Source organism: Taudactylus pleione, unplaced genomic scaffold, assembly GCF_031769625.1.
Source record: "Taudactylus pleione unplaced genomic scaffold, aTauple2 ptg000070l, whole genome shotgun sequence".
Classification (NCBI taxonomy): Eukaryota; Metazoa; Chordata; class Amphibia; order Anura; family Myobatrachidae; genus Taudactylus; species Taudactylus pleione.
In genome coordinates this window covers 6,868,374-6,940,462 of record NW_028284472.1, presented here as the reverse complement: position 1 = coordinate 6,940,462, position 72,089 = coordinate 6,868,374, and positions in this window count along the sequence as shown.

Below are 72,089 nucleotides of genomic sequence, written 5' to 3'. Positions count from 1 at the left end.
CTATATGTGCCTATGCCTCCTTCTACCCCCTCATGTGTGTCTCTGCCTAACACTACACTCCCCAGGTGTGCCTATGCCTCCTTCTACCCCATGTGTGTTTCTGCCTGCCACTACACTCCACATATGTGCCTATACCTCCTTCTACCTCCCATGTGTGTCTCTGCCTGACACTACACTCCCCATATGTGTCTATACCCCCTTCTACCCCATGTGTGTCTATGCCTCCCAATAAACTCCCCATATGTGCCTATGCCCCCTTCTACCCCCCGTATGTGTCTGCCTGACACTACACACCCCATATGTGCCTATGCCTCCTTCTACCCCCCATGTGTGTCTCTGCCTGACACTACACTCCCCATATGTGCCTATGCCTCCTTCTATCCCCCCATGTGTGTCTCTGCTTGACACTGCACTCCCCATATGTGCCTAGGCCTCCTTCTACCCCCGCATGTGTGTCTCTGCCTGACACTACACTCCCCAGGTGTGCCGATGCCTCCTTCTACCCCCCCATGTGTGTATCTGCCTGACACTACACTCCCCATATGTGCCTATGCCTCCGTCTACCTCGCATGTGTGTCTCTGCCTGACACTACACTCCCCAAATGTGCTTATGCCTCCTTCTACCTCCCATGTGTGTCTCTGCCTGACACTACACTCCCCATATGTGTCTATGCCATTTTCTACCCCCATGTGTGTCTATGCCTGCCACTACACTCCCCAGATGTGCCTATGCCCCCTTCTACCCCCTGTATGTGTCTCTGCCTGACACTACACACCCCATATGTGCCTACGCCCCCTTCTACCCCATGTGTGTCTCTGCCTGACACTACACTCCCCATATGTGCCTATGCCTCATTCTACTTCAATGTGTGTCTCTGCCTGATACTACACTCCCCATAGGTGCCTATGCCCCCTTATACCCCCGTATGTGTCTCTACCTGTCACTACACTCCCCATATGTGCCTATGCCCCCTTCTACCACCATGTGTGTCTCTGCCTGACACTACACTCACCATATGTGCCTATGCCTCCTTCTACCTCCTACATATGTGTTTCTGCCTGCCACTACACTCCCCATATGTGCCTATACCTCCTTCTACCTCCCATGTGTGTCTCTGCCTGACACTACACTCCCCATATGTGTCTATGCCCCCTTCTACCCCATGTGTGACTATGCCTCCCACTAAACTCCCCATATGTTCCTATGCCCCCTTCTACCCCCCGTATGTGTCTGCCTGACACTACACACCCCATATGTGCCTATGTCTCCTTCTACCCCCCATGTGTGTCTCTGCCTGACACTACACTCCCCATATGTGCCTATGCCTCCTTCTATCCTCCCATGTGTGTCTCTGCTTGACACTGCACTCCCCATATGTGCCTAGGCCTCCTTCTACCCCCGCATGTGTGTCTCTGCCTGACACTACACTCCCCAGGTGTGCCGATGCCTCCTTCTACCCCCCCATGTGTGTATCTGCCTGACACTACACTCCGCATATGTGCCTATGCCTCCTTCTACCTCGCATGTGTGTCTCTGCCTGACACTACACTCCCCAAATGTGCTTATGCCTCCTTCTACCTCCCATGTGTGTCTCTGCTGCCACTACACTCTCCATATGTGCCTATGCCCCCTTCTACCCCCATGTGTGTCTCTGCCTGACACTACACTCCCCATATGGGTCTATGCCATTTTCAACCCCCATGTGTGTCTATGCCTGCCACTACACTCCCCAGATGTGCCTATGCCCCCTTCTACCCCCTGTATGTGTCTCTGCCTGACACTACACACCCCATATGTGCCTACGCCTCCTTCTACCCCATGTGTGTCTCTGCCTGACACTACACTCCCCATATGTGCCTATGCCTCCTTCTACCCCCCCATGTGTGTCTCTGCTGACCCTACACTCCCCATATGTTCCTATGCCCCCTTCTTCCCCCTATGTGTGTCTCTGCCTGATAATAAACTCCCCATATGGGCCTATGCCCCCTTCTACCCCCCATGTGTGTCTCTGCCTGACACTACACTCCCCATATGTGCCTATGCCTCCTTCCACTCCCCATGTGTGTCTCTGCCTGACACTACACTCCCCATATGTGCCTATGCCCCCTTCTACTCCCATGTGTGTTTCTGCCTGTTACTACACTCCCCATATGTGCCTATGCCTCCTTGTACTTCCCATGAGTGTCTCTCCCTGACACTACACGCCCCATATGTGACAATGCCTCCTTCTACCTCCCATGTGTGTCTCTGCCTGACACTACACTCCCCATATGTATCTATGCTATTTTCTACCCGCATGTGTGTCTATGCCTGCCACTACACTCCCCATATGTGCCTATGCCCCCTTCTACCCCCCGTATGTGTCTCTGCCTGACACTACACACTCCATATGTGCCAACGCCCCTTTCTACCCCATGTGCGTCTCTGCCTGACACTACACTCCCCATATGTGCCTATGCCTCCATCTACCCCCCCGTGTGTGTCTCTGCTGACGCTACACTCCCCATATGTTCCTATGCCCCCTTCTACCCCCTATGTGTGTCTCTGCCTGATAATACACTCCCCATATGGGCCTATGCCCCCTTCTACCCCCCATGTGTGTCTCTGCCTAACACTACACTCCCCATATGTGCCTATGCCTCCTTCCACTCCCCATGTGTGTCTCTGCCTGACACTAGACTCCCCATATCTGCCTTTGCCCCCTTCTACTCCCATGTGTGTTTCTGCCTGACACTACACTCCCCATATGTGCCTATGCCTCCTTCTACTCCCCATGTGTGTCTCTGCCTGACAACACACTTCCCATATGTGCCTATGCCACCTTCTACCCCCATGTGTCTCTGCCTGCCACTACACTCCCCATATGTGCGTATGCCCCCATCTACCCCCAAGTGTGTCTCTGCCTGACACTACTCTCCCCAAATGTGCCTTTGCCTCATTCTACCCCCCATGTGTGTCTCTGCCTGACACTACACTCACCATATGTTCCTATGCTCCCTTCTACCCCCTATGCGTGTCTCTGCCTGATACCACACTCCCCATATGGGCCTATGCCCCCTTCTGCACCTCATGTGTGTCTCTGCCTGACACTATACTCCGCATGCATGCCCATGCCTCCTTATACCCCCCATGTATGTCTCTGCCTGACACTTCACTCCCCATATGTGCATATGCCTCTTTCCACTCCCCATATGTGTCTCTGCCTGACACTACACTCCCCATATATGCCTATACTCCCTTCAACTCCCATGTGTGTTTCTGCCTGACACTACACTCCCCATATGTGCCTATGCCTCCTTCTACCCCCCATGTGTGTCTCTGCCTGACACTACACTCCCCATATGTGCCTATGCCCACTTCTACCCCCATGTGTGTCTTTGCCTGCCTCTACACTCCCCATATGTGCCTATGCCCCCTTCTACCCCATGTGTGTCTCTGCCTGACATTACACTCCCCATATGTGCCTATGCCCCCTTCTACTCCCATGTGTATTTCTGCCTGACACTACACTCCCCATATGTGCCTATGCGTCCTTCTACCCCCCATGTGTGGCTCTGCCTGACAATACACTCCCCAAATGTGCCTACGCCACCTTCTACCCCCATGTGTGTCTCTGCCTGCCACTACACTCCCCATATGTGCGTATGCCCCCATCTACCCCCATGTGTGTCTCTGCCTTACACTACACTCCCCAAATGTGCCTATGCCTCATTCTACTCCCCCCATGTGTGTCTCTGCCTGCCACTACACTCCCCATATGTTCCTATGCCCCCTTCTACCCCCTATGCGTGTCTCTGCCTGATACCACACTCCCCATATGGGCCTATGCTCCCTTCTGCACCCCATGTGTGTCTCTGCCTGACACTATACTCCGCATGCATGCCCATGCCTCCTTCTACCCCCCATGTGTGTCTCTGACTGACACTACACTACCCATATATGCATATGCCTCCTTCCACTCCCCATGTGTGTCTCTGCCTGACACTACACTCCCCATATGTGCCTATGCCCACTTCTACTCCCATGTGTGTTTATGCCTGACACTACACTCCCCATATGTGGCTATGCCTCCTTCTACCCCCCATGTGTGTCTCTGCCTGACACTACACTCCCCATATGTGCCAATGCCACCTTCTACCCCCATGTGTGTCTCTACTTGCCACTACACTCCCCATATGTGCCTAAGCCCATTTCTACCACATGTGTGTCTCTGCCTGACACTACACTCCCCATATGTGCCTATGCCTCATTCTACTTCAATGTGTGTCTCTGCCTGATACTACACTCCCCATAGGTGATTATGCCCCCTTATATTCCCCGTATGTGTCTCTACCTGTCACTACACTCCCCATATGTGCCTATGCCCCCTTCTACCACCATGTGTGTCTCTGCCTGATACTACACTCACCATATGTGCCTATGCCTCCTTCTACCTCCTACATATGTGTTTCTGCCTGACACTACACTCCCCATATGTGCGTATGCCCCCATCTACCCCCATGTGTGTCTCGGCCTTACACTACACTCCCCAAATGTGCCTATGCCTCATTCTACTCCCCCCATGTGTGTCTCTGCCTGACACTACACTCCCCATATGTTCCTATGCCACCTTCTACCCCCTATGCGTGTCTCTGCCTGATACCACACTCCCCATATGGGCCTATGCTCCCTTCTGCACCCCATGTGTGTCTCTGCCTGACACTATACTCCGCATGCATGCCCATGCCTCCTTCTATCCCCCCATGTGTGTCTCTGACTGACACTACACTACCCATATGTGCATATGCCTCCTTCCACTCCCTATGTGTGTCTCTGCCTGACACTACACTCCCCATATGTGCCTATGCCCACTTCTACTCCCATGTGTGTTTCTGCCTGACACTACACTCCCCATATGTGGCTATGCCTCCTTCTACCCCCCATGTGTGTCTCTGCCTGACACTACACTCCCCATTTGTGCCAATGCCACCTTCTACCCCAATGTGTGTCTCTACCTGCCACTACACTCCCCATATGTGCCTAAGCCCATTTCTACCCCATGTGTGTCTCTGCCTGACATTACACTCCCCATATGTGCCTATGCCTCATTCTACTTCAATGTGTGTCTCTGCCTGATACTACACTCCCCATAGGTGATTATGCCCCCTTATACCCCCCGTATGTGTCTCTACCTGTCACTACACTCCCCATATGTGCCTATGCCCCCTTCTACCACCATGTGTGTCTCTGCCTGATACTACACTCACCATATGTGCCTATGCCTCCTTCTACCTCCTACATATGTGTTTCTGCCTGACACTACACTCCTCATATGTGCCTATGCCCCCTTCTACCCCCATGTGTGTCTCTGCCTAACACGACACTCCCTATATGTGCCTATGCCTCCTTCTACCCCCTCATGTGTGTCTCTGCTTCACACTGCACTCCCCAGGTGTGCCTATGCCTCCTTCTACCCCATGTGTGTTTCTGCCTGCCACTACACTCCACATATGTGCCTATACCTCCTTCTACCTCCCATGTGTGTCTCTGCCTGACACTACACTCCCCATATGTGTCTATGCCCCCTTCTACCCCATGTGTGTCTATGCCTCCCAATAAACTCCCCATATGTGCCTATGCCCCCTTCTACCCCCCGTATGTGTCTGCCTGACACTACACACCCCATATGTGCCTATGCCTCCTTCTACCCCCATGTGTGTCTCTGCCTGACACTACACTCCCCATATGTGCCTATGCCTCCTTCTATCCCCCCATGTGTGTCTCTGCTTCACACTGCACTCCCCATATGTGCCTAGGCCTCCTTCTACCCCCGCATGTGTGTCTCTGCCTGACACTACACTCCCCAGGTGTGCCGATGCCTCCTTCTACCCCCCCATGTGTGTATCTTCCTGACACTACACTCCCCATATGTGCCTATGCCTCCTTCTACCTCGCATGTGTGTCTCTGCCTGAAACTACACTCCCCAAATGTGCTTATGCCTCCTTCTACCTCCCATGTGTGTCTCTGCTGCCACTACACTCTCCATATGTGCCTATGCCCCCTTCTACCCCCATGTGTGTCTCTGCCTGACACTACACTCCCCATATGTGTCTATGCCATTTTCTACCCCCATGTGTGTCTATGCCTGCCACTACACTCCCCAGATGTGCCTATGCCCCCTTCTACCCCCTGTATGTGTCTCTGCCTGACACTACACACCCCATATGTGCCTACGCCCCCTTCTACCCCATGTGTGTCTCTGCCTGACACTACACTCCCCATATGTGCCTATGCCTCATTCTACTTCAAAGTGTGTCTCTGCCTGATACTACACTCCCCATAGGTTCCTATGCCCCCTTATACCCCCCGTATGTGTCTCTACCTGTCACTACACTCCCCATATGTGCCTATGCCCCCTTCTACCACCATGTGTGTCTCTGCCTGATACTACACTCACCATATGTGCCTATGCCTCCTTCTACCTCCTACATATGTGTTTCTGCCTGACACTACACTCCTCATATGTGCCTATGCCCCCTTCTACCCCCATGTGTGTCTCTGCCTAACACGACACTCCCTATATGTGCCTATGCCTCCTTCTACCCCCTCATGTGTGTCTCTGCCTGACACTACACTCCCCAGGTGTGCCTATGCCTCCTTCTACCCCATGTGTGTTTCTGCCTGCCACTACACTCCACATATGTGCCTATACCTCCTTCTACCTCCCATGTGTGTCTCTGCCTGACACTACACTCCCCATATGTGTCTATACCCCCTTCTACCCCATGTGTGTCTATGCCTCCCAATAAACTCCCCATATGTGCCTATGCCCCCTTCTACCCCCCGTATGTGTCTGCCTGACACTACACACCCCATATGTGCCTATGCCTCCTTCTACCCCCCATGTGTGTCTCTGCCTGACACTACACTCCCCATATGTGCCTATGCCTCCTTCTATCCCCCCATGTGTGTCTCTGCTTGACACTGCACTCCCCATATGTGCCTAGGCCTCCTTCTACCCCCGCATGTGTGTCTCTGCCTGACACTACACTCCCCAGGTGTGCCGATGCCTCCTTCTACCCCCCCATGTGTGTATCTGCCTGACACTACACTCCCCATATGTGCCTATGCCTCCTTCTACCTCGCATGTGTGTCTCTGCCTGACACTACACTCCCCAAATGTGCTTATGCCTCCTTCTACCTCCCATGTGTGTCTCTGCCTGACACTACACTCCCCATATGTGTCTATGCCATTTTCTACCCCCTGTATGTGTCTCTGCCTGACACTACACACCCCATATGTGCCTACACCCCCTTCTACCCCATGTGTGTCTCTGCCTGACACTACACTCCCCATATGTGCCTATGCCTCATTCTACTTCAATGTGTGTCTCTGCCTGATACTACACTCCCCATAGGTGCCTATGCCCCCTTATACCCCCGTATGTGTCTCTACCTGTCACTACACTCCCCATATGTGCCTATGCCCCCTTCTACCACCATGTGTGTCTCTGCCTGACACTACACTCACCATATTTGCCTATGCCTCCTTCTACCTCCTACATATGTGTTTCTGCCTGCCACTACACTCCCCATATGTGCCTATACCTCCTTCTACCTCCCATGTGTGTCTCTGCCTGACACTACACTCCCCATATGTGTCCATGCCCCCTTCTACCCCATGTGTGACTATGCCTCCCACTAAACTCCCCATATGTTCCTATGCCCCCTTCTACCCCCCGTATGTGTCTGCCTGACACTACACACCCCATATGTGCCTATGTCTCCTTCTACCCCCCATGTGTGTCTCTGCCTGACACTACACTCCCCATATGTGCCTATGCCTCCTTCTATCCTCCCATGTGTATCTCTGCTTGACACTGCACTCCCCATATGTGCCTAGGCCTCCTTCTACCCCCGCATGTGTGTCTCTGCCTGACACTACACTCCCCAGGTGTGCCGATGCCTCCTTCTACCCCCCCATGTGTGTATCTGCCTGACACTACACTCCGCATATGTGCCTATGCCTCCTTCTACCTCGCATGTGTGTCTCTGCCTGACACTACACTCCCCAAATGTGCTTATGCCTCCTTCTACCTCCCATGTGTGTCTCTGCTGCCACTACACTCTCCATATGTGCCTATGCCCCCTTCTACCCCCATGTGTGTCTCTGCCTGACACTACACTCCCCATATGGGTCTATGCCATTTTCAACCCCCATGTGTGTCTATGCCTGCCACTACACTCCCCAGATGTGCCTATGCCCCCTTCTACCCCCTGTATGTGTCTCTGCCTGACACTACACACCCCATATGTGCCTACGCCCCCTTCTACCCCATGTGTGTCTCTGCCTGACACTACACTCCCCATATGTGCCTATGCCTCCTTCTACCCCCCCATGTGTGTCTCTGCTGACCCTACACTCCCCATATGTTCCTATGCCCCCTTCTTCCCCCTATGTGTGTCTCTGCCTGATAATAAACTCCCCATATGGGCCTATGCCCCCTTCTACCCCCCATGTGTGTCTCTGCCTGACACTACACTCCCCATATGTGCCTAGGCCTCCTTCCACTCCCCATGTGTGTCTCTGCCTGACACTACACTCCCCATATGTGCCTATGCCCCCTTCTACTCCCATGTGTGTTTCTGCCTGTTACTACACTCCCCATATGTGCCTATGCCTCCTTGTACTTCCCATGAGTGTCTCTCCCTGACACTACACGCCCCATATGTGACAATGCCTCCTTCTACCTCCCATGTGTGTCTCTGCCTGACACTACACTCCCCATATGTATCTATGCTATTTTCTACCCGCATGTGTGTCTATGCCTGCCACTACACTCCCCATATGTGCCTATGCCCCCTTCTACCCCCCGTATGTGTCTCTGCCTGACACTACACACTCCATATGTGCCAACGCCCCTTTCTACCCCATGTGCGTCTCTGCCTGACACTACACTCCCCATATGTGCCTATGCCTCCATCTACCCCCCCGTGTGTGTCTCTGCTGACGCTACACTCCCCATATGTTCCTATGCCCCCTTCTACCCCCTATGTGTGTCTCTGCCTGATAATACACTCCCCATATGGGCCTATGCCCCCTTCTACCCCCATGTGTGTCTCTGCCTAACACTACACTCCCCATATGTGCCTATGCCTCCTTCCACTCCCCATGTGTGTCTCTGCCTGACACTACACTCCCCATATCTGCCTTTGCCCCCTTCTACTCCCATGTGTGTTTCTGCCTGACACTACACTCCTCATATGTGCCTATGCCTCCTTCTACTCCCCATGTGTGTCTCTGCCTGACAACACACTTCCCATATGTGCCTATGCCACCTTCTACCCCCATGTGTCTCTGCCTGCCACTACACTCCCCATATGTGCGTATGCCCCCATCTACCCCCAAGTGTGTCTCTGCCTGACACTACTCTCCCCAAATGTGCCTTTGCCTCATTCTACCCCCCATGTGTGTCTCTGCCTGACACTACACTCACCATATGTTCCTATGCTCCCTTCTACCCCCTATGCGTGTCTCTGCCTGATACCACACTCCCCATATGGGCCTATGCCCCCTTCTGCACCTCATGTGTGTCTCTGCCTGACACTATACTCCGCATGCATGCCCATGCCTCCTTATACCCCCCATGTATGTCTCTGCCTGACACTACACTCCCCATATGTGCATATGCCTCTTTCCACTCCCCATATGTGTCTCTGCCTGACACTACACTCCCCATATATGCCTATACTCCCTTCAACTCCCATGTGTGTTTCTGCCTGACACTACACTCCCCATATGTGCCTATGCCTCCTTCTACCCCCCATGTGTGTCTCTGCCTGACACTACACTCCCCATATGTGCCTATGCCCACTTCTACCCCCATGTGTGTCTTTGCCTGCCTCTACACTCCCCATATGTGCCTATGCCCCCTTCTACCCCATGTGTGTCACTGCCTGACATTACACTCCCCATATGTGCCTATGCCCCCTTCTACTCCCATGTGTATTTCTGCCTGACACTACACTCCCCATATGTGCCTATGCGTCCGTCTACCCCCCATGTGTGGCTCTGCCTGTCAATACACTCTCCAAATGTGCCTACGCCACCTTCTACCCCCATGTGTGTCTCTGCCTGCCACTACACTCCCCATATGTGCGTATGCCCCCATCTACCCCCATGTGTGTCTCTGCCTTACACTACACTCCCCAAATGTGCCTATGCCTCATTCTACTCCCCCCATGTGTGTCTCTGCCTGCCACTACACTCCCCATATGTTCCTATGCCCCCTTCTACCCCCTATGCGTGTCTCTGCCTGATACCACACTCCCCATATGGGCCTATGCTCCCTTCTGCACCCCATGTTTGTCTCTGCCTGACACTATACTCCGCATGCATGCCCATGCCTCCTTCTACCCCCCATGTGTGTCTCTGACTGACACTACACTACCCATATATGCATATGCCTCCTTCCACTCCCCATGTGTGTCTCTGCCTGACACTACACTCCCCATATGTGCCTATGCCCACTTCTACTCCCATGTGTGTTTATGCCTGACACTACACTCCCCATATGTGGCTATGCCTCCTTCTACCCCCCATGTGTGTCTCTGCCTGACACTACACTCCCCATATGTGCCAATGCCACCTTCTACCCCCATGTGTGTCTCTACCTGCCACTACACTCCCCATATGTGCCTAAGCCCATTTCTACCACATGTGTGTCTCTGCCTGACACTACACTCCCCATATGTGCCTATGCCTCATTCTACTTCAATGTGTGTCTCTGCCTGATACTACACTCCCCATAGGTGATTATGCCCCCTTATATTCCCCGTATGTGTCTCTACCTGTCACTACACTCCCCATATGTGCCTATGCCCCCTTCTACCACCATGTGTGTCTCTGCCTGATACTACACTCACCATATGTGCCTATGCCTCCTTCTACCTCCTACATATGTGTTTCTGCCTGACACTACACTCCTCATATGTGCCTATGCCCCCTTCTACCACCATGTGTGTCTCTGCCTAACACGACACTCCCTATATGTGCCTATGCCTCCTTCTACCCCCTCATGTGTGTCTCTGCCTGACACTACACTCCCCAGGTGTGCCTATGCCTCCTTCTACCCCATGTGTGTTTCTGCCTGCCACTACACTCCACATATGTGCCTATACCTCCTTCTACCTCCCATGTGTGTCTCTGCCTGACACTACACTCCCCATATGTGTCTATGCCCCCTTCTACCCCATGTGTGTCTATGCCTCCCAATAAACTCCCCATATGTGCCTATGCCCCCTTCTACCCCCCGTATGTGTCTGCCTGACACTACACACCCCATATGTGCCTATGCCTCCTTCTACCCCCCATGTGTGTCTCTGCCTGACACTACACTCCCCATATGTGCCTATGCCTCCTTCTATCCCCCCATGTGTGTCTCTGCTTGACACTGCACTCCCCATATGTGCCTAGGCCTCCTTCTACCCCCGCATGTGTGTCTCTGCCTGACACTACACTCCCCAGGTGTGCCGATGCCTCCTTCGACCCCCCCATGTGTGTATCTGCCTGACACTACACTCCCCATATGTGCCTATGCCTCCTTCTACCTCGCATGTGTGTCTCTGCCTGACACTACACTCCCCAAATGTGCTTATGCCTCCTTCTACCTCCGATGTGTGTCTCTGCTACCACTACACTCTCCATATGTGCCTATGCCCCCTTCTACCCCCATGTGTGTCTCTGCCTGACAATACACTCCCCATATGTGTCTATGCCATTTTCTACCCCCATGTGTGTCTATGCCTGCCACTACACTCCCCAGATGTGCCTATGCCCCCTTCTACCCCCTGTATGTGTCTCTGCCTGACACTACACACCCCGTATGTGCCTACGCCCCCTTCTACCCCATGTGTGTCTCTGCCTGACACTACACTCCCCATATGTGCCTATGCCTCATTCTACTTCAATGTGTGTCTCTGCCTGATACTACACTCCCCATAGGTGCCTATGCCCCCTTATACCCCCCGTATGTGTCTCTACCTGTCACTACTCTCCCCATATGTGCCTATGCCTCCTTCTACCTCCTACATATGTGTTTATGCCTTACACTACACTCCTCATTTGTGCCTATGCCCCCTTCTACCCCCATGTGTGTCTCTGCCTAACACGACACTCCCTATATGTGCCTATGCCTCCTTCTACCCCCTCATGTGTGTCTCTGCCAGACACTACACTCCCCAGGTATGCCTATTCCTCCTTCTACCCCATGTTTGTTTCTGCCTGCCACTACACTCCCCATATGTGCCTATACCTCCTTCTACCTCCCATGTGTGTCTCTGCCTGACACCACACTCCCCATATGTGTCTATGCCCCCTTCTACCCCATGTGTGTCTATGCCTCCCACTAAACTCCCCATATGTGCCTATGCCCCCTTCTACCCCCGTATGTGTCTGCCTGACACTACACACCCCATATGTGCCTCTGCCTCCTTCTACCCCATGTGTGTCTCTGCCTGACACTACACTCCCCATATGTGCCTATGCCTCCTTCTATCCCCCATGTGTGTCTCTGCTTGACACTGCACTCCCCATATGTGCCTAGGCCTCCTTCTACCCCCGCATGTGTGTCTCTGCCTGACACTACACTCCCCAGGTGTGCCGATGCCTCCTTCTACCCCCCCATGTGTGTATCTGCCTGACACTACACTCCCCATATGTGCCTATGCCTCCTTCTACCTCGCATGTGTGTCTCTGCCTGACACTACACTCCCCAAATGTGCTTATGCCTCCTTCTACCTCCCATGTGTGTCTCTGCTGCCACTACACTCTCCATATGTGCCTATGCCCCCTTCTACCCCCATGTGTGTCTCTGCCTGACACTACACTCCCCATATGTGTCTATGCCATTTTCTACCCCCATGTGTGTCTATGCCTGCCACTACACTCCCCAGATGTGCCTATGCCCCCTTCTACCCCCTGTATGTGTCTCTGCCTGACACTACACACCCCATATGTGCCTACGCCCCCTTCTACCCCATGTGTGTCTCTGCCTGACACTACACTCCCCATATGTGCCTATGCCTCCTTCTACCCCCCCATGTGTGTCTCTGCTGACCCTACACTCCCCATTTGTTCCTATGCCCCCTTCTTCCCCCTATGTGTGTCTCTGCCTGATAATACACTCCCCATATGGGCCTATGCCCCCTTCTACCCCCCATGTGTGTCTCTGCCTGACACTACACTCCCCTTATGTGCCTATGCCTCCTTCCACTCCCCATGTGTGTCTCTGCCTGACACTACACTCCCCATATGTGCCTATGCCCCCTTCTACTCCCATGTGTGTTTCTGCCTGACACTACACTCCCCATATGTGCCTATGCCTCCTTCTACCCCCCATGTGTGTCTCTGCCTGACAATACACTCCCCATATGTGCCTATGCCACCTTCTACCCCAATGTGTGTCTCTGCCTGCCACTACACTCCCCATATGTGCGTATGCCCCCATCTACCCCCATGTGTGTCTCTGCCTGACACTACACTCCCCATATGTGCCTATGCCTCCTTCTACCCCCCATGTGTGTCTCTGCCTGACACTGCACTCTACAGTGTCTATCTCCAGCAGCAGCGGCCGTAGCAGAGTGGGTGGATCACTCACCCTCTCCTACCTGCACATTGGGAGCTGCGGGGAATGAGACACGCGGGAGGAGGGGTGATGTTGGAGCTGGCCTAGCGCAGAGAGAAGCTATGGTCTGGCGGAGAGAGTGCTATTCGGCGGCGGTATACTGTGGGAGTTCGGTGGAGAGGTTGGAGAAGTGCCCCGTCCCAAGGAGTGTCTGTGATTCTACCCCAGCAGCTTCAATGGCACTGACCTCTGTGTATGTGGTAGGGGCCACTAACCTGTAGCACCGCCATCAGGAATCATGGGGCCCAGTACAAGTGGACAATGCAGCCCCCCCCCTCCCAAAGTTCTGAGGGTGAAAGGTGTAGTGTAAAGTGCTGAGCGATTTCATAAATGAAAATTGTACTTACCTGCCATCCTTAAATTGAGAAACACTATTCCCCTGCTACCAGGATGCAATGCAGTGTCTTCTGAACAATGCCGAAATGAAATTCCATGCCTGACACATCTAAATCCTCTATTGTTGCCACATTTCTTTAAAGATTGTTGAAGTGTCTCAAGTAATGAAGCCAATCTTCCCCGATTCTATGAACAGCCCAAACATAGGCTCCAGTTGAATTAAGTACAATGTACGGGCAATGTCTGTGATGTGCGTTTGTGATGGCATTTCAATGCAAACAATGGCACACTACATTGCCCCTACATCGTGCATTTTATCTCACACCCCAAAGGGGCAGGAATATGCGCAATGCTAACCTACCGTATGTGTGTGATTTGTGCGCACTGCACATTGCCCGTACATGGCGCCGGAATGAGCCATCTTACGCTGCTTTTAATTCAATTGACCTTTAAGACTATCACTGAGAATTTTCCTGTCCACTTTTCCACTATTGTCCACTATTCCAATATCACTGGAGGATAAGTTGTTAGTGCCAGCCAGAGGAGCCAAGAGAGATGCCCGAGATGGCACGGTGATACCTGCTATGTCATACAGCACAGGGTACCTGATGGAGCATGGCCTTGCCCCCACTCTTGGCTATGCCCCCCCACAGACAATCTCTTGGCGGCCATGGTAAACTATCAACTTATACTAACACCACACCCAGGGCTTAATTCAGAGGCGGCCATACAGTCTACGACCGCACGGCCACCTCGATGTTTGGCCAGTGCGCATGCGTACGAGGGAGCCGGCTCCCTCGTGCGCATGCATGAGACCTGCTACGACCGACAGCGCTGGTCGTAGCGGGTCTCTTTCCAAAGGGGGCGAGCTGTCGATGTTGATTGACAGCTCGCCCCGTTTGGAAGGCGGGCCGGGGGGGTTGCAGCCCAAACGGAGGCGTTCCCATGGGAACACCTACCATTTGGGGGAGGCCCACTGACATCACTAGTGATGTCAGTGGAGAGCTTCCGGCTCTGACAGAGCCAGAAGCTCTCCGGGGCTTACGACAAGTGAGACACTACCCTAGGGCCTCGTCATAAGCCCGATGGTCGCGATGGTCTCTGACCATCGCGACCATCACCCGAGCGGTCGTTAGAGCTGTGGGTGTAAACCCACAGCCTAACGACCGAAACAGAGGCGGGCGGTCAGGATGCAAGTGGCCGCCCAGTTTCTGAGCGACCGCTTGCATACTCCGACCGCCTCTGAATGAGGCCCCCAGACTCACCCATTCAACATTCTTCACCAAACATCACCGCTCTGAGCAGTAGCTTCTGGCATAACATTCCTAATGTCCCCCCCCCAAACCTAACCCCGTAAGACTCCCTGTTACTAACCCTCCCCCCCCCGTATCTAACGCTAAGGGCGCCCCGGACTTACTTCATTGGGGTTGGAGTTCTGGGCGTTCCATTGAGATTAACATAGGTGTCGGTATTTTGACGCCTATGTTACATCCCTTGCCGGGATTCCGCATGCGGCCGCCAGTCTCATCACTACATCCCAGTCAGGAATCTTCACAGGCATCAGCGCACTATGGGTCCTGCGTGAACGCATGCAGAGCAGTAACAGACTGTCAGTGATTGACAGTCTGCTGCCGTTTTGTGGGCGGGGACGAGGCAGCGATGGCCTCTGTTTCCCAAAACAGAGGCGTGTCGCTGCCTTTGGGGGGAGGGAAGAGGCCAGGATCTCCATCGGCTGACTGGGATTTCCTGGCCTCATTGTTGTATCTGCAACGACCGGCTTGCATGATCCCATAAACTGTTATAGCAGATTTCCAATGCCATGCTGCATCCTTGGATGCAGCTCGGAGCAGTAATGCATGCATGATGCCTACTGCTGCATTATTATATTACAGCTATCACCGCTGCTTCTATATTAGACCTTGGCCTCATCCCTCCAGGAAAACGTGGGCGATACACTCCCCCCCCCCCGTTTCTAGGAATGGTGGCCAGCCACGCCCCCGCTCTGACCCTTGAATGCCGTAACATGTTAATGCGAGATCGCAGGACCCATTTTAAACATGCGCAGACCCCAAAACATCGGAGATGTGTGCTACCCGTCGGGTTAGTGTACTGTACATCTCTGAGTAACGTATCAGCCGCAGTTTTTAGGGATTTTTGTGAACACGCAGTAGCACAAAACTCGCTCAACTCTGTCAGCATCCGTATTGTGGCTCCAAATCAGGCCCCTTTGTCTCTTTAAGGGGTGTATTTATTAAAAATTGTGAACTGCCCCCTAGTGGCGTAACTACCGCCCCCGCAGCCCCCGCGGTGGTTTTGGGGCGCGGAGGCTTGTGGGGCGAGGTGGCTGCAGATTCCATGCGGACTTGCCGTCCGCATGAAGTCTGCAGAAAACAGCCCTCCCAAAATGGCCGCCGCCTAGGAGGAGACATATGCTAGAGATCCTACTGAACCTCTAGCATCTGTTAGTCACCCAGGCAGGGCGATAGGGTGGATGGCACATAAGTGTCATCCACACTATACTACTAGCAACAAACACAGCCGCCAGTGCCGGCAGCTGTGTGTTTGTTTTAGCAGCTGATGAGAGTCTGTCAGACTCTCATCGGCTGCTGCGCCCACTGTGGGAGCCTGGCTTCCGGCTCCTGCAATGAGTGATGGGAGAGACGTATGACGTCTCTCCCATCATGCAGAGCTGCCGGCCCGGGAGGACGCTGCACGGAGGAGCATGCCGGAGCGGGGATCAAGGTAAGCAGAGTTTTCTTTTCTTTGTGTGTGTGTCTGGCCAGGGAGGGGGGGTGGCACTGCTGGGAGGGAGGACGGACTACTACTAAGTGCACTGCTGGGGGGGACTACTATCAAGGGCACTGGGGGGGACTACTACCACTTAGGGCACTTCTGGGGGGGAGTACGGACTACTACTAAGGGCACTCAGGGACTACTACTACCACTAAGGGCACTGTTGGGGGGAAGGACAGACTACTACTAAGGGCACTCACGGGGGGGACTACTACTACTAAGGGCACTGCTGGGGGGGACTACTACAAAGGGCACTGGGGGGGACTACTACCACTAAGGGCACTTCTGGGGGGGAGTACGGACTACTACTAAGGGCACTCGGGAGGGACTACTACCACTAAGGGCACTGCTGGGGGGGAGGACTACTACTAAGTGCACTAGGGGGGGACTACTAATACTAAGGGCACTGCTGGTGGGGACTACTACTAAGGGCAGTGCTGGGGGGGACTACTACTAAGGGCACTGTGGGGGACTACTACCAAGGGCACTGCTGGGGGTACTACTAGGAGCACTGCACACTGGTGGGACCACTACTGGGGGATTACTACTAGGGGCACTGCTGGGGAGACTACTACTGGGAGCACTGCTGGGGGGGCTACTACTGTGGGGCATTGTTGGGGGGCTACAACTGGGGGCACTGCCGGACTGCTGGGGGGGACTACTACTGGGGGCATTGCTGGGGGGGACTACTACTGGGGGCACTACTGGGGGGACTACTACTGGGTGCACTTCTGGGTGCAATCCTGGGGGGCTACTGAGGGCACTGCTGGGGGGGACTACTACTGGGGGCACTGCTGGGGGGACTGCTGCTGGGGGCACTGCTGGAGGGATTACTACTGGGGGCATTGCTGGGGGGCTACTACTGGGGGCGTTGCTGGGGAGGACTACTACTGGAGGCATTTCTGGGGGGGACTACTACTGGAGGCATTGCTGGGGGGGACTACTACTGTGGGCACAGCACATGTGGGACCACTACTGGGGGCACTGCACTGGTGGGACCACTACTGCGGGCACTGCACTGGTGGGACCACTACTGGGTGCACTGCACTGGTGGGACCACAACTGAGGGCACTGCATAGGTGGGGATTACTGCTGGGGGCACTGCATAGGTGGGGATTACTGCTGGGGGCAGTGCATAGGTGGGGGATTACTACTGGGGTCATTGCTAGGGGAGGACTACTACTGGAGGCTCTGCTGGGGGGGACCTATGTAAGGGGCACTGCATAGGGAGACCACTACCTGGGGCACTGCATAGGGAGACCACTACTGGGGGCTCTGTATAAGGGGCACTACTGGGGGCACTGTATAAGACCCCTGACTATGAGCAGGTAATTTAAAAGTAATTAGAAGTCTTACTGTGGGGCATAAAATGGTGTCAAGGGGCAAATATGTAAGTGGCACTTTGGTAATAGGCATTACAGTGTGTGGCATAATGTTTAATGGGCCTTATGGTGTGTGGAATAATGTGTAAGGGGCATTACGGTGTGCGGCACAATGTGTAATGGGCATTACTACATGGAGGAATAATACTATAAACTGTCCAGGGGGTTGGGGGCACATTTTTAACTTTTGCACTGGGAGCCAAATTGCGTATAAATGGCCCTGTAATGATTTTACCAAAAAGCCATGGGGGGGGGGTCAGAAACATTTTTGGCAGGGGGGAGCAAAATTTATAGTTACGCCACTGCTGCCCCCAAAGCTAACATTCCTTATTGGCACATAATGGAATAAGAAATTTCAATCTTGTAGGCGTCATGCATGCATTACTGCTCCGAGCTGCATCCAAGGATGCAGCATGGCATTGGAAATCTGCTATAACAGTTTATGGGATCATGCAAGCCGGTCGTTGCAGATACAACAATGTGGCCAGGAAATCCCAGTCAGCCGATGGAGATCCTGGCCTCTTCCCTCCCCCCAAAGGTGGCGACACGCCTCTGTTTTGGGAAACAGAGGCCATCGTTGCCTCCTCCCCGCCCACAAAACGGCAGCAGACTGTCAATCACTGAGAGTCTGTTACTGCTCTGCGTGCGTTCACGCAGGACCCATACTGCGCTGATGCCTGTGCAGATTCCTGACTGGTATGAAGTGATGAGACTGGCGGCCGCATGCGGAATCCCGGCAAGGGATGTAACATAGGCGTCAAAATACCGACACCTATGTTAATCTCAACGCCGGAACGCCCAGAACTCCAACCCGAATGAAGTAAGTCCGGGGTGCCCTTAACGTTAGCCACGGGGGAAGGGGGGGGTTAGTATTAGGGAGACTAGCGGGGATAGGTTTGGGGGAGGGGGAACATTAGGAATGTTATGCCAGAAGCTACTGCTCAGAGCGGTGATGTTTGGTGAAGAATGTTGAATGGGTGAGTCTGGGTGTGGTGTTAGTATAAGTTGATAGTTTACCATGGCCGCCAAGAGATTGTCTGTGGGGGGGCATAGCCAAGAGGGGGAGCAAGGCCATGCTCCATCAGGTACCCTGTGCTGTATGACATAGCAGGTATCACCGTGCCATCTCAGGCATCTCTCTTGGCTCCTCTGGCTGGCACTAACAACCTATCCTCCAGTCATATTGGAATAGTGGACAATAGTGGAAAAGTGGACAGGAAAATTCTCAGTGATAGTCTTAAAGGTCAATTGAATTAAAAGCAGCGTAAGATGGCTCATTCCGGCGCCATGTACGGGCAATGTGCACACATACGGTAGGTTAGCATTGCGCATTTTCCTGCACAGCCCTTTGGGGTGTGAGATAAAATGCACGATGGAGGGGCGATGTAGTGTGCCATTGTTTGCATTGAAATGCCATCACAACCGCACATCACAGACATTGCCCATACATTGCACTTAATTCAACTGGAGCCTATGTTTGGGCTGTTCATAGAATCGGGGAAGATTGGCTTCATTACATTAAACAATCTTTAAAGAAATGTGGCAACAATAGAGGATTTAGATGTGTCAGGCATGGAATTTCATTTCGGCATTGTTCAGAAGACACTGCATTGCATCCTGGTAGCAGGGGAATAGTGTTTCTCAGTCAGGAGTTCTGCCAGATCGTTAGTGGGTTACTTAAACTAGTTAAGGGATCAGCCAATGAAATGGTAGATCCCGCTTACCCATAAGATGTTCATGACTGTGGTCATGGTGGCAAGTTAAGTAAAAGTGATACTTTTTAAATGCCATTGTTCAGATTCAGAATAGCGCGCAGTGGTAACGCCAGACGCAAGCGGACAATGTTTGATTGTAAGCTCCTAGGAGCAGGGTCCTCCTCCCCACTGTCTCACAGCCTTCTTCTCTAGCACTTCCATGACAGCCTTCACCTTCCCAGCTGTATTGTAATGTAATGTTCTGTGTACCCTTTACTGTATGTACGGCGCTGCGGACCACTTGTGGCGCCCTATAAATAAAATGTAATAATAATAATTATGTTGTTTTCAGTCTGCCCATGTGTCCAAGTCGCGATGATTACCGCCGGGGGACGCAGAAAGAATTTAATCACAATTTCAGTGAGCATTCCTGGGAGGTAACAGAGGGATGGCTAGCCAGACGCGGGAATGTCGCCGTCAGCGACTGTGACTTATTCCGCAATTCCACTGACACCGGCGGCCATGTTCAGACAGACATTCTGTGTCTCCATAGGGCTGGTGCAGTGACCAACAGTGCGACCGATGATGTGACTTTTTACGCAAATTGGCGGATTAGCGCAGCATTAGCTGTACAGCTTCAGTAGCGCTGCAAAGTCGCCAACAATTAAACACTTTTTTCTTAATGCACTTTTTTCTTAATGTACGTATATAAAAAAAAATATATCCATTCTTATCTATTTTTTATTCCGCAATTGCACTTACACCGGCGGCCATGTTCAGACAGACATTCTGTGTCTCCGTAGGGCTGGTGCAGTGTCCAATGGTGCGACCGATGATGTGACTTTTTACGCAAATCAGCGGACTAGTGCAGCATTAGCGTACAGCTTCAGTAGCGCTGCAAACAAAGTCGCCCATCTTTGCATCGAGCCCTATGTGCGCAAAGACAGTTTAGGAAATTAACTTCCTAACCAGTGGCATTACTTGCAGCACTCGGCTCCTGACACAGTGAAGGAGCCGGCACTGCACACAGAGTGGTCCCCAGGGGCAGACCGCATCTCCGGGCAGGGGCGCCGAGAGGGGGGGGAGCGGGTGCAAATTACCTGGGCCTGGGCTTCCTGAGGGGCCCGGCGGGGGCCCGGGTCTGACGCCGCCCCCCCTCCCTCACAGCAGCCCAGCACACAGCTTCGAAGGGGGCGTGACCACGCCTCCCACGATTAGGCCATGCCCCGTTACCCGGGCGCGCCGCGGCTCTTGGCGGGCCTGCCTCCGGGACCACCAGAGTTACTAAAATGGGGGTTTCGGGCCACACTCCTACATGCGAGGCCACGACCCTACCCGAGAGACCACGTCCCCTTGTTACCGGGGCGAGACTTAGCCGCGCGCACTACAAGCTGATCTGCACCGGGTGTCACCACGGGGAAGGGACGCAGCTGCCTAAACTCCTTTCAGTCATTTCCGCAGATAGTTTAGTTAATGTTCTGGGCGTCAGTACAGTTTCCCGGCTATCCCTTATTCAGAAATAAAAGGGGATCTCTTTCTCTTCTGCTGTAGATTATATCTTTCAATTTTCAAAGATTAGTCCCTACTGTTCTGTCCACACAAATATGCTGCACTTACTACAGCTGGGGTGCTACATGTAATCCCCAGATTAAAACGAAATAAGTCAATGGGTAAATCTAAAAGCAAATTAAAATATTAAGGGGCATATTTATCGCATCCGCATTATTAATGCGGATGTGATAAATAGTTTTTGCCCAAATTCTCACGCAAAGGTAGCGCTCTCGCACTGCTTCCTGGTTCAGGTTCCCGGCAGCGAATGCGCATGCGTCACCGGGGGGTGACAGAGAGGTAGCCCGAAGCCCTCTATCTGAAAAAAAGTTGCTAATTAGTAGCTCATAGGCTACGATAGGGTAATGCCATCTGGGGCTTGGCCAATCTGGCAGCACAGCAACTCCCACAGAATTCTATGGTCAGGGGCATCTTTAGAGAGGAGGGGGCCCGTGTGCACCCCCCGTCACGGGCCCACTTCTCTCACTCTGGTGACCAGCAGCCGACTGACGCGGCTGGCCGGCCACCGCAGAATCAATAGACTTCGGGCACTAGAGTGTGCCCAGAGTCTATTGCACATGCGCAAATCGCCAGGGAAATGGCATGGTGCGCCATTTTCCCGGTGATTTCCTCACAGCGCATGCGGCGGCCATTTTCCAACGTTTGAGCAGCACTGGGATACCTTGGAGAGGTACGTTTTACATAATATGGGTGCAGGCCCCCCCTGGACCCGGGGGGCCCGTGTGCACCGCACATCCTGCACCCATTATAGATACGCCCCTGCCTATGGGGGCTACATTTGCGGATGAAAATGTAGAGACCACGGCAGATATTGGCGATATATGCTGCGATAGCTTCATAGTACAACTGGGGGATACTTAATATTTGTGGGTACCACTCAAAGAGTTTTCGGAGAATATTCTGCAAATATTTAATAGTAATAAGGTGCCTAAGAGTGACCAACTTTGGATTTTCTGCGGTAAGATCACGTCATCTAGTATAGTGAATGTGATAGGTCAGGGTGGATCAGCAGATATAACTTATTAAGATTTTAGCCATGCAGTTATGATGGTGTCACATTATAAATTCAGACATTACAAATCCTTGGCTTGGACTTCAAGATGGTGGGATGGATAAAACCTTGGCTATACTGTGGACAATGGTGTAAGCTCAGATGAACTTCTGGTTACCAGTGGAGAACCTCAAGAGTCAGTGATGGATCCTCTTCCGTTTATTCCATTCTTTAGTGTGGTCTACAAGGGGAGAAGACTTTTTGCAGATGATACAAGGATATATAACAGTGTTAATACCCCTGAAGGGGGAAACCAAATGTTCTGGCGACTTGAAGAAAGTTTGACATTTTATATTTAATTCATAAAAATATGAAATATTATATTTGGGACACCAATATCCAAAAAGCAAAATGCACCTGTTTTTAGGCATATGCTTTGTGCCTGTTTAGTGTAGGTGTATGTGCGCGAAGATGACTAGTATCAAACAAGGAGTACACGTATGTGCTGCTGCATCTCAAGGTGCGTTGCATTGTGTGTACACATACTGTAAATTTGCTTTCCCGCATAAAATGTCTAGACAGAACAGAGGGCTTGCCCCTAATAATAATGGCCGGCACCCAGTCATTGCTTCTTCAGAGCATGCTCAAAAACAAGGAGTAATGCTGAACCAAAAAGGGTCTTCTCTAAATAAAGTATTTACCACTTCGATAAACATTAGAGTAACTTATTCCACTAACACATATCTAATGTTAGCAGCAGAATCCGGGACACATTGCTGTACTTTGCCCACACTCAGGAGCATCATAATGGCTTTATGTTAGAGGGTTCAACAGTTGATTTTATTTTAGCATGCGCCCTACCCCTCACACCTCCCCTTCTCTCTCCAACTTACCTGTTGTTGGTCGTTTGCACAAAGGAGGAGGAGGCTGGCACCATGGAAGAAGGTAAGGGCGGGACCATCAGGGAGTAGGCTGGAGGCAGGGCAGGAGGCACATTATAGCAATAGGCTGCACAGCCACAGCCCCTGTACTGCACGGAGGAAGAGGTGTAATGTGCGATCTTTTAATGTAAAGACCCAACGAGCAGTACAGAGACTGTGCAGCCTATTGCTATAAAGCACAGCCCTAATGTTCGCGGTTGCAGCTCCACTAGCACCTCTCAAACGTTTTTGGGGGGAGGGCGAGATGCTTCCTTGTCCCCCCTATTACGACACCTATGCCCACACTCAGCATGGAATACCCAGCATCACCCAGCCCCTCCTATTAAGAGGAACTTACTCCATCTCCTTTATGGCTGCTGCCCACTTACGGCCCTGCACCTGCTTGGAATTTCTCCTGTCCAAAAGGTAGTAAGAAATAGTAATAACACAAAGATGTGATGTCACTTTTGATAATTAGAACCAGCTGATTATAGACCATGGGGTCTATTCATATAGAATGAAAAAAATAAAATTGGTACTTTTCATCATTTCGATGCGATATGTAGCTTTGTTAAGTAGCAATTCATGTACACTCCTCCCCTGTACCACAAAGCGATCCGAAAAAGACAGCTCCCGCGATCCTGTCTTCTCCTGCGGTCCTCCAGTCTTGGCATGCTGGACCTGTGTGCGCATGTGCCGGGGGAGCAGGGACAGAGAGAGCGGCTATAGGGGAAGAGAGGCTCAAGCCAGCATTTTACAGATCTGACAGAGCAGCAGCAGCGCCGGGTGAGGGATGACGAGCAGGGCACAGCAAGCAGGCAGTGGGGTTTAGGGTACCGTGGGCAGACCCGCGGGAGGGGGACACACACAGTGAGCAGACCGGTAAGGGAGGTTAAATGCATGGTCAGCAGCAGATCAGGGGGGGTGCAGCAAGCAGACCCGCAGGGGGTGTGGCAGCAGCCATGGCAGCTGGGATTCAGTAGAGTGAGCTGGCAGTCAGGATGGAGGTCACCTTATAATAGCGTGGCAGGTGTAGGAAGGGGGAGGGGACGGTCACCCAGGGCAGCCGCCAGCCAGCACTGCAGGAGGTGACCCGGGATATGCATATGCATATACCCTGGGGTCCTCTAATGGCTGCTGGCAGAAAAGGGGGCAGAGACAACAGGGAGAAGGCAGGAAGACTGCTGTCTTTGCTGTTCTTCTCCACTAACAACACTGCTTACTAGGGATGGCCATTGGTAGTAACTGGGTGCTGATGGGGTTTTGACAGTGAATGCATGGGGGTAGGGAGTGTGTCTGGGTGCTGCTAAGGTGTTGACAGTGAATGTAGGTGCAGAAAATGTGTGTGTCTGGGTGCTGCTGGGGTGTTGGTAGTAAATGCAGGGGGAGGAGACTGTGCAACTTGGTGCTGCTGTGGTGTTGGCAGTGAATGCAGGGGGTAGGGTGTGTGTCTGAGTGCTGCTGGGGTGTTAGAAGTGAATGCAGTGGAAGAGGATTTTTGACTGGGTGCTGCTGGGGTGTTGGTAGTGAATGTAGTTTAGGGGGAGTGTGTGTGAGTTCTCCTGGGACTGGGGTGGGAGTAGTAAATGTGAGCGGAGGTGGGGGTGGGTCACCAAAAACTATCTAGCCTCAGGGCTCCTAGTATGACCTTATGCCCCTGTTCACAGCGCTGGTGTCATGGGTTCAGCTGCCATCAAACCATCTATGTGGAGTTCGTATGTTCTCCTTGCATTTACTTGGGTTTCCACCGGTTGCTCCATTTTTTTCCCACAGTCCAAAAAAAACATACTGGGAGGTCATGTGGCTTCTAAGTATAATAGACCCTAATGTCTGTATGGTAGAGAAATTCAGCCTATAACCAACGATGGGACAGGGACTAATGTGAATGACTAATATCTGTAATCTCTCTACAGAACTGCAAGTGTTTTATATACATATGTGTGTATATATATATATATATATATATATATATATATATCGTAGTACATGAACACATGATTAGAAAATAGACAGAATTTGGGCAGCGAATGTGTGACTATTGTGTTATTAAATAGTTGTTGACTTCTACATTCTCCATTTCCACTCTAGGTGGGTGAAGAGGTCAACGACATGAGGTAGCAACTAATTCTCAAGGTCTCAAATGAATGTTTACTATAGGAAATTTAACCAATAAACTCCAGCCCCTACAAAAACATCAACCGCTGAAAACCAAAGAGGCAATTTATCTCTTCCAGGAATACCCAATTATTGCCTACAGAAACAATTTTGCATCTTGATTTTTAAAGTGACTTTGAATTCTCACGAACTTGGTAAATTCACTTGGGATAAAATTAGGGTTAGGAAAGATTAATGTAGAAACGGTTTAAAAATAAGTTCATATTATATTCCCGAGAATTGATTTATTTATGTAATGCATTCATTACTTTGATATGTAAGTTAAAAGTACCAAAAATCACACCAATTAAAATATGATATAAAATATTGATAGTCGCGCTTTACTGCAAGCAAGATGTGCTGTTAGGGTTACATGACTGTAGCTATAAAATAAGAGCAGAGAGAGAAAGATGAAAGAATGTCTCACTATCTAATTTGTGAGACAATTCATGATAATGAGCCAGTAGTTACATTTTCAGACAGTGTATTAAAAAAAAAAACCTTTACAGCAGTTTCAAAGAAAAAAAATGTTTGTACTATTTTAAATGTTTTCTTACACATACTAAGGTGGCTGTAGATACATCCGCAGCTTCGTCTTGAGTCTTTAGACTCAGCCGCCATCAGCAATAGGTGTGAGACACTCCCGCATCTGACTAGCCCCCCGGTTCCCTCCCAGAAACGCCCACTGAAATCCACAGCTCTTGCGTCTGAATTTGTTCTGTGTCTCCAACCATCGGCATGCATGAGCGGTGTGACTAGAATGCATGCGAAGACCTATAACATCGCCCAACTGTGTACGGCATCGACACTGCGTCGAAAGAGTCATAAATATGTGTGCACTTTTAATATGCTGAAGTTTTGTTTTGATTTTTTTACAGCTTTTTTTTTTTTTATAGAATTTGTTAAAAATTACCCTTTAAAAATGTTATTAAACAAACACTATTACTTGCAGAAAGTCAACAACCGCTGCAATGTTTTGCATATCTTGCTGTAATTCTATATTGAAACAATAATTCCAATTAATAATGAATTCAAAAATTAAGTAGAATGTTTTTTTTTATATAAAAAAAAGCTGCAGTATCCATAGACAGAAAGTAGAGTGTTGATGCAATAGTAGGAGGTGATACGTTAACTGCTTTGGGGTTTATGAAGTAAGGCATGTCAACTCTTTCCTCCATACTTGCTTTTTCTTAGTTGTTTTATTTAGTTGATCACCAAGCATGGACGTATTTATAATGGGAGCAGTGTGTGCCGTGCCCACAACCAGAATGCATAGACCATAGAATTCACTGGGAAAATGGTGCCAGCGCTATCTTCCCGGAGATCTGTGCATGTGCAGTAGAGAAATCACAAGGAAAATTGCACCGTTTAACTGGAGTTTTGCACATACACTGTAGACTCTGGCAGAGTGTAAGCAACTGCTTATTATTATAATTCATATTATTACTACTATTATTATTATATAATATTATCTTTACTGATCTTTTATTTATTATTATTATTATTATTATTATTAAGTAATATTTGTAAAAAATGGTATTAATTATCATTTATTATTATTTGTACTGTTTTATTATTATTATATTATTATTATTATTATTATTATTATTAATATTATTATTATTATTACTATGTAATATTATTATCTTTGCTATTTTTTATTTATTTTCATTATTATTATGTAACATTATTACGTAATATTATTTTTACTGGTTTTATTATTATTATTATTATTATTATTATTATTATTATTATTATTATTATTATTACGATTATGCAACTTAAGTTAAATACTGTAGAAATTGTTTGTTTACAAACTAGATTACATAATAGAAAAAAACAATAAAGAGTGAACTAGAAGGGGAAATTGAAAAATAAATAAATAACTGTATTCTCCAAAATTAATAACATCTGTTGGAGTTGTAACCTGTTCACTGTTTAGTTCAAAAGTTAACTAATAGTTCTCCAGAAATTCTATTACCGATAACCATATGTAGACATCTAAACTGTTTTTAAGTGGTTTTATTTGTAATGTCAGGTTTCAGTGATTGATCTAGTTTATGTAACTTTTGTTCATGAGACATGTTTTAGTAATAAAACTTTCATTACTTTAAGAACAAACAGCAAAGAAAACCACGTTTTGGTTTCTTTTTTTGTAAATTTTTCTACAAATATTAGAATGTGTAAACTGTAGTATTTTTTTTTTCATTATTATTGGTTAATCATTTCCTCACTAATATAAAAGTAGTTGCGCAGTTCAGTGATTATTTGCTAGGGCGCATACGCAAAAAGTCCTGAAAACCCCTACGGTGCATACATACCACTGAGTGTACGCAGTGACCGCTGCTGAGTAAGGATTCGCTACCATTTGAGGTGGCGGCGGAAAGCCATGGGCGTGCCTGGGTGATGACTGGGAGGCAGCTTAAAGTAATCGCAAAAAAGGGGCAATCTCATGCTGTGGCAAACGCAGGATTTCTAGAGGGGGGTTTCCAAATGCTTGATTTTAGAGTGAGTGCGGCCAGGCCATGAAGAGGGCATAATAATTACCACTTATCCAGCTTTAATATGCGTCATACAAAGTATATTGTGTGTCATAATTCCAGCATATACAGGACCAGCGATCACAGTAAGCCTTTAGATGCGGCAGTAAGGCCATTCTGCCTGAGCTGAATGTTTTTATCTCACATGTGGGCGCCATTCCAGAGCATGGGAGCAAGTCCAGGAGTCTTGGGGAGCAGCAGAAGAACCTAGCACTGCCCTGGACGTATTGGTCTCCTTATGCACTGGATAGTGTATTATTATACAGTAATAATAATTATCCTTATTGATGGCCTATAGCAGTGCACCCATAACAGTGCATGTTTTCCAGATCTCCTAGTTGGTACACAGGTATATTTATTACTGTCTAACACACATGTTAAAAGATCCACAGGTGGCGCTGATTATTTAATTTCTGATACTGAGAAGAACAGGCAGCACTAGTAAAATTTTATTGTGATCATGGTCTGGTCTGGGGAGGGGGGGGCTTCTAGGCAACTGAAACCCCCCCTGCATTTGCCTATGATCTCATGGGTGTTATAGGAGTGTCACAGGCGTGTCAGTGAACACAGCTGCATTCCCAAATGCAGAACCGCTGTCACAGAGGCCATATTTAAGCTATTTAAGTTCAGAAGGGTACATTGCGCCAGTCATAGGGTGTCATAAGTGTCTATAGTGATTGTGGTGGTGCGCCAGTGGTGAAGTGTTGGAGTTCACCAACGGATTTTCACTGACCGCAGCCGCCTCAGGGCTTGCAATGTCAGGCCACCGCAATTACACAAGAGGGAGGCTGAGATTAGCATTCACAGACGTGCATGCATTAGCATTCACCTCTAAATCAGGCCAACTGAGACATATTGGTGGGGAAAAGGGTCAGCTTTATTTAATTATTTATTGAAAGGAGGGAGTAGGTGGGGAAGAAAGAACACCCAACACAGTCACATAGTAACACTATCTTGCTAAAAAAAATACAATAAAAGGTGTAGCTGGAGGCCAATTGCCAGCCCTTCACCAAAAACCCAGAGCTTAGATTGGACCAAATACCACCTCTTCACCAACCACTCAAGGTCTAGATGGCAGCCAACTGCCAGCCTATCACCAACAACTCGAGTTGCCCAAATTTACCTGCCAATGACACACAAAAAGGCCAGAACCTAAGTTAGAATCAGCCAATACTCTTGTATTGGTGGGGAGAACATCTAAAGCCTGATAGTGACACATCCACTGTTACCCTCCTTTCCTGCTAAACAATAAAGCTGACGATCACAATAACCAGCTGACGGATGGGATTTTGAAAGAGGCAATAGGCCTCCCAACCAGAAAACCATTACAATAAACCAGCAGCTCAGCCATAAAACTCAATTCCATATAAGTAATAAGACTACACAATTCAGACCGTAAAAAGGGGACTCCCCTTAAATGATTAACCCTTGCTTCTCAAAGTATGCCGACACCGCCTAGTAGTTTAAATTCTGCCAGGCATATAAAATGCCTTCTGTCTTCTTTCTCTTGCCATGTTGTAGAGTATTAACTTTTTGTTTCTCCTACGTTTTTTTTTAGCAGATGTGATGTCATAGCAACCAAATGAGGAAAGCAGCACAGATTATATAAGGATGTAAGGGCCTGATTCATTACGGATCTCTACTGCGATCGCTGCTGCGATTACACAGGTAGATCTGCTGTGAAAATATGCTAATGATTGCAATCATAAAGCCAGCATAGAAACGCTCACTACCGCTATCTCATATGCGTAAGACCTCGCAGACCTGCCTATACATCGGTAACATCGAGTAACATCGGTCCATCACACAGATTTACAAGAGGCCTGACCTGTCTCAGAAATGTCAAAGCTCGTCGCACGCAGTGAGTAGTCAAGCTGCATATGGCGTCGCAGTGGCTAATTTATACATGCCCTTGCAATGGCGTTCCAACTGACCTGCGTTTCTCCGACCAATCCCCTGTCATCACCCCCAACGGTGAAACAGCAGTGACAAGATGTGAGGAGAGGGGAATAGAGCAGCAGGAAGCCACATACAAAGAGTTATATAGTGGAAGGAACAGGCTCCCCCAGCAGCACAGAGTCTATCAGAAGATGAGTGATGTGTGAGTACAGGGCTGCATGTGACAGGGGCAGTGACATGATGTGAGGAGAGGGGAATAGAGCAGCAGGAAGCCACATACCAAGAGTTATAAAGTGGAAGGAACAGGCTCCCCCAGCAGCACAGTGTATATCAGAAGATGAGTGATATGTCAGTGAGGACAGGGCTGCATGTGACAGGGGCAGTGACATGATGTGATGAGGGGAATGGAGGCAGCAGGAAGCCAAAGACTGATAGTTATATAGTGGAAGAAGCAGAGTGCCCCAGCAGCACAGAGTATATCAGGAGACGAGTGAAGTGTGAGGACAGAGCTGCATGTGACAGGGGCAGTGACATGATGTGAGGTGTAGAATGGAGACAGCAGGAAGACACAGACCAAGAGTTATATAGTGGGAGGGGCAAGGTCCCCAGCAGCACAGAGTATATCAGGAGATGAGTGACGTGTTAGTGAGTGCAGGGCAGCATGTGACCATCTCTCTCCTCCTCTATGCCTCTAAGCTGCTTTCTACAATTCCTTAACTACTTCTTCTCCTCCCACTCCTCCTAGACCTAATACAATACAGATTTTAACTCTCCAATCCACTGTAACTGCCATCCCAAAAGTTATTAACAACCTCTTCATTGCCAAGTCCAAGGTTCATTTCTCTACACAATGGCGGAAATTGACACCTTGACCGCCCTTCTCCTACAAAACCTCCTCTTTATCTGTTTTACTGACTCATGGTTTACCTCCAACTGGACCAACTGTTCCTTCTAATCTCTGTACCTGCCTCCTCCACTACATTACCCATCCTCACTGGATCCCCCAAAGCCCCATACTTGACCCCTTTCTCCCTCTACACTTCTTGCCTTAACTGCCTTGCCTCTATGTATTCCCTATAGAGTGTATGCTTGCGAGCAGGGCCCTCTTACCTCTTTGTCTGTCTGTATTTACCCAGTCTCGTTTTATTACTGTATATTGCTTTATAAGTAACTGTTAATAATAATTATAATAATAATAATTATAATAACATTTATTAGTAACGCTGTGACCTATCCCTCACCCAACTCATCTTTACTGTGCATTTTATTCATAGATGGGGTTTGGCTGCGTTATTCGGACCACTTCTCCCTGTAGTGCATTTGTATATAAAGGAAATCAGCAAATCATACATTCCCAAAGTAACTCATTTGTTGGTATAAATTCTTTTTAATGCTCTTAAGTGTCAAAAAAAGTTCCATTAATCATAAATCGCTGGTGCTGGGAAGATAGTACAGGTGTATGTATGGTTAGTTTAATTATATATCACCTATGGGCTCAAACGTATTAAAAGCTTTTTATTTTTTTTAAAGAAGCATTATGCCATGGGTTTAAATCCTTTGATGTGTACTAGAAGACATCTCCCATTTATCCCCTGGAATGACAAGATAATACATGGACAGGTGTCTATCCCCCCCCGATTTATTATTCTCCTGTCTGTGATCAATCACCTCTCTTTTCTTCTTTGAAATTGGACCAAATATGTACCACTTTTAATCATTCAAATTGTTGTTCTTCTGTGACATGTCATTGCCTCGGGATCGCAGGCTACAACGGTGACCTCAAATGACTCCCATTGTTCCAGTGTGTTTAAGTAAGATGGAATTCCATATTTTACATATGTCCGTACCTGCTAGCACATGCAGCTTGTATGGAAGAAAGACACATTCACAATATACAAATTGGTAAATAGCCTCGTTCGTGCAAAATGCCCATTGTCAATGCTTCAAGCTCAAGGTCAAATGTAAAGTATATATACTGTTTTTATATATATATATATATATATATATATATATTGTGATAGGATCATTGATAAAGTGGTCTGTGGCAGGTACATTTGTCCCAGATTCCTGTCTTATGTGTTTTAAACCTCCAGGAGAAAGTCTGCAGTGTAGCAGGCTTGAGTCTCGGCTTTTTGAAAAGCCAGTTTGGGACCTGGGGGTTGTGGGTGAGAGGAGAGGGAGGGCTCCACCCACGGCCACTCCAGGTTTTGGTTCTCTTAGCCTGGTAACAGGCTTGTTAGGGTTTCCACCTGAGAGTGGCCAATATAAGCCTAGTGTGTTGAGGGCTAATTGTCTCACCTGGGAGAGCAGACAGGGAGTTTGCTCAGAGACACTTGAAAACCTAACTGTAAGTGTTGTGCTGTGCCCTTGTTGCTGGTGAGGGCATTAGGCCCTGCCAGGTTCTGGTAGTGAGGGAACTACCTGTGAAGTTAGTGCCCCGACAGGGCTAGGATTTATGTTTATGTTTTCTTTATGTTTGTTTCTGACATTGTACAATAAAGACTGGCGCCGACCAGCTTGTACTTGCATCCAGACTGGTGTGCTGCTTCCCTGCTGCTGTGTGTGTGTGTAAGGAAGGAGTCCTCTACCCAGGAGAGGGACCCCCTAACCTAACTGTGTCACAATATATATATATATATATATATATATACACAAATATCTATATATATATGTGGATGGAAAAGAGATACCTTTGGTGCACTACAACTTTGAATCTTAATTAAATAGAAGAAATTTCTACCACTTAAGGGGTATTTATTGCAATATTAGCTGTTGGTCAAACACAACCTTCTAGTTACTCTTTAAATCACCATTTGTTTATGTTTTGCATATTATTCAGAAAATAAAAGCCCTATGGTAGCCCATAATTCTTATACCTGAATATTTTATTTTTGGTATACCAACAGAAGTTAAAATATTTAAAACAATTTACAATACACATTAATACATAAATAGCATAAAACCAGTTTTAGTAAACCTGCTAACAGAGGGAGACATACATACATATTGGACTGGATAGAGTTTTACCACTTGCTTGGCACTGGTTCTCATAATTTTTACACATTGGGAGTATAGGATACGTCTCCATATTTAAATTGCTATTAAGGAATCTGGTTACATTTATCGGTTGAGAAACATCCATCTAATAGTTCCAGTAAATTCGTTATAAGAACTACTTGGCTTCTAAGAGACTTTCTAGGAATTTCTCCCTATCAAGGGACAGAATATCAGCTTATACCACTGAGTGTTCTAACCAGTTCCATATCATCAAGTGTTTATTCAGACCAGTTCCATTTTTGTATTTACCCCTGATGAAGTCCCGTATATGGACAAAACGCATAGGGTCATCGCTTTGAAAAACCTGCACCTACCACATGTGAGGTTCACCTAAGAGCTCACACCCGTAAAGGGTGTAGGTGGCATATAATATCTATCCTTCTGTACTGGGGCAGGTTTACTAAAAACTGTTTTATGCTATTTATGTATTGATTTGTATTGTAAATTGTTTTATATATTTTTACCTCTATTGATATACCAAGAATAAAATAATCAGGTATAAGAATTATGCACTGCCATAGGGCTTTTGTTTTACGAATAATATCCAAAACATAAAAAAATGGTGATTTGAAGAGTAACGAGAAGGTTGTGTTTAACCAACAGCTGATATTGCAATAAATCCCCCTAAGTGATGGAAATTTCTCCTATTCAATTAATATTCAAAGTAGTAGCGCACCAAAGGTACCCCTTTTCAATTTCTATTTTTAGGTCCTCTACTAGCGGAGGTCCACCTTATTGGTCAGCTGAACCAGCATAAGTACGATATAAGGGTTCATTTTATATATATAAAAAAATATCATGGAACTGTGTAGGATGGATTAATATATGTTATATTACCCTTTACATTTTGGGTGTTTTAAAAAGAAAATGGTAGTGTCATAGCAGAATATTTATTAAAGGTCAATTTTAATCGATGCAAATTCAATCTAAATCGATTAACATATTGTGTTTCTGGGACTAAATCAAACCAAATCAAAAATTGTCCGATTGTAAATGTGCGACTAGAAATGTGCGGGTCCAGTTCTCAGGGAACCGCCAAATAACCCCACTTAAGGGTTCTGAGTCAAACCGAATCCGAGACCCGAATCACATTGGGGTACCAAGTCGAACCGAGTCACGGTTTGGATCTTCCCGCGGGTTTTAAAACTGAACATGGGGTTTGGATCGCAACCCCAATAGGTCAAAATTACGTCATTTTAGATGTTTTTTTTTTTTACAGATCCAAAATCAAAACCGAAAAACCAAGATCCAAAACCAAAACACGGGGGGGGGGGGGGTCACGCACATCTCTACCAGAAACACAGCATCGATATTGATTGATTTCGATCAATTAAAACTGACCTTTATTAAATATATCCCACAATGTTCTGGCAATACAATTGCTAATAGGAAAAATGCCCCAAAATTAGATAAGGATTGCTAGCTAAGTAAGATTTTGTTAAACTATAAATCTATATAATAATTTCCTAAGACCTGTCCCATCTTCAACATGCGCGTGCTGTGGAGTCGGGGCGTGCACCACTCCTCCAATCGCTCCCACTGTGAGGGAAACGGCACAGACCTAGCACAGCAGAAAAAGAACAGGGATGGGGTAAGTATGGGAGAGGTGGCAGGAAGGAGAAGGGGGGTAGCAGGACTGAGAGGCTGGTGAGCGGTGGTAGGGGGAAGACTGTGGTGACCCAGCATATGCTGAGTCCCTTGACTAGTATATAACAGAAGAATAGATGGGCTCTCCAGTCTGAAGACATAATAAATACGGGTGCCAGAGGAGATATATTCAGTAAACAAGGAATACAGCACTCCAGAGAATAATGGTTAAGCAAGAGTTTGCTTGTTTATTTAGCATGTCATTGCACTGGTGTGCTAGGTACTCCTGTTTAAACATCATTCACTGGGGCACCATATTCCTTGTTTCCTATAGAAATATATATAAATTAGGGGTGTGCACCGCCCGCTTTTCGTGTTTTGTGTTTTGGTTTTGGATCTGGATCTTTCTTCGTGTTTTGGATCTGGATTGGTTTTGCCAAAACCACCCTTCCATGTTTTGGGTTCTGGGTTTTGTGTTTTGGATCTGTATTTTTTTTTTAAAAAAGCATAAAAACAGCTAAAATCACAGAATGTGTTGGTTTCTCTGCTCCTATGCTATTATTAACCTCAATAACCTTAATTTCCACTAATTTCCAGTCTATTCTGAACACCTCATACCTCACAATAGTGTTTTTATGTCCAAAAGGTTGCACCGAGGTAGCTGGATGACTGTGCTAAGCGACACAAACACGTGACCCATCTAGGAGTGATACTGCAGTGGCAGACAGGATGGCAGTTTGAAAAACTAGGCTCCAAACTGTACATAATGCAAAGAAAAAAAAGGGGTGCAAGATGGAATTGTCCTTGGGCCCTCCCACCCACCCTTATGTTGTATAAACAGGACATGCACACTTTAACAAAGCAATCATGTCAGCGCCAGGGTCTACCACACGACTGTGGCTGAAATGATTGGTTCGTTTGGGCCCCCACAAAACAAGCTGGCAATTAATCTGTCCCTGCACAAACTGGCTCTACGGAGGCAAGATGTCGTCCTCATCCTCCTCATCCACCAATTCCTCACCCTCTTCAGTGTTGTGTACATCCTCATCCTCACAGAGTATTAACTCGTCCCCACTGGAATCCACCACCACAGGTCCCTCTGTACGTTCTGGAGGATGGTCTCCCTGGAAGAGTTGATAATTCATTTTTATGAACATCATCTTCTCCACATTTTGTGGAAGCAACCTCCTATGCCTTTCGCTGACAAGGTTCCCGGCTGCACTAAACACTCGTTCGGAGTACACACTGGAGGGGGGGAAACTCAGGTAAAATAGAGCCAGTTTGTACAGGGGCCTCCAAATTGCCTCTTTTTCCTGCCAGTACAGGTCTGGACTGTCTGACAAGCCTACTTGGATGCTGTCACCGATGTAATCCTCCACCATTCTGTCAATGGTGACAGTATCATATGTAGTGACAGTAGACACGTCAGAAATTGTTGCCAGGTCCTTCAGTCTGGACCAGATGTCAAAACTTGGTCCTGCCTGCCCTGCATCACCGCCAGCGGGTTGCTTAGGATACCTAAGTTTTTTCCTGGCAGCCCCAGTTGCGGGATAAAATGAAGAAGGAGCTGTTGACGTGTCACGTTCCGCTTCAGCTGACAGTGTGTTCACCAGCAGGTCTTTCCACCTCTGCAGGCTTGTGTCGGCCGGAAAGAGAGACACCACATAGGCTTTAAACCTAGGATCGAGCACGGTGGCCAAAATGTAGTGGTCTGATTTCAACAGATTGACCACCCTGGAATCCTGGCAAAGCGAATGAAGGGCTTCATCCACAAGTCCCACATGCCGAGCGGAATCGCTCCGTCTTAGCTCCTCCTTCACTTTCTCCAGCTGCTTCTGCAAAAGCCTGATGAGGGGAATGACCTGACTCAAGCTGGCAGTGTCTGAACTGACTTCACGTGTGGCAAGTTCGAAGGGCTGGAGAACCTTGCACAACACGGAAATCATTATCCACTGCGCTTGAGTCAGGTGCATACCCCCTCCTTTGCCTATGTCATAGGTGGATGTATAGGCTTGAATGACCTTTTGCTGCTCCTCCATCCTCTGAAGCATATAGAGGGTTGAGTTCCACCGCATCACAACCTCTTGCTTCAGGTGATGGCGGGGCAGGTTCAAGAGTGTTTGTTGGTGCTCCAGTTTTCGGCTCGCAGTCGCTGAATGGCGAAAGTGGCCAGAAATTTTTCGGGCCACCCAAAGCGTCTCCTGCACGCCCCTGTCGCTTTTCAGAAAATTCTGCACCACCAAGTTTATTGTGTGAGCAAAACATGGGACGTGCTGGAATTTGGCCAGATGTAATGTCCGCACAATATTGGTGGCGTTGTCAGATATCACAAATCCCCAGGAGAGTCTAAGTGGGGTAAGCCACTGGGCGATGATTTCCCTCAGTTTCTCTAAGAGGTTGTCGGCGGTGTGCCTCTTACTGAAACCGGTGATAAGCAGCGTAGCCTGCCTTGGAACGAGCTGGCGTTTCTGAGATGCTGCTACTGGTGATGCTGCTGCTGTTGCTGCGTAAGGTGATACATCTACCCAGTGGGCTGTCACAGTCATATAGTCCTTAGTCTGCCCTGTTCCACTTGTCCACATGTCCGTGGTTAAGTGGACATTGGGTACAACGGCATTTTTCAGGACACTGAGGACACTTTTTCTGACGTTTCTGTACAGTCTCGGTATCGCCTGCCTAGTGAAGTGGAATCTAGACGGGATTTGGAACCGGGGACACACTACCTCCATCAATTGTCTAAATCCCACTGCACTAATGGCGGATACCAGACGCACGTCTAACACCAACATAGCAGTCAAGGCCTCAGTTATACGTTTTGCTTCAGGATGACTGCTGTCGTACTTCATCCTCCTCGCTAAGGACTGTTGGAGGCTCAATTGTTTAGTAAAAGTAGTGGTGTTCCTACTTCCTCTCTGGGATGATGAACGACTCCCAGCAGCAGCAACAGCAGCAACGGCAGCAGTAGGCGTAGCAATGCAGGATCCTCCGAAGGAATCCTGGATAGGAGAGTCAGTCATGCCAGTGACATGGCCTGCAGGACTACTTCCGATCCTGACTAAGAAGGAAATTGACGAGGAGGGAGTTGACGGTGTGGTTTGCAGGTGCTTGGATACAACAGGACAACGGGATTTAGGTGTCCCTGGACTGCTTACGGTCTTAGCCAAAGTTTCTGATCTTGACAGTAACTTTTTATGAACGCGCTGCAGGTGCCGTATAAGGGAGGATGTTCCTAAGTGGTTAACGTCCCTACCCCTACTTATTCCACCTTTACATATGGTACATATGGCAAGACAGTTGTTATCCGGATTTGGATAGAAATATTGCCAGACCAAAGTTTGGTCTTCTGCCCAGGCATGACCGTGATGGGCTTTTTCATCCCACGGACAACAACTGTCTCCCCCGGAGCCTGATTTAAACAAACCACATCACCATCAGAATCCTCCTCGCCAACTTCCTCCTCAGCGCCAGCTACACCAATATCCTCATCCTGTTGTACTTCAACAGTGACATCTTCAATTTGCATATCAGCAAGTGGACTGTGGGTGCTCCTTTCAGCACTTGCAGGGGGCGTGCAAATGGTGGAAAGAGCCACCTCTTCCCGTCCAGTGCTGGGAAGGTTAGGCATCGCAACCACCACCACACTTGGACTCTCCTTGGGGATTTGTGATATCTTCTTAGAACGCACAGTTCTTCGCTGTGCTTTTGCCAGCTTAACTCGTTTGATTTTTTTAGTGGGAGGAGGGCTTCCATTGTCATGTGAAGCTGAACCACTAGTCATGAACATAGGGAAAGACCTTAGCCATTCCTTGCCACTCCGAGTCGTAAATGGCATATTGGCAAGTTTACGTTTCTCTTCAGATGATTTAAATGTTTTTTTCAAGGTCATTTTCCTGAACTTTGTCATTTGGGATTGTATGTGCCCTCTACTATGACATTGGGCAACGGCTTAGGCAGACGACGTTGATGGCATGTTATCGTCTATGTCATGACTAGTGGCAGCAGCTTCAGCACTAGGAGGAAGTGGTTCTTGATCTTTCCCTATTTTATTTTTATCGGAGAAAGTTTGGTCCTCCATTTATGTTATATTGATATATACGTGCGGCTAAGGCGCACACAAACACAGAAAATAATTTTTTATTTTTGTTGGAGACTAGTGCACTTTGTGGGTTATACCACCCTTTAAGAAATGAGCCAGCCGGCCCTTTACTTATGGGACACAGGCGCACGCTTGGCGCTGCTCCTTTGTTGATGCACGTGCAGCCACAGTGCACACAATTCACAAACACAGAAATTTTTTTTTAATTTTGTTTGGACTGTACTTTGGGGGTTACAGCACCCTTTAACGGTCAAGCCAGCCCACCCTTTACTTATGACACAGGCGCACGCTTGGCACTACTTTGTTGATGCACGTGCGGCTACTGCGCACACAATTCACAAACAGAAAATATTTTTTTATTTTGTTTGGAGTGTACTTTGGGGGTTACAGCACCCTTTAACGGTCAAGCCAGCTGGCCCTTTACTTATGACACAGGCGCACGCTTGGCACTACTTTGTTGATGCATGTGCGGCTACTGCGCACACAATTCACAAACACAAAAAAATATATTTTTTTATTTTGTTTGGAGTGCCCTTTGGGGGTTACAGCACCCTTTAACGGACAAGCCAGCCAGCCTTTTACTTATGGGACACAGGTGCAGGCTTGGTGCTGCTCCATCGTTGATGCACGTGCAGCCACAGTGCACACAATTCACAAACACAGAAATTTTTTTAAAATTTTGATTGGAGTGCCCTTTGGGGGTTACAGCACCCTTTAGCGGTCAATCCTGCCGGCCCTTTACTCATGACACAGGCACACGCTTGGCACTACTTTGTTGATGCACGTGCGGCTACTGTGCACACAATTCACAAACACAAAAAAATATAGTTTTTTATTTTGTTTGGAGTGCCCTTTGGGGGTTACAGCACCCTTTAACGGACAAGCCAGCCGGCCTTTTACTTATGGGACACAGGCGCACGCTTGGTACTACTTTGTTGATGCACGTGCGGCTACTGCGCACACAATTCACAAACACAGAAAATATTTTTTTATTTTGTTTGGAGTGTACTTTGGGGGTTACAGCACCCTTTAACGGACAAGCCAGCCGGCCCTTTACTTATGACACAGGTGCACGCTTGGCACTACTTTGTTGATGCACGTGCGGCTACTGCGCACACAATTCACAAACACAGAAAATATTTTTTTAGTTTGTTTGGAGTGTACTTTGGGGGTTACAGCACCCTTTAACGGTCAAGCCAGCTGGCCCTTTACTCATGACACAGGCACACGCTTGGCACTACTTTGTTGATGCACGTGCGGCTACTGTGCACACAATTCACAAACACAAAAAAATATATTTTTTTATTTTGTTTGGAGTGCCCTTTGGGGGATACAGCACCCTTTAACGGACAAGCCAGCCGGCCTTTTACTTATGGGACACAGGCGCACGCTTGGTACTACTTTGTTGATGCACGTGCGGCTACTGCGCACACAATTCACAAACACAAAAAAATATATATTTTTATTTTGTTTGGAGTGCCCTTTGGGGGTTACAGCACCCTTTAACGGACAAGCCAGCCAGCCCTTTACTTATGACACAGGTGCACGCTTGGCACTACTTTGTTGATGTACGTGCGGCTACTGCGCACACAATTCACAAACACAGAAAAAATTTTTTTGTTTGTTTGGAGTGTACTTTGGGGGTTACAGCACCCTTTAACGGTCAAGCCAGCTGGCCCTTTACTTATGACACAGGCACACGCTTGGCACTACTTTGTTGATGCACGTGCGGCTACTGTGCACACAATTCACAAACACAAAAAAATTATATTTTTTTATTTTGTTTGGAGTGCCCTTTGGGGGTTACAGCACCCTTTAACGGACAAGCCAACCGGCCTTTTACTTATGGGACACAGGCGCACGCTTGGTACTACTTTGTTGATGCACGTGCGGCTACTGCGCACACAATTCACAAACACAAAAAAATATATATTTTTATTTTGTTTGGAGTGCCCTTTGGGGGTTACAGCACCCTTTAACGGACAAGCCAGCCAGCCCTTTACTTATGACACAGGTGCACGCTTGGCACTACTTTGTTGATGTACGTGCGGCTACTGCGCACACAATTCACAAACACACAAAAAAATATTTTTTTATTTTGTTTGGAGTGCCCTTTGGGGGTTACAGCATCCTTTAACAGATAAGCTTTATACTTATGGGACACAGGCGCACGCTTGGCGCTGCTCCTTTGTTGATGCACGTGCAGCCACAGTTCACACAATTTACAAACACAGAAAATATATATATTTTTTTAGCACTTGGGGGGAGCACCCCTGACGGACAGAGCAGCCCCTGGACAACACTACAGCACCCCTTTAGGATTGGGACACTGCACAGGACTTTGGAGTGGACACAGCCCCTATGGACAACTGACTGCACAACACAGTCCAGCCAGCCCCTATGGACTTTGAAGTAGTGGACACAGCCCCTATGGACACCAGCAGCACAGCACAGCACTACACTACACTGCACTACACTACAACACTACACTACACTACACAGCCCAGCCAGCCCTAACTCCCACCCTCCCTCTTCGCTGTCCACAGCCGAGTGAGAAAATGGTGCCGACGCGGGTACCTTATATAGGATCCAAAACCCGCGAGACCCGAAAGGCGGGATGATGATGTTTTGCCTCGATTTCAGATCCGAGTCAGGCGGGAAAAGTCGAGCCTGACTCGGATCGGGGGGGCTCGGGGGGGGGGGGTTCGGATTTCAGAAATTCGAACCCGCTCACCCCTAGTTTTTACTATTAAGTAGGGGTGTGCACCGGCCACTTTTCGTGTTTTGTGTTTTGGTTTTGGATCTGGATCTTTCTTCGTGTTTTGGATCTGGATTGGTTTTGCCAAAACCACCCTTCCGTGTTTTGGGTTCTGGGTTTTGTGTTTTGGATCTGTATTTTTTTGAAAAAAAGCATAAAAACAGCTAAAATCACAGAATTTGTTGGTTTCTCTGCTCCTATGCTATTATTAACCTCAATAACCTTAATTTCCACTCATTTCCAGTCTATTCTGAACACCTCACACCTCACAATAGTGTTTTCATGTCCAAAAGGTTGCACCGAGGTAGCTGGATGACTATGCTAAGCGACACGAGTGGGCGGCACAAACACGTGACCCATCTAGGAGTGACACTGCAGTGGCAGACAGGATGGCAGTTAGAAAAACTAGGCCCCAAACTGTACATAATGCAAAGAAAAAAAAGAAGTGCAAGATGGAATTGTCCTTGGGCCCTCCCACCCACCCTTATGTTGTATAAACAGGACATGCACACTTTAACAAATCAATCATTTCAGCGCCAGGGTCTGCCACACAACTGTGGCTGAAATGATTGGTTCGTTTGGGCCCCCACAAAACAAGCTGGCAATTAATGTGTCCCTGCACAAACTGGCTCTACGGAGGCAAGATGTCATCCTCATCCTCCTCATCCACCGATTCCTCACCCTCTTCAGTGTGTACATCCTCATCCTCACAAAGTATTAACTCGTCCCCACTTGAATCCACCACCACAGGTCCCTCTGTACCTTCTGGAGGCTGGTCTCCCTGGAAGAGCTGATAATTCATTTTGATGAACATCATCTTCTCCACATTCTGTGGAAGCAACCTCCTACGCCTTTCGCTGACAAGGTTCCCGGCTGCACTAAACACTCTTTCGGAATACACACTGGAGGGGGGGCAACTCAGGTAAAATAGAGCCAGCTTGTACAGGGGCCTCCAAATTGCCTCTTTTTCCTGCCAGTACAGGTATGGACTGTCTGACATGCCTACTTGGATGCTGTCACCGATGTAATCCTCCACCATTCTGTCAATGGTGACAGTATCATATGCAGTGACAGTAGACATGTCAGAAATTGTTGCCAGGTCCTTCAGTCCGGACCAGATGTCCAAACTTGGTCCTGCCTGCCCTGCATCACCGCCAGCGGGTTGCTTAGGATACCTAAGTTTTTTCCTGGCAGCCCCAGTTGCGGGAGAAAATGAAGAAGGAGCCGTTGACGTGTCACGTTCCGCTTCAGCTGACAGTGTGTTCACCAGCAGGTCTTTGCACCTCTGCAGGCTTGTGTCGGCCGGAAAGAGAGACACCACATAGGCTTTAAACCTAGGATCAAGCACGGTGGCCAAAATGTAGTGGTCTGATTTCAACAGATTGACCACCCTGGAATCCTGGCAAAGCGAATGAAGGGCTTCATCCACAAGTCCCACATGCCGAGCGGAATCGCTCCGTCTTAGCTCCTCCTTCACTTTCTCCAGCTGCTTCTGCAAAAGCCTGATGAGGGGAATGACCTGACTCAAGCTGGCTGTGTCTGAACTGACTTCACGTGTGGCAAGTTCGAAGGGCTGGAGAACCTTGCACAACACGGAAATCATTCTCCACTGTGCTTGAGTCAGGTGCATACCCCCTCCTTTGCCTATGTCATAGGTGGATGTATAGGCTTGTATGGCCTTTTGCTGCTCCTCCATCCTCTGAAGCATATAGAGGGTTGAGTTCCACCGCGTCACAACCTCTTGCTTCAGGTGATGGCGGGGTAGGTTCAAGAGTGTTTGCTGGCGCTCCAGTCTTCGGCACGCAGTCGCTGAATGGCGAAAGTGGCCAGAAATTTTTCGGGCCACCCAAAGCGTCTCCTGCACGCCCCTGTCGCTTTTCAGAAAATTCTGCACCACCAAGTTTATTGTGTGAGCAAAACATGGGACGTGCTGGAATTTGCCCAGATGTAATGCCCGCACAATATTGGTGGCGTTGTCAGATATCACAAATCCCCAGGAGAGTCTAAGTGGGGTAAGCCACTGGGCGATGATTTCCCTCAGTTTCTCTAAGAGGTTGTCGGCGGTGTGCCTCTTACTGAAACCGGTGATACACAGCGTAGCCTGCCTTGTAACGAGCTGGCGTTTCTGAGATGCTGCTACTGGTGACGCTGCTGCTGTTGCTGCGTAAGGTGATACATCTACCCAGTGGGCTGTCACAGTCATATAGTCCTTAGTCTGCCCTGTTCCACTTGTCCACATGTCCGTGGTTAAGTGGACATTGTGTACAACGGCATTTTTCAGGACACTGAGGACACTTTTTCTGACGTTTCTGTACAGTCTCGGTATCGCCTGCCTAGTGAAGTGGAATCTAGACGGGATTTGGAACCGGGGACACACTACCTCCATCAATTGTCTAAATCCCACTGCACTAATGGCGGATACCGGACGCACGTCTAACACCAACATAGCAGTCAAGGCCTCAGTTATACGTTTTGCTTCAGGATGACTGCTGTCGTACTTCATCCTCCTCGCTAAGGACTGTTGGAGGGTCAATTGTTTAGTAAAAGTAGTGGTGTTCCTACTTCCTCTCTGGGATGATGAACGACTCCCAGCAGCAGCAACAGCAGCAGCGGAAGCAGTAGGCGTAGCAATGCAGGATCCTCCAGAGGAATCCCGGATAGGAGAGTCAGTCATGCCAGTGACATGGCCTGCAGGACTACTTCCGATCCTGACTAAGGAGGAAATTGACGAGGAGGGAGTTGACGGTGTGGTTTGCAGGCGCTTGGATACAACAGGACAACGGGATTTAGGTGTCCCTGGACTGCTTACGGTCTTAGCCAAAGTTTCTGAACTTGACAGTAACTTTTTATGAACGCGCTGCAGGTGCCGTATAAGGGAGGATGTTCCTAGGTGGTTGACGTCCCTACCCCTACTTATTTCACCTTTACATATGGTACATATGGCAAGACAGTTGTTGTCCGGATTTGGATAGAAATATTGCCAGACCAAAGAGGTGGAATGTTTGGTCTTCTGCCCAGGCATGACCGTGATGGGCTTTTTCATCCCACGGACAACAACTGTCTCCCCCGGAGCCTGATTTAAACAAACCACATCACCATCAGAATCCTCCTCGCCAACTTCCTCCTCAGCGCCAGCTACACCAGTATCCTCATCCTGTTGTACTTCAACAGTGACATCTTCAATTTGCATATCAGCAAGTGGACTGTGGGTGCTCCTTTCAGCACTTGCAGGGGGCGTGCAAATGGTGGAAAGAGCCACCTCTTCCCGTCCAGTGCTGGGAAGGTCAGGCATCGCAACCACCACCACACTTGGACTCTCCTTGGGGATTTGTGATATCTTCTTAGAAAGCACAGTTCTTCGCTGTGCTTTTGCCAGCTTAACTCTTTTGATTTTTTTAGTGGGAGGAGGGCTTCCATCGTCATGTGAAGCTGAACCACTAGTCATGAACATACTAGGGATCGACCTTAACCGTTCCTTGCCACTCCGTGTCGTAAATGGCATATTGGCAAGTTTACGTTTCTCTTCAGCTGATTTAAATGTCTTTTTCAAGGTCATTTTCCTGAACTTTGCCATTTGGGATTGTATGTGCCCTCTACTATGACATTGGGCATCGGCCTTGGCAGACGATGTTGATGGCATGTTATCGTCTATGTCATGACTAGTGGCAGCAGCTTCAGCACTAGGAGGAAGTGGTTCTTGATCTTTCTCTATTTTATTTTTATCGGAGAAAGTTTGGTCCTCCATTTATGTTATATCGATTTGATATATACGTGCGGCTAAACACAGAAAATAATTTTTTTTTTGGTTTGGACTGGAGTGTACTTTCAGGGGTTACAGCACCCTTTAACGGTCAAGCCAGCCGGCCCTTTACTTATGACACAGGCGCACGCTTGGCACTACTTTGTTGATGCACGTGCGGCTACTGCGCGCACAATTCACAAACACAGAAAATAATTTTTTTTTTGGTTTGGACTGGAGTGTACTTTGGGGGTTACAGCACCCTTTAACGGTCAAGCCAGCCGGCCCTTTACTTATGACACAGGCGCACTCTTGGCACTACTTTGTTGATGCACGTGCGGCTACTGCGCACACAATTCACAAACACAGAAAATAATTTTTTTTTTGGTTTGGACTGGAGTGTACTTTCGGGGGTTACAGCACCCTTTAACGGTCAAGCCAGCCGGCCCTTTACTTTTCACACAGGCGCACGCTTGGCACTACTTTGTTGATGCACGTGCGGCTACTGCGCACACAATTCACAAACACAGAAAATAATTTTTTTTTTGGTTTGGACTGGAGTGTACTTTCGGGGGTTACAGCACCCTTTAACGGTCAAGCCAGCCGGCCCTTTACTTATGACACAGGCGCACGCTTGGCACGACTTTGTTGATGCACGTGCGGCTACTGCGCACACAATTCACAAACACAGAAAATAATTTTTTTTTTGGTTTGGACTGGAGTGTACTTTGGGGGTTACAGCACCCTTTAACGGTCAAGCCAGCCGGCCCTTTACTTATGACACAGGCGCACTCTTGGCACTACTTTGTTGATGCACGTGCGGCTACTGCGCACACAATTCACAAACACAGAAAATAATTTTTTTTTTGGTTTGGACTGGAGTGTACTTTCGGGGGTTACAGCACCCTTTAACGGTCAAGCCAGCCGGCCCTTTACTTATGACACAGGCGCACGCTTGGCACTACTTTGTTGATGCACGTGCGGCTACTGCGCACACAATTCACAAACACAGAAAATAATTTTTTTTTTGGTTTGGACTGGAGTGTACTTTCGGGGGTTACAGCACCCTTAACGGTCAAGCCAGCCGGCCCTTTACTTATGACACAGGCGCACGCTTGGCACTACTTTGTTGATGCACGTGCGGCTACTGCGCACACAATTCACAAACACAGAAAATAATTTTTTTTTTGGTTTGGACTGGAGTGTACTTTCGGGGGTTACAGCACCCTTAACGGTCAAGCCAGCCGGCCCTTTACTTATGACACAGGCGCACGCTTGGCACTACTTTGTTGATGCACGTGCCGCTACTGCGCACACAATTCACAAACACAGAAAATAATTTTTTTTTTGGTTTGGACTGGAGTGTACTTTCGGGGGTTACAGCACCCTTAACGGTCAAGCCAGCCGGCCCTTTACTTATGACACAGGCGCACGCTTGGCACTACTTTGTTGATGCACGTGCGGCTACTGCGCACACAATTCACAAACACAGAAAATAATTTTTTTTTTGGTTTGGACTGGAGTGTACTTTGGGGGTTACAGCACCCTTTAATGGTCAAGCCAGCCGGCCCTTTACTTATGACACAGGCGCACGCTTGGCACTACTTTGTTGATGCACGTGCGGCTACTGCGCACACAATTCACAAACACAGAAAATAATTTTTTTTTTGGTTTGGACTGGAGTGTACTTTCGGGGGTTACAGCACCCTTAACGGTCAAGCCAGCCGGCCCTTTACTTATCACACAGGCGCACGCTTGGCACTACTTTGTTGATGCACGTGCGGCTACTGCGCACACAATTCACAAACACAGAAAATAATTTTTTTTTTGGTTTGGACTGGAGTGTACTTTGGGGGTTACAGCACCCTTTAACGGTCAAGCCAGCCGGCCCTTTACTTATGACACAGGCGCACGCTTGGCACTACTTTGTTGATGCACGTGCGGCTACTGCGCACACAATTCACAAACACAGAAAATAATTTTTTTTTTGGTTTGGACTGGAGTGTACTTTCGGGGGTTACAGCACCCTTAACGGTCAAGCCAGCCGGCCCTTTACTTATGACACAGGCGCACGCTTGGCACTACTTTGTTGATGCACGTGCGGCTACTGCGCACACAATTCACAAACACAGAAAATAATTTTTTTTTTTGTTTGGACTGGAGTGTACTTTCGGGGGTTACAGCACCCTTAACGGTCAAGCCAGCCGGCCCTTTACTTATGACACAGGCGCACGCTTGGCACTACTTTGTTGATGCACGTGCGGCTACTGCGCACACAATTCACAAACACAGAAAATAATTTTTTTTTTGGTTTGGACTGGAGTGTACTTTCGGGGGTTACAGCACCCTTAACGGTCAAGCCAGCCGGCCCTTTACTTATGACACAGGCGCACGCTTGGCACTACTTTGTTGATGCACGTGCGGCTACTGCGCACACAATTCACAAACACAGAAAATAAATTTTTTTTTGTTTGGACTGGAGTGTACTTTCGGGGGTTACAGCACCCTTAACGGTCAAGCCAGCCGGCCCTTTACTTATGACACAGGCGCACGCTTGGCACTACTTTGTTGATGCACGTGCGGCTACTGCGCACACAATTCACAAACACAGAAAATAATTTTTTTTTGGTTTGGACTGGAGTGTACTTTCGGGGGTTACAGCACCCTTTAACGGTCAAGCCAGCCGGCCCTTTACTTATGACACAGGCGCACGCTTGGCACTACTTTGTTGATGCACGTGCGGCTACTGCGCACACAATTCACAAACACAGAAAATATATTATTTTTTTAGCACTTGGGGGGAGCACCCCTGATGGACAGAGCACCCCCTGGACAACACTACAGCACTCCTTTAGGACTGGGACACTGCACAGGACTTTGGAGTGGACACAGCCCCTATGGAGAACTGACTGCACAACACAGTCCAGCCAGCCCCTATGGACTTTGAAGTAGTGGACACAGCCCCTATTAACAACAGCAGCACAGCACAACACAGCCAGCCCCTATGGACTTTGAAGTAGTGGACAACAGCAGCACTACACTACACTACACTACACAGCCCTAACTCCCACCCTCCCTCTTCACTGTCCACAGCCGAGTGAGAAAATGGCGCCGACGCGGGTACCTTATATAGGATCCAAAACCCGCGAGACTCGGAAGGCGGGATGATGACGTTTTGCCTCGATTTCAGATCCGAGTCAGGCGGGAAAAGTCGAGCCTGACTCGGATCGGACTCGGATCGGGGGGGTTCGGGGGGGTTCGGATTTCAGAAATCCGAACCCGCTCACCCCTAATATAAATATATATATATATATATATATATATATCTGTTATATAATGAGCTAAAGTGTGTATCTAGAAATAAACAGACATAGTGTACACTGTGGGTAAGAAAGGTTTCTTAAAATGTGGTAATGCACTCACCAACTCCCGGAGTAAATTGTGCCTTGGGTGATCTTACACCCTTACACAACGATCAATGCTTCTGCAAAGATGTCTTGGAGTTCTTCTGATCTTAAAGTCCTTTGGGAATCTCAGGTCCTTAAGGAAGAGTTACAGTGTAGGGTCTGCTGTAGGTGCAGAATGTCTACTGTTCATGTGTATTGCTTTGTTATAGATATCATTTAAATGTATATTGTATTGTATATTATGCATACAGTATTTGAGAAACTTAACTTTGTTGAACCAAAGGGTTACTTACTTTAATTCTATACAAACCCCTTACCAATAACACTATATTGAAAGTGTAGGATATAACATTGACTAGTTATAGCATGATCGGATTAGGTCTAATACATGTTTGCAGAATAAACCGTGTTATCCTTTTGCATCATAACTGTATTATTATCTCTGTTAACCTGGGGGTAAACCTTGCCTCTCTGCTAAGACAAGATACAGCAGGAAAGTATTTTCAGAAGAGGACCATCCAACACATTGCACCCTCTCCACCCTGCAAGTCGCTGGGTATCACACATTGCACACCTTACTTTCTTTAGAGTTGACTTAAGTAATCACCCACTAAGTTATTCTCCACTGTTACCCCAATGTAATACACCAAAGAGTACAATTACTGAAGGTAGATTTCAACTGATTTCAAATCAATCTAAATTAATCTCAATTGATGTTGTGCTTCACACATTTACTAACAGACAATTTTTTATTTGTTTTTAAAATAGTAAATGTGTGATTTAGCCCCAGAAACACAACATCAATTTAGAGTGATTTAGATCATTTTAAAATCAATTAAAATTGATTGAAATCAACCTTTTCTACAAGTGCATTATTTTTCATTTTCAGCATTAGGTTACACTTTCCACTGTTCTGTATTTTCCCAAAGATTTTTAGGAAAATATAAAAAATATTTAATCTGTCTCTCACGCAGTATTAATAGGGGGGGGGGGGGCATTTACATGTACAAATTGTGACCACACTCCTTACAGTAGATCTACATTGCCACGCGGTCATCTTGCCTGATACTTTGCTTAACTAATACAGAGGTTCTGAACTCTACCATCACAGTGCAGGTTTTAAGGATATCCATGCTTGAGCACAGGTGACTTAATAAATACTTCAGTTTATTTGACTTAACCATCTGGACACAAGCATGGATATCCTTAAAACCTGGACTGTAATGGCGCAGTTTGTGAAACTCTGCTCTAATTAATTTGTATATAACCTTGTCTTCCATGGGATGCGTCAATATCCCGACCCCCGGAATCCCGAAGGTAAGTACCGGGGTTTGGGGGAGGGTTAACACCAGGGTTAGGGGTTAGGTTTAGGCACTAGGGGGAGGGTTAGGGTTAGCCACTAAGGCCCGTATTCAATTTGAGGCGAAAAGTCCAACCTCTGACTTTTCGCCATCATCTGAGGTTTTTCCTGGAATAAAGTATCGGGCGTGTGCCTGCTTATCCCCTTATTCAATTTGGATCCGGCAAAAACGGGACCCGGCGGAAAGGTAAGTATCGGAAAAGTCCTATCAATTTTCGGGAAAACATCCTGGCACCCCCCTAAAGATGTCCTGACCTGGGGGATCACTATGGGTACCCAAGTTTTGGCCTGCGGAAGGTAATCAGGGTTTTTAAATAGCCGCAGCAGGTGCATAAATGCGCCTGTAAAGAAGTGGTGAAGAATAGCATTTCTTTTTTTTTTTTTTTAAATAACTATGGCCATCAAATTTGGGGTACATGAAAATGCGTGCAAGCATATTTTTAAGTCGTTAAAGTCATTTTTAAAAATTCTTCAAAAATGCACCTGCAGCTACCAGCCGCATTCTTGAAAACACCTGCCGCATACTTGAGAATCCCCCCCCAGAATCAATTTTGCTAGTTTGAAACTTTGCTCCCCAATATATTTTTTTTCACCCCCAAAATTAAAGTACATTTTTTGGGGTGTCCTGAGGATTTTTTTTTTTAAATGTTGACACAGATTATATTAAGGGGGCATTCTCAAGGCTGCAGGAATTTTTTTTTCCCTGCACCCCAATTCCCCAAATCTGCACTCTTTTCGCCACCTAAACAGTGGTGAAAACTTATCCCCATTTTTTTACAAAGACTTTTCACAACTGCGAAAAATCTTTGTAATTGAATATGGTGAATAGTGAAACAGACAAAAATGAAAATGACATCACCTGTACCCGTTTTAATAAGCTAAATGAATATGGCCCTAAGAAGGGAAGGTTAGGTTTAGGGTGCCGGGAGGGGGACGTTAAGAGTAGCACTAGGGGAGAGGTGTTAAGATTAGGTGCCGGGGAGGGTGAGTTAGGGGCAGGATTAGAATACCTACTGATAGGTGTTGGTATCCTCACCCTGTCGGGATGGCGGCGTTGGGATTCTGACCGCCATGATCCAGAGTGTCGGAATCCGGTACCCATCCCATTCACCCCACCTACTGCAATTGTCTACTAAATTAGCTAACAAAATATAACACTTTGTGTGAAGTCTGCAAAGTCAGCGCCGTCATTTTTAAAGTTACTTCTACAGGCTTCTTTATCCCTGGCTGGTGTCTGTTGAAACCGAGATTTGCATATTCAGACCCCTTCCTTTTGGCGAGCGGCTCAAATCGTGTCCACAATAGCAGTAGTACTTAATATGATTTTGCTTTGACCACAACATGCACAGTGGCAACAGCGTCTCCTACCAAGTCTAAGGGGTAAATTTACTACAGGTCGATTTTAATCGATTTTGATAGATTTCTAAAGCCATCTTGATTGATGGTGTAAGTCGCACATTTACTAACATGATTTTTTTAATATTGATTTTTAAATGTCAGTACTGTAAATGTGCGGTATAGCCCCTGAAACACAACATGTATTTAGATCGATTTAGAATGATTTAAAATCGATCAAAATCGACCTGTAATAAATTTACCCTAGTGTTCAAACTAGCAGAAGACCAGACAGCAGCTGACATCAAGAAAAGACAGGTGTCTTACCATTAGGTGGGAGAATGGGAGCTTAGAAAGTTCAGTTTTGCCTTCAACTGGTTACAGATGTGTCCTGATATACCTATTGTCTATATGCCAAATGGTGCGAGACACCCCGCACAATTGAGATGCTCCAAGTTTAGTAGCACAATGTATTTTCCTTTGAATTTTGCTTCTTATTCGCATCACAAGAGCAGTGTAACACCACTCACAGTGTACTAGAGACGCTGGGCTGCGACTTTAACCACACAGAACTCAGGGCCTGATTCAGAGCCGGACGCTCTGAATCAGGGCTTTTTTTTTTTTTTGGAGCGGCCTCCTGGCCGCTTGCATAGCTGTGGGTGACCACCCACAGCTATAGCAAGTGGCCATGATGATGGTCGCGATGGTCAAGACCATCGCGACCATCGGGCTTGCGACGAGACCCTTGTGGTCGGGTCTCATTCATCGCAAGCCCTGCAGAGCTAACAGAGCCGAAGCTCTCCACTGACATCACTCGTGATGTCAGTGGGGCCGCCCCCAAACAGCAAGCGTTCCCTCGGGAACGCCTCCGTTTGGGCAGCCACCCCCCCCGGCCCGCCCACCAAACGGGGCAAGCTGTCACTCAGCATCAACAGCTCGCCCCCTTTTGTGCGAGACCCGGAGCGACGGATTGCCCGTCACTAGCCGGGTCTCGCGCATGCGTACGACGGAGCCGGCTCCGTCGTGCGCGTGCACTGTGGACCACCATCGACCCAGCTGCGAGCACTCAGCGCTCGCGGCCGGGTCTGAATCAGGCCCTTAGTTTTAAACCTGTACCGAGTCTCAGATGAAGCACAATGGAACTTGCCGCTTACAGCGTAGCATTTCGTACAAGATTCACTCACATTTGTTTCAATTTATGCAAACAAGATGCACATTTTGAGCGACAATTAACCTTTTCCTGACCACATGTTATTTGAGATAAATATGTTTGATATGGAAAGTTCATATTTCAGGCTCCCTAAGACTCCCAGGGGTAAATTCACCCCTTGTGTCTATTCGAGATTCAACACGCTGGGCATCGCTGGAATACGTGACAGTTTTTCCCAATCAAACACTCAAATTACTAAGGATCGTGTATTGCAGAATCGTGTTTTTCGATGGTCTATGCGATCGTGTTTGATCGCTGTGCGAGTTCAGTCAGTGTGATCTGTGCAGTGCTATAGGTGTAATACAGGGTTAAAAATGAAGAAAGAAAAAGCCAGCGTGGGTTTCCTATAACCAGCACCAGGCTGAACGAGCCGGAGTGGTAATGCCCTAGCAGAGAGACACACAGGGGGTGGTCCCCCTGCCAAACCGTTCACCAGCCTCAAACTTCAGAAAGTGGGTACCCCAAAAATAAAATGGCTGGTTGATCTCTCCCAAGGATCATGCTATGCTATGTAATGCTATGACTGGTATTCCTGTTTTGCATCACGAATTGTGTTTTTACACCCATGTTTGCATTTTAAATCCGAATTTCGGGTTTTAGATTGCATAAATTACATGATTTTAAAACTTTTTATTTTTTATTTAAAAAATCCATATCCAAAACCAAAACACTCGAGGGTGGTTTGCAAAACCAAATCCAGATCCAAAACCTTGAAGGAGATACAGATCCAAAACCAAAACACGGGGGTCGGCGCACATCCCTAAACTGAACTATTAAATACACTGTACTTTGTAAGTTTGTATGAGGCAGGTGGGATGTAGTCAAAATTCAGACAGACAAAACTTAGACAATGAAAATGTTGACATCAAAATGTCGACTGGCAAAATGTCCACATGGTCAAAATGTCGACAACCAAAAGGTCAACATTGACATAAGGTCAACAGAGTCATATGGTCGACAGTTAAAATGTAGAAACAGACAAAATGTTGACAATGAATAAATAAATGTCGACGGTCAAACGTCAACAGAGTCAAAATGTAGACAGTCATAATGGAGACACACTGGGGTGTTTCTAGAGAGGATGGGGCCCGTGTGTAATCTCCGACACAGGCTCCCTTTCCTCTGTCCGGCGACGCACTGAGTGGTGCACGGCCAGTGCCGCACTTATAGACTTATAGACACTAGAGTGTGCCCAGAGTCTATAGTGCATGCACAGGTCACTGAGAATATGGCCGCAGTGTGACCGAGTCGCTTGTGGTCACTCCATAGAAAAGAATGGGTAAGCACTGATTGGCTGAGAGCACAGAAGCGGCTCCTTCAGCCAATCAGCACTTCCCAGTTCAATTCTATGGGGTGTCCTCAATTGACCCAGTTACGCTGTGGCACTGCCCTTCACAGGGCATATCTGTGTCGGTTCATTATTTTTCCAAGATACCGTGGACGCCTACATGGAAGAGGACCTGCTTCATGGGTTTTGTGAATATATTAAAGTGGTGAACGAGGACTGTGTGGGGGGAGTGTTTTTTAATAAGGTATAAAATATTTGGTGTAAGTCTTATCTTTTTTTAATAGATTCTTTAAAGGCGGACTACAGGCGCCAGTAAGTCCCTAATGTCCAAGCATGCTGGCACTTGTGGTTCTACAATTGCCATCATTCTGGAGTAGGCTTGTTTGGTCTTGTAGGCTGCCTGTAAAGAATGATATTATTAACTTTGTTATTACCATTACAACTGCACCCACCGCCATGGGGTGCGGGAAAAGCCCTGAGCTGGCTTGTCCTTTGGGAGGGGGGACCCCATTTTGGGGGGATCCCGACTACCCAAGGAATTCCAAGGGATTATTTTATTATGACTGTCAACATATGTGACTGTCAATATTTTGACCCTGCCTACATTTTGGTGTCAACCTCATAGTTTGTCTACATTTTAACTGTCAACATTTTGACCCTGTCAACATTTCAACCTGTGTATGATTTACTTGTGTACATTATGTCCATGTCTACGTTATGTCTCTATTGACATATTGCCTGTCTACATATTGTCTGCCGACATAGTCCATCTTGACATTTTGGTTGTCTAAATATTGTACTTCTCGACATTATGGTGTCTATGTTTTGAATGTCTAAGTTTTAACTGTCTAACTAATAAACCCAATCAAGGCAGGCTATAGCTTGCTTAGCGCTAGGGTTGCACTCTTTCTTGGCTGGACACCCTTATTCTACAATCAAGCATTTGGAAACTCCTTCTCAGGGGCATTTTAAGAGAGGAAGAGGCCTGTGTGCAGCCTCCGTTTCGGCCTCCTCCTCTCTGTCAGCGCACTGAGCACTGTAGATTCTGGCTTCATGCCAGAATCTACTGCGCATGCACGGGTCTCCGAGAAAATGGCACCCGTGCCTATTTTCCCAGGGGCAGCTTTTCTCAGGTTACCGGGAAAATGTCCGTCTCCATTTTCCCAGTGATTATTTGCTGCTCTGCAGCTTCGGTACGGCACTGCTGTTGGGCTCATTGGAATCTGTGGAGAGGTAAGAATATTAACTATGGGTAACCCGTGTGCACCGCACACCTTGCACCCAATAAAAAGACGCCTATGCCCCTTCTACAAATCCTTAGTTTGCCCCTGATTTCTGTTGACTAAAGGCCTATCCAAAAATGGATTTTGCATTAACGTTCTCTACTACCTCTTTTAAAACATCTACAAGCACAGGTGTGAAATGAATATGTATCTTAGAAGAGCAAAGAGAAGGACTGTGAGTAATCCACTAAGGCTATAAAAAATGCAGCCAAACTAAATTGTGGTAAGAGTCTATTTAACTTTATATGCTGAATAGCAAATAAGCTCTGGTGGTAGAGCAGTGATGTGGGATGGGCGGCAAGCTGCCTGTGTAAGGTGATGACCTCAAATCAACACCAGTTGGAGCAGTAACCAGTCAGTTCATGGCATCTGTAGGTCATGAACAAAATCAAGAACTTTATATACTAAAGAAATTAATGCTTCTGAAATATTGATGGACGGATCCACATTGCTGTTTTTTACTTTTTAAAATTCACGAGACTAATGGTAACATGGCAAGAACATTTTTTTGTATTTCGTGATGGTCTACGGCGCCGGCCAGTTTGTTTTGAAGATGGTTTTAAGGTATTTTAATATATATATATATATATATATATACACAAAACAATTACTTCAAGGGCGCTACAACACACTTAATAATACAGACAATTCTTATATTCTTCGTAAATAACAATCCCTTCAGGGTTTATAGGCTCCAGTTATTTCTGTTTTGTGAATGTAGATAACAACTTTCGTGCTCGCTTTTCAGAGCTGATCGGAGAGTTCATATGACAAAACTTGTTTTAATGTCCTTCTTGAGGTTCTATAAGATACCCTCATACCAGAAAAACACCCAAGATAGGCCCAAAGGCCAACATTAATACAATGTAAAACAATCTTTATTAAAAAAATTGCAAATTCAGATAGATAAATGTATAAATATGTTAATACATCAACATCTTTTATACAGATAAAAATAGATTTTCCACACCTTACAAATGAATGAAGGTTTATAACATAATGTCCACCATTAGTGTAAACCCTACGCGTTTCGTCTTACGTCAAGACTTTATCAGGGGTAGATCTCGAAATACATATATTTAAGGATATAGTATGACAGTGATCAGAATGGCTCTTGGAATCAATAATTAACCTCACACTCGTTGTACATATTGAGATAAATCAGATCTTTAGATCATCAACATTAGGTTATACAACACTTTTTAGGTCCTTCTTCTTCTCAATCCCACTGCCACAATCAGTGGGATTGAGAGGAAGAAGGACCTAAAAAGTGTTGTATAACCTAATGTTGATGATCTAAAGATCTGATTTATCTCAATATGTACAACGAGTTTGAGGTTAATTATTGATTCCAAGAGCCGTTCTGATCACTGTCATACTATATCCTTAAATATATGTATTTCGAGATCTACCCCTGATGAAGTCTTGACGTAAGACGAAACGCGTAGGGTTTACACTAATGGTGGACATTATGTTATAAACCTTCATTCATTTGTAAGGTGTGGATAATCTATTTTTATCTGTATAAAAGATGTTGATGTATTAACATATTTATACATTTATCTATCTGAATTTGCGAATTTTTTTAATAAAGATTGTTTTACATTGTATTAATGTTGGCCTTTGGGCCTATCTTGGGTGTTTTTCTGGTATGAGGGTATCTTATAGAACCTCAAGAAGGACGTTAAAACAAGTTTTGTCATATGAACTCTCCGATCAGCTCTGAAAAGCGAGCACGAAAGTTGTTATCTACATTCACAAAACAGAAATAACTGGAGCCTATAAACCCTGAAGGGATTGTTATTTACGAAGAATAAAAAAAAATTGTCTGTATTATTAAGTGTGTTGTAGCGCCCTTGAAGTAATTGTTTTGTATTTATGTGTTGGTCCTACTAACAGAGGACTTACTGAAAGGAGCGGCTGTTTTTAATATAGCGCAGGTTGGTTTTGGTTGTATATATATATATATATATATATATATATATATATATATATATTAGTACCAGTCAAAAGCTTGGACACACCTTGTCATTCAATGGTTTCTGTTTATCTTAATTATTATCAACATAGTAGACTAATACTGAAGACATCAAAACTATGAAAGAACACATGGAATTATGTTGTAAACAAAAAAGTTATTAAACAAATCAAAATATGTTTTATATTTTAGATTCCTCAAAGTAGCCCCCTTTTGCTTGGATGACAGCTTTGCATACTCTTGGCATTCTCTCAATCAGCTTCATGAGGTACTGTAGTCTCCTGGAATGGTTTTGAATTAACAGATGTGCCTTGTCAAGAGTTAGTGGACACCACTATTTGACTACTATTGTAATCCATATTATGACACCAACCAACTCAGTAAAGAGAAACGACAGTACATCATTACTTTAAGACATGAAGGTCAGTCGATACGGAAAATTTCAAAAACTTTGAATGTATCTTCAAGTGCAGTTGCAAAAACCATCAAACACTATGATGAAACTAGCTCTCATGAGGACCGCCCCAAGAATGGAAGACCAAGAGTTACCTCTGCTGCAGAGGATAAGTTCATTAGAGTTACCAGCCTTAGAAACCGCTACTTAATAGCACCTCAGATTAGAGACCACATAAAGTCTTCACAGAGTTCGAGTAGCATACAAATCGCAACATCAACTGTTCTGAGGACACTGCGTGAATCATGCCTTCATGGTCGTATTGCTGCGAAGAAGCCACTACTGAGGATGAACAACAAGAAGATTTGGGCCAAGAAACACAAGGAATGGACATTAGACCAGTGGAAATCTGTACTTTTGTCTGATGAGTCCAAATTTTAGATTTTTGGTTCCAACCACCATGTCTTTGTGAGACGCAGAGAAGATGAGCGGATGGTTTCTGCATGTGTGGTTGCCACTGTGAAGCATGGAGGAGGAGGTGTGATGGTGTGGGGGTGCTTTGCTGGTGACACTGTTGGTGATTTATTCAAAATTCAAGGCACACTTAACCAGCATGGCTACCACAGCATTCTGCAGCACCATGCCATCCCATCTAGTTTGTGCTTACTGGGACCATCATTTGTTTTTCAACAAGACAATGACCCCAAACACACCTCCAGGCTATGTAAGGGCTACTTGACCAAGAAGGAAAATGATGGAGTGCTGTGTCAGATGACCTGGCCTCCACAATCACCCGACCTAAACCCAATTGAGCTGGTTTGGGATGAGTTGGACCGCAGAGTGAAGGAAAAGCAGCCAACAAGTGCTCAACACCTCTGGGAACTCCTTCAAGACTGTTGGAAAACCATTCCAGGAGACTACCTCATGAAGCTGATTTGGGGGAATGCCAAGAGAGTGCAAAGCTGTCATCCAAGCAAAAAGGAGGAATCTAAAATATAAAACATATTTTGATTTGTTTAACACTTTTTTTGATTACAACATAATTCCATATGTGTTCTTTCATAGTTTTGATGTCTTCAGTATTAATCTACTATGTTGAAAATAATTTAAATAAACAAAAAACATTGAATGAGAAGGTGTGTCCAAACTTTTGACTGGTACATATATATATATATATATATATATATATATATATATAAATATATATACACACACAATTTGCCATAACATTACTTCAGTTTAGCTAAGATTAAAGAAAAAAAAAACTTTGAAAAATGACTCCAAGCAAAAAGCTTTGGCCACTAGATGGTTAAAAAAAATAATAGACCACATTTGTCCAACCAGACTGTGATGAGTAATGGATTTGTGGAACACTTCCTTTTTTGATTGAATATCTAGTCCCCGTTCCTTTGTGCCGTGCTATTGACCCTCTCAACCTATTTCCGGATGATCAACTAGTGACAAAGGGGGAGTTGTATAAAATTTTGGAGAGAGATGAAGTGGAGAGAGCTAAAGTACCAACCACAATCAGCTCCTACTGTATTTGACGTTTTTCAAATAAGGCCCGCAAAATGACAGCGGGAAGCTGATTGGTGGGTACTTTATCTCTCTACAAGCTTTGATAAATCTCCCCCAAAGTAACAAGCGACGAGCGTCGGTCTGAGAGAGAGAGAGAGAGAGAGAGAGAGAGAGAGAGAGAGAGAGGGGTATGTCAGTGTTGGAAATGTGGCATGCTAATGATGTAAGGAGGAAATTTCAAAGCACTCTGGTTGGCTTTTCATCCATTATGCAGTGATGTGTGCTGCCGAATTTAATTAGTCCTACAGCTAATTAAAATCATTCACACTTGATTAAATAAGTTAGAAATGTATCTGGATTTATAAAGGTGATCTACAACTGTGCAAATCTCAAGGCTGCTTTATGGTAGGAGACGGCCTTGCTGTGAGGTCATGTTCTGAGAGACCAATTCCACCAATTCCACCACAGGTCAAGCAGCAACAGGTGGCGGATGTAAAACACTGCCTTACTGCTGGATGAGATTATACCAAGACTGGATGTACTGTATATAACTCACAGCTTATGGCTTGTGACATAATATTCACCACTGTGCCATCCTCTTCCTCTAGGTTGTGTAACGTATTGATAGATTAGGCTTCGAATTGTGTTCTGTTTCCACATTTTCTAGTCCACAGAGAACAATGGGATTACCTGGGGGGGAAAAATAATAAAAAATTCAAGCAGATTAATAGTTCCTCCAGCAAAAATAAAAACAAAAAAACACTTTTTTACACACCACTAAATTCTATTATGAAATACAGATAAACGGGGGTTTAGACTGGGTTTTATTTAGTCTGGCAAAATAAAAAAATATATTTTTTTTTTATTAATAAATGTATTTATTTTTTTTGGAAGAAAGATGTAAAAAATGAGAAAGACAACTTTACTTATATATATTATTTTTATTTTTTTTATTTTATTCCAAGGAGCCACTGCATTCGACGACAACCCTGAGGATACAGCAGTTGTCTTCAAATCTGTGACCATAAAAATCATTATCTCTGTGAAATACAGCAATTTGGGAGATAATCAAATAGTGACCAGGGGGCAGATCTGCCAATCTGAAGGATTATGCTCTGTGAACGTCTGATTCTGCCTGACCTTCCTCCGAGCCAGCTGTCAGCTTGGCGAAAACACACACAAATCGACTTCAGGCACATTCATTAGACTGTCTTGAGTGAAGAAAATCATTTGCATAAAACCCCGGCTTTCTTAATTAGTACTTTATTTCTCCCTTGACTTACTCTGTGGCGAAGTTCAAAATTCTTTCACCTACAGTAGCGAAGGAAGTAGCAGCTAATATATTTGTTGAGTTTAAGAGCAGTTCAATCGGTCAACAAAAGCTCACCAGGAACATGACTCACTTTACTTCCTGCGTGTATCAATATTAAATTTTACTTTGTTGGAATTGGCTGAATAATACATCATGGTAGAGAGCAGCAAACTTTTTTGAAAACTGTTCCACAAAATATTCATCTCATTCCACTTTTTTTTTTTTTCACGGAATTTCACACTTGTCCTTAAGTGCTCTCTGCAAAATTATTATAAGTTTTCTTCCACCTAGAATTCTCATTATTATACTCCAACCATATTGCATAATGCTCCCCTGCAGTTTAGCTCTCCACAGCTAAATCAAAATCTAGAATATTCATCTCCTCCTACATTGGGTTCACAATTTCTCTGGCAAGATTTGGGTTTAAGAGTTGCACACGGAATTCCCAATATCGTTTTTTGTTCCATGCAAATCATTTGGCAGAATTAATCAGTGAAACCCAATTTTATAAATTGGTACAAATGTCAGCTTTGAATGGAACTTTTTTTTAAGCCCTAAAAAGGCACTGAAATCAATATGTAATTTATAATATTATAATAATAATAATAATAATAATAATAATAATAATAGTATAATAGTGTTTTAGACATGATTTTCTAAAATTATTCCTTAATGTACACTACTGATTTTCAGGAGACAGGTTGTTACAAATATTTTCACATCACTTTCTTAAGCTCTTCAAGGATCTTAAGGAATTTTTCATTTCAAATCTACATTGTATTTTCAAGTCTAAGGGGCATATTTATCACAATCCGCATTTTTAATGCAGATGTGTTAAAAAAATGTATCTTGGCGCCCCTGACTGTATCACCTGCATATGACAAGTGGTATCTTCCTGGGTATTATGCTGTCCTTGTCTCAATAAACTTTTAAGTCCTTCAGGACCAGTCACGGGGGCTGTTTAAATGGCCTTTGTACTCAATATGATCAACAAATGTAACTGTTTCTCCATCCCCACACTGCAAAAAAAAAAAATTGGTTGGAGGTTTTCTTACTTAGGTCTGATCAGTGGACAAACATCTTTAGTTTGCCATCATTCTGGTGGATAAATCCATAGCCCTCGTTGACTCTGAAGTACTTCACATCTCAATCCTTCCTATGGATATCGGGTCTCAATTAAGGAGTAGTTTTACAGTAGTTCAATGCTGAGTTGCTGGAACTAGCTGTGTTACAAGGTCAGCTGCCAACAACGGTATACTGTATTCACTCCTTGTCCAGCTGGTGGGCAAGAGTAACCCACCGAGGAGATATGGAGTGCACTACTGCTCCTTTAAGGCAGCATCTTCCTGTACCAAGATGGCCACCATTTTGGTCATCTGCGCATGAGTGAAGCCATCTCGTCACTGTGTAAGAGCGCCACAATGGAACACAGATGGGTTCCACACAGCTGCAGAGAGACCATGTGATATATGCTGTTAAACACCACAAAAGGCCAAAACAGATTGCTTGTATATGCAATGCTACCCTCACACAATCACCAGCCGGTGCTCCATATGTTCCACTCCATCCAGGACACTATCTGTATGTAACAGTGAGTACGGCTATAAAAACATGCTACTGCTCAATAAATCAAACTCCTGGTTAAGTCATGAGCTGTTTTTAGTACATCTGGTGAAATTGCTGGTGTATACTATTTACTCTGCATATCACTGCCAACTTTCTGGAAGATCTAGATCTCATCAATGCCATTAATGTGGCTTGTTGAATAATGGTGTAGGGATAAAAATAACTCTCTTGTACTCTTTCAATGACCTCTCCTCTGTTTGCACCATCACAAATATAATAATTTCACACTGAAACTTGGACCATTCCTCCTTGCTGCCACTGATTGGATCTGCTACACCTTGTACTCATTGCCTAAGAAACTTTGCCTTCTTCTGTTGTTTTTTTTTTTCCTTGTGCATGATTGTCTGGGACATGCCAAGCTGAAGCAGGGGTGTTCCATCATCACAAACAGGTAATCATTTTGGATTATTATTGTACCCTTAATTGGCGCCATTGTCCTGTTGGTAATGTTGACAGATAACTACCTGCTACCTTTGGTGTTAGTTTGAAAGTTGGGAATATACTTCTCCTATCACACCCCCTCCTCTGCACTGAAAAAAAAAAACATCCTAGGGATGTATTGGACTATGCACCTCACATAGGATTTAGAGATGGGCGTGTGGCATCACTGCGCACCATAAAGCCATAATCCAGATTTGCGTGTAGGCCTCAGAAAGGTGGAACAAGCACTGTGCTGTTCTGAGCAGTAAGCAACTTGGGCATTTCGGAGCTGAAATTTGGCAGCTACACTGTGAGCGCATGGAACCCCCCTGACTGGAGGGAGTGTCATGGGAGTGTTGTGGGCTGGCTGTGGGCATGTAGCTAAAGTTTTGTGTGATTCTGAGTTTTGCATACGGGGATGGGAAGCCTGTTGTCTCTTGCACCTAGCACGGGGCTGGTGCAAGTGCCGATACTAATGATGACCAGAGTGGCAGTTGGAGGACGATCAATGGATTTAGGGTTTAGGCTTGCACACACCGGTACCCTGCTTTAGCTGAATAGGTAATCTCATTAGCCATTTTGCTTGCAACTCATAATCAGGCCCAATGCGGGAGCATTTACAGCCAACTTGCTTTCATCTCTACAGCTGCCCCAGTATCTCCAGAACCATCCTTGGAGATCAGTAGTTCATTAATAGATCAATCTACTGCAGCTACCTCTTACTAAGGAGTCTTCATTTTTGGGCTGTCACATGGTGTAACGGCAGTTTATGTGTGGTGGGAATAGCCATGTGGGGAGGGTTACATGTCATCATCCACTAAAATTGTATCTAACCAACCTATACGTAGCCACCCATATTCATATAACTGGTACATTTAGCTATTACTCCACCATACAGTATATGCCAGAATAGTCAACTACCGTACTTTGCATAAATGATTCCTATAAATAACGGGGGGGGGGGGGGAAACAATATAATGGCAGCTAAACAAGTAAGGCAGGAGGTTCTATTTAAATAAATAAATAAATCCTGATCTTCCTGGTCTATAAAGTAATTTACAGAGGAAGCAAAAGTCTGCAAACAAGGACATTTCCTCCTCACCAGAAAAAAAGAAACAAATAAGCCGGTTATACAGTGTCAGCAAATTCATAAAAAAAACCAGCGCAGACGTTCATCAAGCGTGATTTTGTGATTGTTTAGGTCAGAGCCGTAACTAGACATTTTAGTGCCCTGTGCGGGAAAGAGCATCGGTGCCCCATCTCCTCCCCTCCCCCCCACACCCTGCCTTTTTCAGATCATACAGCAGACACATGCACGGGCGTATCTATAATGGGTTCAGGGTATATGGGGAACACGGGCCCCTGGCTCCAGGGGGGTCCCGCACCACACTCCCTGCACCCATAGTAACACTTACCTCTCCGGAGTCCCACGTCGGGGCGGGGGTCCAGCGCTGTAAAACTACTGTTTGCGCATGCCCAGTACAGGGAAAATGGCCACCGCGGCCATTTTCCCGGTGGCCTGTGCATACACTATAGACTCTGGGCACCCTCTAGTGCCCAGACTCTATAACTCTGGCGCTGGCCGCTCACAGTTCAGTGAGCTGCCGGCCGCTGGGTGGAGAGGAGGGGGCCCGTGTCGGAGACTGCACACGGGCCCCCTCCTCTCTAGAAACGCCTTTGGTCACATGGCCAATAAATTAAAATGATCTTTACTCTGGCAAGGATAAGATAACCTGTAACCCCTGCTCTCTGCCTGCCCTATCACATTTTCCCCTTAATCTGTCCTGGGACTCTGTCTCTCAGTCCTGGCACCTTGTCCCTTTTTCCTGAGAACCCTCCTCTCTGCCCTGCTCCCTCTCCTTTTTTTCTCCTGGGATGCCTTTAGTTCTCACAGCCTTAGCACTTTGCCCCCTCTCTCCTCTCTCTCAGGAACCCTTCTCTCTGCCATGGCACCTTGTCCCCATTCCTCTCTTTCCCCTTACACCTTGTCGACGCTCTCCTCTCTATCACTCTTGGGACCCCACCTCTCTGCCCTGGATCCTTGTCTCCTCTCTCTCAGTCCTGGACCACCTTCCCTTCTTTCCTCTCTCTCTCCTGGGACCCCTTATCTCTGCACTAGCACTAGTAACACCTGCCTAAACAGGCTGGTAAGAGGCAGAGCTGACCTAACAGTCACACACTCACTGGGAGTGGCACTTGGACCTGAGAAGGCTGGATGCTCACTGGTCCGGACCTGCAGTCCGTGCAGCCAGGTACTGCTGGACAGGACACCGACACCTCGCCACCCCTACTGTGCAGCACACCGCATGTGACCCACCCAACAGCTCCTCACCCTAACTGTGGGAGCCTAACTGTGGGAGCCGCCTTGGGAGGAGAGACGTCATGATGTAATGACGTATCTCCCATCCCAATAGACTAGGTAGGACTTTCCTGGGAGACGGGGTCACATGGAGGGGGCAGGCTGCCGGCAGCTGTCCTTTCAGAGCTAGGCGCCACGCATCACACTGTATGTAGCGGACACCTGGCAGAGACATTGTGGTAGGCGGCCAGTGTTCCGCCCTCAGGGTTGTTGCGCTCTGGGCCTGATTCAGAGCTGGACGCTATTTGCGGACGGTCGTTCCAAAAAAGGGGCCGGCTATTTAAATTGCGCGCTCGCTCTTTGCGGTTTGTTGACACCTCTATGTCTGAGCGAGCGAACGAAAAATGCGCTCGCTATTTTGTAAAGACGCCCCTTTGCCGTTCGCATCACACGTCATCTCCTGTATTTATTAGATTAATCGGGAACATCGAAAGGCATCTGAACTGCTCACAGTGCTTGTGGTAGGTTTTTCTTACCGCAATCACCGCGAGCAGTTCAGGCTAAAAGACAACCAAGTGACGTGGTCGATGACGCTCCTTTACTAATTATGCACTCCCATTAAACACCCTTTTGACCGTTTGGCACGCCTGCGTTCGGATCTCCACTCCCCGTTTTCAAGCACCTTCCCCTGTTACCACCCACAAACGGTACATTCTGTCAATAAAATTAGCAGCCCCTCGCTGTTTTGCGAGCACACGATTTCCGACCGCAATGACTGGTTTGCGCATGCGCATTACGGCCCATACGCATGCGCAGTTGTGCGAACATCGCTCAGAGCGAACAAGCGGCCGCTTATGAGCGGCTCTGAATCAGGCCCTCTGTGTGGTGGCTCCAGCCACACCACCCAAGTTACGGCCCTGGTTTAGGTGAACAGTTCATTAGGTAAGTTTTGTTTTGTACTATAGATGTTACTTCTAATTTCAGTTCTTCCCAGACCATGCAACAGCATAATCTGTGTCAGTAAAAATGCTAGTTGTCAGCAATTTTTCATAAAAAAATTATTGTCATGATTTGGCAACCTTTTGGTCATATCATACAGCTAATATAATGGAATTGGTACGTAATGCCGACGGATCTATTCCCGTCAGACCAAATACCGACGCCAGAAGCCCGAACAGTGAAGATCCCAACTAGGGGCCTATTCAATTAGATGCGAGAAGCCGTTTTCCGTGGAAAAGTATCGCCATATTCAATTCCAAATAGTTTTCGTGTACGCAAAAATGCAATGTAATATGAATGGGTAGTGAAAAAAGTGCAGAATTACGGTTTGGGGTGCAAACGTCGGGAAGCCATTCTGCACCCGTGGGACAGCCCCCCAAAGCATAACTGCGTAAAAGAAAAAACTAAAAAAAAGAGGAACCATCCCAAAAAATTACTTCGAAAAAGGGGGTGAAAAAGTACAAAGTTGGGGTACAAACTTAAAACTAGCAAAATAAGCTTTTGAGGGTCCCCAAGTATGGGGGAGGTGTTTTTTTGATTGCAGGTGTGTTTTTCACGTTTTTAAAAAAAAATCACTTTTGCAATTTTTAACCATGCTTGCACTCATTTTCATGTACCCCAAATTTGCTGGGACTAGTTATTTTCTCCAAAAAAATCTGCTAAATGCTATTTTTCACCACTTGTGCAAAGACGCTAATTAGCAGCTATTGAGAGCATTTAAGTACCCCAAATAGCTTCAGTAGGGCTATTCAGGGGCAACTACATTGATCCCCAATTTTATTGCATCTTTTGGGGGGTGTCAGGCTGTTTTCCCCAAATCTGACAGCACTTTTCATCTGTTTGCGTTTCGCCGGGTCCCGTTTTTGCGTCCTTTGGAATTGAATAGGGCGAATAGCGGGGGCGTGCCTGATAAGTTTCCGCGTCCAAAACACGTGATGTAGGCAGAAAATTGAATACGGCCCTAGGGCTGATAAGTACCGTTACCTCCCCCCCCCCTAAGCCTCCCGTAGCAATGCTAGCATAAACTGTGCCAGTAAAAATGCTAGTTGTCAGAAATTTTTTATACAATTTTCATAAACAATTTTTGTCATAATTTTGCAATCTTACAGCTAATATAATGGAATCTGTAAGTAATGCCGCCGGATGCAGTGGAGCAGTGACAGTGCCACCCCCAGGCGGACCAAATACTGATGCCTGAAGCCCATACAGTGAAGATCCAGACTAGAGCTGGTAAGTACCCTAACCCTCCCGTAGTGGTGCCTAACCTAACCTTCACCCAGTGGTGCCTAACCCTAACCCTCCTTCCCCTAGCCCAACCCTAAGTCCCCTCGGGGGTGCCTAGCCTAAACCTAACCCTCCCCTCCCTCCCATGGCTAACAGCTAGAACGCCCCGGCTTACCTTTGTCCGGGATGCTTGGCGTTGGGATTTCGGCGTGGGGCTAAAGATAGGAGTTGGGATTTAGATGCCTATCTTTAGTCCCTGGTCGAGCTTCCAGCATTGGGATTCAGACGGGGGCATTCTGGGCGGCGGTATGTTACCCCATCCCAATATAACACTCTAAGGGGTCCATGGGCCTGATTCAGCATGGATCACATGGCTGCATTCGCACACACCATGCTGCGGCAAAATTATGCAAATAAGATGCGAACGCAGGGCAATCGCAGCACTATACCAGGACGCCCACCAGCTTATAAAGCTGTCTCCTTCCCATTACATACATCCGCAAGTCAGTGAAAACATCGGTAACATCGAGTAACATTGGACACATACGCACAGCTGTAGTTGAGCTTGACCTGACTCACAAACTGATATACTCCCTGTCAGTATCTAGACCTCAGGCTGCGTAATTATGCACGCCCCTGTAACGGCATTCAAATGCAGACACGCCTGCGATTCTTCGACCACGCCCCCCTCCACCCTAAAACATCACCACTTCCTGTCAATCACTTCTCATTGGCTCTGCGTGTCCACTGCATTCGCGATCGCAGAGGCTGGTTCGCGCACTGCGGTGTGTACGCGTGAGCAGAACGCAAACTTCAACCGGGTGTGCTTGCAAACCAAGCTTCATGAGGCACTATGTAGGAGAGAGATAAAGAGGACGGAGATAAAGTACCAACCAATCAGCTCCTAACTGTCATTTTTCAAACACAGCCTGTAAAGTGACAGTTAGGAGCTGATTGGTTGGTTGGTACTTTATCCCCCTCCGCTTTCTCTCTCTCCAAGGCTTAGTACATAGACCTCTATTACTGGAATCTCACAGATATAAGGCTAAACACTTAACTTAAACAACATAAACTGTCAAGTACAATGCGGCTCACCTGGATCTACCTGTTCCTTAAGCGAAGAGGAGACTAGATATATGAGAAAGTGATTATTTATCCGGTCCATATGACTAATGCATGATTTTATGTACATGGCAATGTCAGCGATAGTACTAATTGTACCACTTACAGCTGCCGACCGCAACGAGATCCTTTTTTAGAGCCAAATTAACACCTTTCTATTGTTTAATTTCTTTCAAGAGAATTCTTGCAACTAAAAAAAAAAAAAAAAGATAAAAATAGGTTAACTAAAGTTCCAATAACAAGAAAATATAGTGTGGCTAATCCTATTGGAAGATGGAAGGATCTGCAGACATATATGGAGCTTATGTGGGGATTTACATTTCAATGTGCAAATCTGCTTGATGGTTTTTGAGAAAATTCATGCACAGAACACTTACAAATTACTATGCTACATTCCTGCTTGTCTGATCTATTTCATGCCTGTTACAGGCTTTCTATAGACTGCGAAGGGAATGTCACAAGTATCCAACCATTCCAAGCAAAACAACTCTACCAGCACATTAACTACACTGTAGCACCCAGGAGAACGGGTGCCAGAAGTTTTACTACAGTGCGTCTCTTTCCATCAGTAGCAGGGGAGGGGAGGACGAGACAGTTAGATGTCCTGTCACATCAGTCACCCGGGTGATACATGAGGCTGGACATGTGACCATACAAAACACGCAGGGCCGTAGGAAGAGGTGTGCGAGCAGTGCCTACATCCAGGGCACCGTCACTGCCCCACTGCATCTGACTAACAGGGCCCTGGGGGTGGCACCGTCACTGCCCCACTGCATCTGACTAACTGGGCCCTGGGGGTGGCACCGTCACTTCCCCACTGCATCTGACTAACAGGGCCCTGGGGGTGGCACCGTAACTGACACACTGCATCTGGCTTTTAGGGCCCTGGGGGTGGCACCGTCACTTCCCCACTGCTTCTGACTAACAGGGCCCTGGGGGTGGCACCATCACTGCCCCACTGCATCTGACTAACAGGGCCCTGGGGGTGGCACCATCACTGCCCCACTGCTTCTGACTAACAGGGCCCTGGGGGTGGCACCATCACTGCCCCACTGCTTCTGACTAACAGGGCCCTGGGGGTGGCACCATCACTGCCCCACTGCTTCTGACTAACAGGGCCCTGGGGGTGGCACCATCACTGCCCCACTGCTTCTGACTAACAGGGCCCTGGGGGTGGCACCATCACTGCCCCACTGCATCTGACTAACAGGGCCCTGGGGGTGGCACCATCACTGCCCCACTGCATCTGACTAACAGGGCCCTGGGGGTGGCACCGTCACTGCCCCACTGCTTCTGACTAGCAGGGCACGTGTAATGGCACCCTGCAGCCAGTAGCCCTGCTGCAGTGATATTTGCAGCACCTTGTGGATGCTCCGAGTATGCACCCTGTATTGTGTAGAGCCACCCAGGGCCGTAACTAGGGTAGTGCGACCAGTGCCATGGCACAGGGCACCGCAGGGCAGGGGACGCTGTTTGGGCCTGTCACTTTTCCTTTTTATTATCATTCTCACTTGTAGCTTCCTCTTATCCCCAGCATCTTCCCTGGCCCTTACCCATGAGGCCATGGGCAATTTTCAGGTGCACTATTTTATGTCCTTATTTAAAAAATGGAGGAGGGGAGGTGGGCGCCAATGCTCTCTCTGGCACAGGGCACCAAAAAGTCTAGTTACGGCTCTGGAGCCACCCTTGTGTGGCATCACAGGTTGAGGGGTGGGGCCAGCACAGGGCATCCGTTAGCCCTGCTCTGGCTCAAGGCACATACTCATACAGCAGCACTTTCTCACCTGCCCTGTACTACTGATAATAACAAGAACATCTGCCAGCCCTTCCGCTAATCTTTTTATCATCTCTCCAATTTAATAGTGATAGTAGATATCTTCACAGTTCAAAAACGCACAAATGGAAGGATGCAGAGGTGGATGCCAATCGGCTGCAATTGTTCCCACGATGCGTGCACCAAAATAATAATAATAGCATATTGTTGCCCATGTGCAAAGTCATGTGCATTTCTGCCCCTATTAGGGATGACCATTGGAAGGGCGGCATTTGCCACCATCGTTTCACGCCTTGTTGCTTGTTTGCCATTGTAGGGTTTGAACTAGAGATGAGCGGGTTCGTATCTCAGACATCTGAACCCACCCGAATTTCGGTGATCCGGGGCAATCCGAGCGCAGCTCAGATCTCCCTGCCTGCCCCGGATCCCTGACCCGAGGCAAAACCTTGCGACCCCTCTGCCGAGTCGCGAGGTTTTGTTTTGAGCGGGCTTAACGCTGATTGGCTAAGAGAGCCGTCTGTCACGACTGTAAGCCAATCAGCGCTAAGCCCTACTGAAAACAGCACAAAAGAGGAAAAGAAGATGGCGCCCGCCATCCTTCGCCGCCTGACACCGCCGGTACCCCCCGCTGTCGGCACCCCCACTGGCAGCATCCCCCGCTGCCGACACCACCACTGCTGACACTCCTGCACTGCTGCCCAACGTACTGAGGACACCATTAGCGACCCCCACACTACAGACACTGCCGACACTCCCACACTGAGGACACCACCAGCACCCCTGCACTGGCTACACAGTCAGCAAACCTGCACATACTTCTGCTTCCCTTCTTAATTCCTTTGTACTCCTCTCCTGCAGATGCATGAACTGAATGGCAGTTTCTAGAGTCAAGTTCTTTTATCTTAACAACTGTAGACCTGATTCAGATACACGAACAGGGTGGCTTACGTACATCTGTAATGGTGTGAGATCTGCACATGCACAAATCTCGTTCTGCGAGATCGCTTGCAGTGCCCCCAAAGCCGCAGCATACTTGACAAGCTGCAGCTGTTTGGTGGGCGTGTACTGGGTGGAGACGGATGGCATTCTTGAAAACGGGGTGTGTTGGCCCCATTTTGGAGGCATGTTGAGGCCAGTGTCTGTGTTTTCCAATTCAGCTTCGCTGCGCTGGCCCAGGCAGAGTGAAAACACCGGACATCCTGAGAAACCCGAGGGTTACTCGGATGAACGATGGTCACGCAGATGATCCTATGCCCCATCCTCGGACGCACCAGCGGATCAGATAAGCCAGCAGCAAAATAATTTTTTTAGCTAGTAGCTGTAACATAGACATTATATGATTGCACATTTTTATCACGCTTTTGGTTTGTTGTGTTAAATATATGTCTGTCCATTATTATATTCTTTACAGGTAAATGTATCTCCTCAAACTTTTTAAGCAGCACTTCGGGGTCCTCTCCTTCCTCATAGACCAATGTGTCTACCAGATTTAGTAAAGTACAGGCCGGTACATTTTTTTGTCTTCTCAGATAGTGCAGTGATGCAGAATACTTTCCATTCCTTTCTGGACTGAGGGCCTGAATCAGACCCGGACGCTATTTGCGGCCGCTCGCTGGCTAAAAGGGGCCGGGTATTTAAATCATGTGCTCGCACTGCGTTGCGTAAAGCCGCCCACTAAGTAATAGCGAGCGGCCGCACTATGCGCTCACACCTGTATAAAGACGCCCCTTTGCCACTTGCAACACACGTCATCTCCGGCAGTTGTAGGATTAATCGGGAACATCGAGAGCCATCGGAGCTGCTCGCAGCACTTGTGGTAGCCTTTTCCCACCACAACATTGTGAGCAGTTCTGGCTAAAATACAACCCAGTCACCTGTGTAATGACGCTACTTTGCTAATTATGCACACCCATTAAACGCCGTTCTGACGGTCGGGCACGCCTGCGTTCGCAGAACCACACCCCCGTTTTCAAGCACCTTCCCCTGTTACCACCTACAAACGGCACTATCTGTCCCTCAAAATAGCGGCCCGACTGCGGGCCACGGGCGAGCACTTTCCCATCGCAATGACTGGTTCGCGCACGCACATTGCGACTCATACGCATGCGCAGATTGCAAAAAAATCGCTCAAAGCGAGCGAGCGCAGCATAGCGTCTGGGTCTGAATCAGGCCCTGAAGCCAGTTGTCAGCAATGTTTTCACCAAAGATGAGGGGTTAAATGCGGCGGACACCGGTCTGCCGGCTTCTGACGCCACCTAGATGTGGTGTAGAAAAACCATACTTGCCGACATTCTGGCCGCCCACTCCGGGAGGGGGCAGGCAGGTCGGCATAGTGGGGCGCCGGGGGACAGACGGCTGG